The sequence below is a fragment of the Lactuca saligna genome, chromosome 7, assembly GCF_052625555.1.
Source record: "Lactuca saligna cultivar CGN05327 chromosome 7, ASM5262555v1, whole genome shotgun sequence".
NCBI lineage: Eukaryota > Viridiplantae > Streptophyta > Magnoliopsida > Asterales > Asteraceae > Lactuca > Lactuca saligna.
The window spans coordinates 67564943-67637031 of NC_136423.1; the positions used below are offsets into that span (position 1 = coordinate 67564943).

At 35.6% G+C, this 72089-nt stretch overlaps 2 protein-coding genes across 2 annotated transcripts; one reads left to right on the top strand and one right to left on the bottom strand.

Moving 5' to 3' along the window:
- Positions 1-34065: 34065 nt before the first annotated feature.
- LOC145006400 (disease resistance protein RPV1-like) lies at positions 34066-38930 on the top strand. The gene is made up of 5 exons (XM_078965485.1): positions 34066-34720; positions 35548-36676; positions 36794-37198; positions 37305-38162; positions 38400-38930. The coding sequence occupies exons 1-5, from the start codon at positions 34200-34202 to the stop codon at positions 38844-38846; spliced, it is 3360 nt and encodes a 1119-aa protein (XP_078821611.1). The 5' UTR covers positions 34066-34199; the 3' UTR covers positions 38847-38930.
- Positions 38931-44241: 5311 nt separating this feature from the next.
- LOC145006616 (uncharacterized) lies at positions 44242-47645 on the bottom strand. Its single transcript, XM_078965695.1, has 15 exons — positions 47402-47645; positions 46915-47042; positions 46755-46826; positions 46568-46681; positions 46395-46463; positions 46260-46316; positions 46116-46169; positions 45976-46038; positions 45735-45797; positions 45474-45638; positions 45212-45367; positions 44930-45010; positions 44785-44846; positions 44582-44702; positions 44242-44463 (listed from the first exon to the last, which is right to left on the bottom strand). The coding sequence occupies exons 1-14, from the start codon at positions 47577-47579 to the stop codon at positions 44606-44608; spliced, it is 1359 nt and encodes a 452-aa protein (XP_078821821.1). The 5' UTR covers positions 47580-47645; the 3' UTR covers positions 44242-44463; positions 44582-44605.
- Between the last annotated feature and the right edge of the window lie 24444 nt (positions 47646-72089).

The following is a 72089-nucleotide window of genomic DNA, read 5'->3' on the forward strand; positions in this document are numbered from 1 at the left end:
ATAAAACCGAAGTAGGTTTTAGGTTGAGTAAAAATTTACTTTCCATGTCATTTTAAACTCACGACATTTCTACTAAGTAAGGATGATTTCTTATACATTTTGGTCTTTGGTTATAAGGCTACATTTTACGGAATTCAAGGAGAATATCGGATTTTTCTGAAACAAACGCGACATTTACATGTGAAAGACTTCTACTAAGTTTATTAATAAAAGCTTATGAACTCACCAACCTTTGTGTTGACACTTTTCAAACAACTTGTATTCTCAGGAAAACACTAAACAGGTAATCAAGTGCTTTTGAGGATGGGACGTTAAGGCGTCAAACTTTTCATATTTTGTCAACGTATTGTAATTGATTTTGAAACATGTAATTCATACAAGTGATGTAACTTTTTCAATTATATATATGTTGGTTGTGTTTGCTTAAATTACTATTGAAATTGTGGTTGTGATACTATACATGAAGTCCTCCACCCCCGGACGTTTCCGCCATCCTTGGTTTGGGGGTGTGACAGATTGGTATTAGAGCCAGGTTTATAGTGAATTAAGTATGTCAAACCACATAAGATATACAAACTATAAACACATTTGGGACTAAAAGTCTCTGATTCTTAAAATGCTTTAACGAGTTGTACTTTTAGAAAACAAATAATTTCTTGTTTTAAAGTATACTTACATGCATTCTATACTAGCATGGTGTCATAACTTAGGAGAACATAAATTGAAAGAGGAGGAATCGAACATTATTAATACGCCTTAGCATGTGTAATCAGTTCTGGGAGGGATATAGCCTGATCAACTATATCCGTCCAAGAAATAAATTACGCACACTAAGGAATAGTCGTAATGAGCGACAAATCTGATAACCTAATTACACTCCATAAAGAACACGCTAAGAACCAAATATAAACATTTAAAAATACTATAGGAGTATTTGTACGTTTCTATAGCACCAGATTATTATTTTCCGATATGTGCTTCTTAACCCCGTTTCTCGTGCAGACGACATGGCAGGATTTCATATACCCGGGGACCCCTATTTTCCCAATCAGGGAAATACGGGATTGATCGATGATGAGCCCGAGGAGGATCCCGAAGAGGATCCCGAGGAGGATCCCATAGAGGATCCCGAGGAGGAAGACGAACAAGAAGAAGAAGAGGAAGGCGACCAAGAAGAAGAGGAAGACGAAGAGGAAGAAGAGGAAGGTGATGAGATAGTCATGTTTGGGAACGAAGCGGAGGAACCACCAGAAGTAATCAACCCTCCCTACATCGCGAGGGTACCCGCGCACCGTTTTGGATACAACGGACCTGAACCCCCTTGGGTAACAACGATCGAAAGATGGAGCCGACAACAACGCCAGCGATCACCATATGGCTACCAACGGGGTTACTATGATCTCACTCATGGTGGACCGGCTGACAGAGCTCTCCCCGTCACGATACAACGAATAGCAAGTATGGATGATCGTGGTAGGACGACGATCGATCAGGTCCAGGAGTTAAGTGCCATCGTACAGTCTACTATTGATCGCACCAGAGACCTGGAACGAGACTCCCACCACAGAGACCAACTCATTCAAGACCTTCTTGCAGCTCAAGCAGAAACAAGAGAGTATCGGGAAAGATACATGGCACTCGAAGAGAGAATGGTTGCAGCCGAACGCAGATTGGCGGAACTACAGGGCGCATCGACATCATCGCAACCTCCGTCAAAGAAGGGTCGCAGTGATTAGAACTCGTTACTATTCTCACGTCTTGGTAGTAAAATTTTATGAGTACGTGTTGGTGCTACTCTTTGTATGTAGGTCGACCCTGCGACTATGTGATTACACTATTCAAAGGGCTTTTGTAATGCCAAGACTATCTTTTGTAACGATGTAATGTAGACCCTTATGAGGTCAAACTTTTCCCTCTAAACGTTATGTACTAAAAGTTATCAATGAAATTTGGCATGTGTTTTATTTATTGAATGTTTGGCACTATACATCATAACCTGATCACACAAACAGTTAACGAATAATAAAGTTATGATAAAATACAAGAGGGATGAAACCAGTAACACTCGACTCGTTATCACTATTGAAGTCTTACCGACTGGTCATTTTTTTTATGACAGAACCATGCCACCAAGGAAAAGACCAAGGCCTTCCAACAACACAGTGCCGCCTCCACCACCACCTCCGCAGTTTGATCCTGCAATGTTCCAGGCTGCAGTAACGGCAGCCGTGGCGGCAGCAATGTCGCAAATGGGAACCAATGGTTCTGGCGGTTCTGGATCCGGAGCTACCAATTCCATTCATGGGGACAGCATGGGGCGTACGAAGGAGTGCTCTTACAAAGACTTCACGAATGGCAAACCCGACCCTTTCAATGGAAGCGGGGGCGTTATCACGCTGGTGCAATGGTTCGAAAGGACTGAGGCAATTTTTGAAATCTGCGCTTGTCCCGAAGCGAGCAAGGTCAAGTATGCGGCATTCACATTCACTGGAAAAGCACTTACTTGGTGGAATGGCCGAGTTAAATTACTTACTCCCACAGTAGCTAACGTAATCAGCTGGGAGGATTTGAAAGCCCTAATGTTAAAGGAATACTGCCCGAGGGGAGAAATACAAAAACTTGAAGAAGAACTTTGGAACCTCAGAATGACAGGCGCTGATCTTGAAACTTATACTCCCCGTTTCAACGACCTAGCACTTCTCTGTCCAACAATGGTCACTCCAGAAGAGAAGAAGGTGGAACGATATCTCTGGGGGCTGTCATCCCAGATTCAAGATAGTGTATTGGCCTCGAAACCCACTACCTTTGAGAGCGGCAAGGAATTGGCACAACAACTCATAGATCACAGGGCTAGCCGTGGTACCGTGATAACCACCACCGACCGAACAAAAGGAGGAAACAATAAGAGGAAGTTCTGGGGCAATAAAAAGAAACAACCAATGCAGGACCCCGCCAAAAAGCAACAGATTGTTGCTGTTCGTGCCGCCACTACTGCTGTCGCTCCAGCGCCGCCGAAACAGTATACGAGAACTCTTCCCAAGTGCAACAAGTGTAACTACCACCATAACGGTGCTTGTCGAGAGTTACACTGCAATAACTGTAACAAAAAGGGGCACACCGCACGATTCTGTAGAGCGACTACCCAACCCGCCGCACAAATCGCTACGACCGCCAACACCGGAGCAAGCCAAACCTGCTATGGATGTGGTGAAACGGGACACTTCAGGAGGAACTGCCCCAAGGCACGAGCCCCTAATGCTGGGGGTGTAGGGAGAGTCCTAACTTTAGGGCAGAGAGAAGCAGTCAAGGATCCCTCTGTGGTTACTGGTACGTTCCTCCTCAATAACTCTTATGCATGCGTACTTTTCGATAGTGGGGCAGAAAGAAGTTTCATAAGTCACCAATTCAAACATATACTTAAGCAAAATTCTCAACCACTAGAAGATTCTTACATCGTAGAAATGGCAAATGGAAAGGTTGAGCGCGCTAATGATATTTACATAGGGTGTACTCTCACTCTAGACAACCATTTGTTCAAAATTGACCTTATGCCGGTCACCATAAAAAGCTTCGATATAATCATTGGTATGGATTGGTTAAGCCTTCATCATGCCGATATTCTATGTTACGAAAGGGCCGTCCGCCTCAATCTGCCGAATGGCAACGTTCTCACCGTTTATGGCAATAAACCTAGTGCGAACCTACAAATCATCTCTTGTGTTAAAACCCAAAAGTACCTCCGAAAGCAATACCATGCTTTCTTAGCCCACATCGTAGACAAGAAACAGGAGGTGAAGGACATCAAAGAAATTCCAGAAGTATGCAACTTCCCTGATGTTTTCCCAGACGATCTGACAGGTGTACCACTCGCACGACAAGTCGAATTTCGAATCGACTTAATCCCAGGAGCTACCCCCGTCGCCAGGGCTCCATATCGCTTAGCACCGGCAGAAATGCAAGAACTATCCAACCAGTTGAGTGAACTATTGAGCAAAGGGTTCATCAGGCCAAGCTTCTCGCCCTGGGGAGCACCAGTCTTATTTGTAAAGAAGAAGGATGGGTCTTTTCGCATGTGCATAGACTATCGAGAACTAAACAAACTCACTATCAAGAACCGTTATCCCCTACCCCGAATCGATGACCTCTTCGACCAGCTCCAAGGAGCCAGCTACTTTTCAAAAATCAACCTGAGGTCGGGCTATCATCAACTACGAGTTCAGGAAGAGGATATCCCCAAGACGGCATTCAGAACTCGCTATGGGCACTATGAATTTGTAGTGATGCCATTCGGGTTAACGAACGCGCCTGCGGTGTTCATGGATTTGATGAATCGAGTGTGTCGACCCTTCTTGGATAAATTCATCATCGTATTCATCGATGATATCTTAGTCTATTCGAGGAGCGCAGAAGAGCACAGACAACACCTACGACTAGTTCTGGAGATTTTAAGAACCGAGAAGCTTTACGCCAAATTCTCAAAGTGTGAATTTTGGCTCCGTGAAGTAGGATTCCTTGGCCACGTAGTAAGCAAAGAAGGAATACATGTGGACCCCTCAAAGATCAAAGCAATCGAAGATTGGTCAACACCTGCAACGCCAACAGAAATCCGACAGTTTTTGGGACTCGCAGGCTACTATCGAAGATTCATACAAAACTTCTCCAAGATCGCTAAGCCTCTCACCACCTTGACTCAGAAAGGGGTGGTGTTCGAATGGGAAGATAAACAAGAAGCCGCCTTCCAGACACTAAAGCAAGCCCTATGCAGCGCACCAGTCTTGTCTCTTCCAGAAGGAACTGATGATTTTGTGGTGTATTGCGATGCTTCGAATCAAGGCCTCGACTGTGTGCTCATGCAAAGGGGAAAAGTCATCGCTTATGCATCAAGGCAACTGAAGATACATGAAGTTAATTATACAACCCACAACCTTGAACTGGGAGCGGTGGTGTTCGCCCTGAAGATCTGGAGGCACTACCTTTACGGCACCAAGTGCACCATCTTCACTGATCACAAAATTCTCCAGCACATTCTTAATCAGAAAGAACTTAACATGCGCCAAAGAAGATGGGTGTAATTACTAAATGACTACGAATGTGAAATTCGCTACCACCCGGGCAAGGCCAATGTAGTAGCCGATGCCTTAAGTAGGAAAGAATACTCGGGTCGCCGAGTAAAATCCCTAGCCATGACCATCCACTCCCAACTGGCCACCCAGATCAAGGATGCCCAATTAGAAGCCTTGAAACCAGAAAACGTGGCAAGCGAAGCACTAAGGGGGATGGATAAGAACTTGGAAGTCAAAGGGGATGGAACTCGTTATCTCATGAATCGAATCTGGACACCGAAGTTCGGTGGGTACCGAGACGTTGTAATGAACGAGGCCCACAAGACTCGATACTCCATTCACCCTGGGTCAGATAAGATGTATCTCGACCTCAAAAGGTTATACTGGTGGCCAAACATGAAGGCTGAAATTGCTACTTATGTGAGCAAGTGCCTCACTTGCGCCAAGGTCAAGGTGGAATATCAGAAGCCATCAGGACTACTTCAACAACCGGATATACCCGAGTGGAAGTGGGAGCGAATAACCATGGACTTCATAACCAAACTGCCTAAGACATCAGGTGGGATGGATACCATATGGGTGGTTGTGGACAGATTGACCAAGTCCGCGCACTTCCTGCCAATAAAGGAAACAGACAAGATGGAGAAGTTAACCAGGACGTACATTAAAGAGATCGTGCGACTACATGGTGTACCAACATCCATTATCTCTGATCGAGATAGTAGATTCACCTCGCGTTTTTGGCAGTCCCTACAGAAGTCTCTGGGAACCAGGCTAGACATGAGTACGGCCTACCATCCACAAACTGACGGACAGAGTGAGAGAACCATCCAGACATTGGAAGACATGCTGAGAGCCTGTGTGATAGATTTTGGTAAGGCATGGGATACCCATCTACCGCTTATCGAATTCTCTTATAATAACAGCTATCACACTAGCATTGGAGTCGCTCCATTCGAAGCTCTCTACGGTCGCAAGTGTAGATCACCATTGTGTTGGGCCGAAGTTGGAGATACTTAGCTAGCCAGAGGGCAAGTCCCTGATAGCACCCTTACTGGGCCTGAAATCATAAGGGAAACCACAGAAAAGATCATTCAAATTCGGGAAAGACTAAAAGCGTCGCGTGATCGACAAAAGAGTTACGCGGATAAGCAACGCAAACCTTTAGAATTCCAGGTCGGAGACCGGGTACTACTAAAAGTTTCTCCCTGGAAGGGGATGATACGTTTCGGTAAACAAGGGAAACTAAACCCAAGGTACATCGGTCCGTTCGAAATCCTTGCTAGGATTGGTCCTGTGGCGTACAAACTCCGACTACCACAAGCACTTAGTAATGTACACCCTACCTTCCACGTATCCCACTTAAATAAGTGTCTGTCTGACGAGACACTCGTAATACCACTCTAAGAAATCGAAGTTAATGAAAATCTCCACTTTGTGGAGGAACCCGTCGAGATCAAGAGAACAAAACAAAGTCGCATACCCATAGTGAAGGTTCGTTGGAACGCGAAACGAGGGTCTGAGTTTACCTGGGAACGTGAAGATCAAATGAAGCAAAAGTATCCACATCTTTTCCCAAACCCTTGAAGTTCCCAGCCGAATTTAAATTTCGGGACGAAATTCCCTCTAACGGGGGGATGATGTGACAATCGTCAATCTTGAGTCAAGTCGAGTCATCAAGTCAAACCGGTCAACTCGATTAAACCTTGTGTATTAGAGTTTGTGTTATGTTCATACTGTATAACTTGCTATATTAATGGGAAAACTTCACTTGGGAAAAATCTTGTGTTAAAATTTCCTGAGCCTTAGAGTAAATCGACGAACTAAACTGATAAAAACCATGTTGAATACTCATCGGGAATGTGTAAGATCCTTAAACAAGGCTTAACAGTGTTTGTGGACCTTTGCGAAGCCGGACACTCACAAATGCCACACTCGAAACCTCTCTCAATCGTTTTCACTCTATCTCTCTCTATTTGAAATCTCTCTAAGTATGTGAAATCTCTCCCAAATCTCTCCAAGTATGTGAAATCTCTCCCAAATCTCTCCAAGTATGTGAAATCTCTCTCAAATATCTCTTTGTATGAGAAATCTCTCCAAGAATGTCAAATATCTCCCAAATCTCTCTAAGTATGTGAAATCTCTCCCAAATCTCTCAAAGTATGTGAAATCTCTCCTAAATCTCTCCAAGTATGTGAAATCTCTCTCAAATATCTCTTTGTATGAGAAATCTCTCCAAGAATGTCAAATCTCTCCCAAATCTCTCTAAGTATGTGAAATCTCTCCCAAATCTCTCCAAGTATGTGAAATCTCTCCCAAATCTCTCCAAGTATGTGAAATCTCTCCCAAATCTCTCCAAGTATGTGAAATCTCTCTCAAATATCTCTCTGTATGAGAAATCTCTCCAAGAATGTCAAATCTCTCCAAAATCTCTCCAAGTATGTAAAATCTCTCTCCAAAGTTTCCCGTAACTTTTTAGAATCATTCGGGTCATTCCGACGCTTAACCGTGTCAAAAACGGCTTAAAACGGGGTAAAAACGAGAAAAATAGACATTAGGAACCGAAACCTCTCGAGAAGAGAGAAGCTTCTTAGGACCCGAAGGTCCTCTTAGGGACTGAGAGCAAGGAGGAGCCGAACCCTCCTGAGCCGAAACCGAACCCTGCTTAAGAAGAACCGAACCGAACTCTGCTTAGGAGGAACCGAAACCGAACCCTGCTTAAGAGGAACCGAACCCGAACCTCGCCCAGGAGGAACCGAACCCGAACTCTGCTTAGGAGGAACCGAAACCGAACCCTGCTTAAGAGGAACCGAACCCGAACCTCGCCCAGGAGGAACCGAACCCGAACTCTGCTTAGGAGGAACCGAAACCGAACCCTGCTTAAGAGGAACCGAACCCGAACCTCGCCCAGGAGGAACCGAACCCGAACTCTGCTTAGGAGGAACCGAAACCGAACCCTGCTTAAGAGTAACCGAACCCGAACCTCGTCCAGGAGGAACCGAACCCGAAGGTACTGTTCACCACTGTTCATTCGGCACCTTTCGGTCGGACGCATCGCCTCTTATCTCCGGACCGAACCCCCCCTCTCGCCTTCGCCTCTCGCTTCCTCGCCCCTTTCGCTTCCCTCTGTTCGTTTCGTTTCCGGCTACAGGCCCCAGCAAGGACCGAACCTCGGCCTAGGGACCGAGTGGTCTCGCTGGGAATGCCTTTCTTCCCGGTTTTCGCGTAGTTTTGCATTTAAGGCCCGTTTTTAACACGGTTAAGCGTCGGAATGACCCGAATGATTCTAAAAAGTTACGGGAAACTTTGGAGAGAGATTTGGGAGAGATTTTACATACTTGGAGAGATTTGGGAGAGATTTGACATTCTTGGAGAGATTTCTCATACAGAGAGATATTTGAGAGAGATTTCACATACTTGGAGAGATTTGGGAGAGATTTCACATACTTGGAGAGATTTGGGAGAGATTTCACATACTTAGAGAGATTTGGGAGTAGTAGACCTCTAAAATATACATATTATAGTTTACTAGTAATATTGTTTGAATGACTGAGTATGTTTGTATTATTGTATACCTTTGCTACCCAAAGGTGTTGAACTGAAATAAGAACTTTTATATCTATACACATATACATAATATATAACTAAGAATTAAACGACCCTCGGACAAACAACCGGTACCCTAAGTCCACAACCAAACAAGGAACATGAAATAAAGCGAGTTATCAGTCCTAATCCCTTTCAACCTTATTTATATAACTATATCTATATAGACATGATTTTGACAATATATATGTTTAAAAGAGTTTAGCATATATAAAAGGTTTGATAAAATGTTTTGAAGTAGTTTGTTTGATAAACATCTTGAAGTATAAGAAATCCATTTGTTTGATAGTTATTAATCACATGATTGATACAATAACTATAATGTTTTAACTTGTATTCCACCCATAAAATCATTTAAAATCATTTAAAAGGTAAGATAAGGGGTATGAACTCACGTGCAATGAGTGGTTCGAATGTAAGATCGATATAGGAAGCTAGGTGTCAAGTGAAGTCTCGAGCACAAACGAATCCTATTAAGCATATAATGACACATATATGTATATAATTAGTGTATATATAACTAATCATGCAAGGAAACCACCCTAAGGACTAGGAAACACTTAGATTGAAGTGTTATAATAACATGTGATTGCATTAAAGGGGTTTAGGGCCACACAAGGGTGTTTACGGACAAAGAGTTCATGGCCAATGAGTGTACGGTCGTACACTCATGGAAGAAATATGCAAAAGAGGTAATTAATCCATGGGGAAACTAGTGTGTCTAATGTACAACAAGAAGATGAACAAATCACTCAATTTTGGAAGGTCTTGAGGTGATTACGATCATCAAGATCTTATGAAGGGTTCACGACCATGAACCCTTGAAGATCTTGAACAAGGCCATGAAATGTTGGTTTTATGGATGGGAAATCAAGGCCTAGTCGTGCAATGAGGTAAACAAAAAGTCAAAGGGTGGATTTCTTATGATTTGGAACCCTTTTTGGGTGTGTACGACCAATGAACCTATGAAGGGTTCACGATCGTACACCCTTCAAGATCATGAAGGTGGTGCTGAAACATGAAGAATCAAGGCTTGGATCTAGTGGTCATTCAAGTATAACAAGTTTAAGGTTGAAATACGTACGTTTTTAGAGCTTTGGGGTGTTCATGATCGATGATAGTTGAGAGATATGAGAGTGTTCATAGTTAGGAAGAGTAGAAGTGAGGAGAAAAGAGGTTGTTCCCATATATATGGAAGGTGGTGTATGACTGTAAACCCTGTGTACGGCCGTACACACCTTGTGAGTGGTTTTCCGGACCGAGTCAGTTCCTCCGACTTCAAGTAAACACATTCTAACACCCATTCATGCATTACACTAAGATTAGAAACTCTCAAACAGACCTTTACTGTGGCTAAAAGGTAGCATAAACAAGTCTGACTTTGGATTGAATTGATTGACGTTACAATGCAGAGTTTTGGGTTGTCACAGTGTTCATGTGTATGTGTGTGTTTTGTTGACGATTAGTAGATTTTGGAACACGTGGTCAGAGTGCTGCTCGGGAAGCGTTATTGGGAGATTATGACAAAGTAGTTATACCATTATATGGGATATACGAGGCCGATTTATGAGATTCTTTGAGGTATCTTTTACCCCATTAAATTGTACTGCGATATATGATTATGATTGAGATTTAATAGACCTGAGTATGTTATACGAATTCATAATATGGAGCTGTTACGGGCCTGGTGCTAAGATTAGTGAGAAAATCTTATGATTAGATACCAAGTTTGATTGATGGGGATTATAAACCCTAGTATTTGAAAATGACCCGTTATTAGTGTCATAACCTAGAATTTTTTGTGCCTTGTAGATTACAACAATTAAGCCAAAGTGTGAATCAAAGACTCAAGAGCATGTATGATGCATACTCTATCACAATAAAATTTCAATCAAACACATCATACAAGCACTACAAATATTCAACAAGCAATTGGAAACCCTAGAAGTCCTTGTTTAAGTCCATTTTGGACTAGGACTTCCTTATTGGGCCCAATGGACCAATAAGCTTCCAATTTGACCATCTTGGGCTTAGAACTCTTAAGTGGGCTCTAATTGGACCCACTTTCATTTATTTTACCATGTTGGGCCATATTGGGCCTAGAATGAAATAAATTATTTAAATGAACCAAATTGGGCCATGAGGCACCCTAGGAGTCCAATGGGCCGAAAAACAACCAACATGGGCCCATGATTTGGATTTAAGCACCAAAGGCCATAGTCTCCATCTCTCCCCTCTATCTCTCGGCCCAAGTAGAAAGAAAAGAGAAAGAAAAGAAGAATTTGAGAATTAAGGAGGATTATCCACCTCCTTAATACCTATGGGATATCCAAGCATATCTCACATGTTTCCATGCACATCCTCTCACTTCTCTCTCTCTCTTCTTCTTTTATTACTATTGGCTGAGAGTATCACACACCCACACATAATCATTCACTTAAACACTCTCAAGAACACACCACAAATCCCTTCACTTTCCCTTCAAAATTTTCGAGATTTAAGGACTTTGCAAGGAGGATTCTTCACAAAAATCATCATCTTAGGTAAGTTAATGCTTGGATCCACACTCTAGACTCTTTGTTCTATCAAAAATCTCCTCTTAACTCATATGAATTCATGATCTTGTATCTTAGAACCCTCTAAGTTCGAGATCCATTCAAGAAACTTGCTATGGCCGAAAATAGCAACAAACTCTTCTCTTTTCTTCTTCAAATCGAAACCACAACTCAAGGTGAGCTTCATACCCCCTCTTTTTTGGTTTTTATAAGTTTTATGGGGGAGAATACAAGCAAATGTGTAGATCTATGAGTATATGTATGCCTTGTGTGATTTTTATGCTTATATGTATGATCTTGTGTGATTGTGATGTTTAAACTAGCCACATGAACCTATAAACCGAGATCTACTATATGAAGAATGAAATAAGTATAACTTATACCATTTCACACTAACCAAGTTTAGAAAAATAATCTAGTTGGTTAATATGAACATTTTTGGACTTAAAAACCCATTTTTGGGCTCAAAATGCTAAAAATACAAAACTAAGGGGGCCAAAACGACAAAATATAAAATTTGAAGGTTGAAATGAGTCTAAACAGTTTCTAATATGTATTTTCTGAATATTAACACTTTTGAAGGGTTAAAAATGTGAATTTTAAACATAATGGGCCAAAATGGACCTTTCGGCCCAATAAAGCCCAAAATTGCGAGATTTTTGATTTGGAGTGGCTGAAACTGCACATTTATGTAAAATAGAGGATTACTAGTGTACCAAATCTATTTCAAGGGTCAAAAATGCTTTTCAATTTAAAAAGGGACCAAAGATGCAAAAAATTTCCATTTTGGGTCAAAATTGTAAAAGTTGCGAAAATGGAGGTTTCAACCGAGAAAATTTCATTTTTGAAGGACTTAAGCTGTTTATCAAGTGAATTTGTGCTAAAAATATCTTTCCAATAAGTTTTGATACTAAAGTGTCAAGAAAAATAGTTTACGGACTAAACCGGAAATTCTTTTATACACAAAGGGTTAAAAGTGTAAATTTTATCCGAGAAAAGGGCTTAAGAAGATAAACTCACATTCTTAAAACAATAGACCCCTTAAAATAAAAATACGAGTATTACGTCTACCGGCGAAACGTAATAATAAATACACCTTCAACATCAAAATCATTACCAAACGAATTGATTCGGTCTCGAATCAATAATGAATCAAAAATCAATAATCAATGATACTTCAATACACACGCGAAAATTTACGAGAAGTCAATACACCATCTTTGGGCTCGAAAGTTTCAAATCATGCTTGTTGGGCCTAGCTAGCCCAATGACATGATCTTTAGGCCCGAAGGGAACACGCTTACATGTTATTTGGCCATAAATGACCTAATTCCGTGTAAAAGGACTTTCATTAGCTTTATTGTGTTGTTGGGTCCCAAGGGTCCTTTGGTACTGCTAGCAAAGTCAAGAAGTTAAATGCGAGTCGGGCCAAGTGCCTTTCGCATTCACGATAGCCTTGAACAACTTATGGAAATAACGAGGGCTTTGCACCCTCTTTTCTCCTCGGTTGTGGGGCTATGAGAAGTCTGGGTGGTTGGATTAAGTGAGTAGTACGGACGACGCCTAAGGGATCGTTTGTATAGTTGTAAACTAGTCATTTTCATTAATGCGTGATTATAACGACTCACAACCCATAATTAATCCAATGTCACCTGGAGTTATAGAAAACAATGTCGTATCGGGATAATACTAACTAAGCCACGTACTTTGATGTATTGGGGAAAACATCAGGTTTTCCCTGGGGAATTCAACACTCTTAACTATGTGATATATACAAAGTCTAAAAATTATTCACGTTTTTAATAATCAACAAGCATACTTACGGATCTTCACACTTTATTTTATATACAACACTTTTTTTAGAAAATATCGGATTTTCTGTGGTTTTCAAAATTATACAAATCATTTCTTTTCAAACCATAGTTATGAACTCACCAACATTTCATATGTTGACATTTTTCCAAAATACTTGTATTCTCAGGTAATAGGTAAATCGAAGCCAAATGTATCCAGTGATGTCATAATGTTTGTTTAATTAGTATCGAACGGTTTATGTTTTGGGAATGTAATGCTTTAAACAATGTACTGAATGTAAACAATATCGGTTGTAATATTTCAATGCATGGTGGTGAATGATGTTATGATTCATGTATATTCATTGTGATGATATTCAATTAAGTCACAATAGCCCTCACACGTTTCTGCCGTCTGGTTCAGGGGTGTGACAATTAGTGATTTAACCAACAGGTTACTTGTTAAGTCTGTTAGGACTATATTACAAGATTTGACTATTACTGTAAAAAGAGGTCATAAAGTGTATCTAGTGGCGTGTTGAGACATGTTCAGAGGAACTTGTTATTTGATGAATAGGCGTTACCATGAGACGGGATGGTAGGCAGAGAAGGATCAAAACTAAGACTGGGATTAATTTGATGACTAACCAGAAGAGTAACACTACTCTAACATCCATTGCGATGATGTTGGTGTTATCCATTATGTTAAATATATTGTGATCTATATGATTGATTATTGACTGAGAGATTGACGAGTATTGGGAAATAGATCATTATTGAGAGATTGATTATCTTTAGATATTGATACTTGATTGATAGATCGATTATGATTGAGAGATATATCACATTTAATAAATTGATTATGATGGAGAGATTGATCTTGATTGAGAGAGATTGATCACGATTAAGATATTGATTATTATTAATGCGATAATCATTCCTGAGATAGATTCTTGAAAAGATAGATGATTGAGAGATAGATCAGAATTAGATCATCGATTGAGAGGAAGATTATGATTGAGTGATAGATGATCACTAGGAATTTAATTATGAGAATACCATTAATTGATATAAATTATTTTTTACATAACTGAGATAATGAGTTTCTTTATACATAAATGATTTATGTAATGTAACACCCTCGATCTCTAACATCTAATCTAAAAGAATTATCAAGATTTTATTTACAATTATAGAAAATATACTCAAAATTTAAAATTTTTACATCCCATGTTAATTCAAGTAAGCACAATAGCACACACACACACACTTATATATATATATATATATATATATATATATATATATATATATATATATATAATGAATAATACAAAAATAGCATTCTTATATTTAAATCTTGTTCTTTTGCTCCTGTTTTCTTCTCTGATACCATGACTACTAATACTTGAACCTGCAAAACATAAAATCTCTACTACATCAGACACTAGGTCTGATGAGTTATTCTTTTATCTTGTATTAACTTTATTTCTCTTTGATCATACTCGTCCTCATAGTTACTTCTCCAATATATCCCATACTCTACACATATCTTAACTCTTATGCTATGATACATCTCGCCTTTATACTGTCTCATATGCTACGATTGTTCTTGTGTTTCACTTCGCATGTTTTAACTTCCCGAATAACTAGGTCATTCAAACATCCACAATCAATCATACTTTGGGAGTAGGTAATGAGGTAAGACTGTCATGAATCCGACTGTAGATTGTCTAAAGTGTTTAGACATAGCAAAAGTTTGTTGCAGTGTTCATGAGTGCTCCTGAAATAAGATTTGAGTATTGGATTAAACCCACAATCACATGAATCACTTAATGCATTTTTTCACGAGTGATTGTGAGATGATAATATCTTATATTCTTGAAACAAAGAGATATGATTTGTTGTTTACGAGTCGGATGCACATTGATAATACGTAAACGCATCAATAACTTGATGTTATAAAACGTATTGTTGTGTGTGATTTGATGAGTAAATAGTGCAAACATATGAGTCAAAGTTTATCCATTCCTTTTTCTCAAAGTGGGATAAAAGCAATATATGTGGTCCCCTCGATGATTTAGTGATGACACCCTAAAGCGCTTGGCCAAGCCTAGACTGATTTGATTTGTTCAATTAGTTAGTCGTCATAAATCAGAAATCGGGAAACAACAAATAGACAGAGGGGATGATTATAATCCATGTCTCATGTCTATACGATATCTTGAGAATGGAGGAATATATGATCCCTTATCTAAAGGACGCGTTGCTGATAAGATCAGAGTTCGACAGTGGCTTTTGAAAGCTACGATTGCTAATCAGGTTCTGAAGTCGTACTTGCAAAATAGTTATTAGACTTATCCAATTGGGAGACTGTTGGATTAGGTGTCTAAGCCCATAACTATTTTGTTATGTACTTGACCCGATTATGAGCATGGTCCTTTTGGGTTGCCTTCACCTAAGCAACTAATAGGATGAATTAGGGAGAAAGAGGATTTGTTATGATTTATTAATGTATTATAAGAATAATATATTAATTTAGAAATCATATTATTTAATTAGTATTGACCAGAAATTAATTTGGTGATCAATAGAGACTAATTAAATTAACAGGGACTGATTACGTAAATCGGTAATATTTATAGTTTGGACTCATGGACCTTATTGGTATAGGGTGGACGAAATCTCTATGAGAGTCCATAAAGATTTCGTCCAAGGCTTGCCAATAAGAGTCCATATATTGCTTAGGGCCTAAGCAAGTGAATTAGGGTTTCCAGGTTGATAACCCTAGAAGCCTCAACTATAAAAGGAACCCCAAGGCTCCCTAAAATCGTGGCAATGCATTCTTAAAGAACCCTGGATGTTTTTGAAGCCTCCCCCCCTCTCTCTCTCTCTCTCTCTCTCTTGTTCTTCCTTGTTGCTAGTGGTGTTTGTGACTCCATTGGAGGTGCTACACTTGGGGCACTAAGCTTTCCAAAGTCAATGACTTTGTGGATTGTTCTTGTTATTGCTACATAACAAGTAAGTTTAGATTCCAAACCCTTATTTACATATGAATTTCGTTCTTAGACATGTTACATTAGGGGTTATGCTTTGGAAAATTGTTTGCATGTATAACTTGAGAAAAACCTAGATCCAAAGCATTAGGATTGCATGTACACCATATGAATGATGTTATGCTCAAAACCCATCACTTACATACGATGGGCATACATTCATGTATGTTGGGCGTACATAAGCATGGGACAAAGCCTATTTTTTAGGTTTTAGATCCTATTTAAAGATCATTATGACCCCAGACCAGTCCTTACCTCCAACCTTGATTCCTCTAAACCCTGAGATCGAAAACCCTAGCCTTGAGAGTGAAATTTAAAGCTTTTGAGTGAGTTTTATGCATTCTTGTTTGTGAAGGAAGATGATCAAAGGAGTAGTTTTGCTCTCAAGTCTTTGGATCCAGCAACTTCTCAACCTTGAGAATCATTTGGAGGTATAAAGCTCCAACCTTTATGTACATTTCTTTAGATCTTGTTTAAACTTATAATTTTACACCTTTTTGTCCCAAATATTGACCCTTGTGAGTATGGAATACTCCAAAGCCCTAAGGCTATTCTCTCAAACGTTTTAGAGTGTGTTAAGTCATAAAATGCAAACTTGGACCTTGTTTTTCTTCCATGCAAGAGTTTTGGAGTTGTAAATGGTTGATTGAGTTAGGGTTTTGATGTTAGGCTCCTTGTAGCCATGTAAAGGCATAAAGGTTGCAACTTTATGGCCTTAGACGTGTTTTTAAGCTTAGATTTGAAGTTGGACATGAAATTTTAATGCATTAAGACCACTTAGATAGAGTTTGGACGTCTAGGTATTACGTTGGGTGTAATGCTCTGTATGTTGGACGTAGAGGGCTGAGGACCTGTAACCTTTACTTCGAAAACCAAGCCGTATGTGTGGCGTCACAGAGAGAATGTTGGGCGTACTCTCAGAATACCCACTTGGGCCATTCTTTTGGGAATTGGACCATTAAGTTTGGGATTTTTTGAGTTAGGCTATGAATGGGAAGGGAAAATGACCTTTTTCCCCTTATTAAGATAAAGGAATAGTTAGAACGTTTATTTTGGGTTGAAAACCGGGATTATTTATTAGGGTTATTTTTGGGATATGTTTAGTGTAAGGAGCTGTGTTAGCAGCAACTTGAGTGTATGGTTCAATTCTCTTCGTTAGAGGTGAGTCTTCTTACCACACTAGTGGGTCAAAGGCACCAATGCCGACGCACTGATTTATATGTATTGGATGTATATGATTATGTGACTATGATTGAATGATATATATATATATATATATATATATATATATATATATATATATATATATATATATATATATATATATATATATTATAGCTAATCTGGGCTCAGAGTCATTATGGACTCGGGGGTTGATACGGACCCGACACAACTACTTGTTGTCATATGGGTTGATATCGATTCGGGGGTTGATATGGACCCGACACAACTACTTGTTGTCATATGGGTTGATATCGATTTGGGGGTTGATACGGACCCGACACATCTACATGCTGTCATATGGGGTTGATATGGACATGACATAGCCATGTGATGTTACATATTCATTTGTATTGAATGTGGTATTTTGGGGAAGCTCACTAAGCCTTGTGCTTACAGTTATGTTTATGGTTTCAGGTACTTCCAGCTTGAAATGGAAGGGCCTGGCATGATCACAGTGCATCCACCTATGCTTAGTTTTTCTTACGCTTTGAACTTATACTTTGATGATTTTTCTCATATTGACATACTTTTTTTGGGGTTGTTATGAATACTTTCCGGTTTTCGATAAAATTAAAAATGAAAATTTTATCCATGATTTTAGGGCGTTACATAACTCATCTCATGTAGTCTCGTATACTTTTATATATGCATCTCATACTCAATCTCATACATTGTGCATGTCTCATCTCAATTAGATTTTGTTATACTTTATATATCTAATCCCCTACTCAGTCTCATATACTTTGTATGTCTCATCTCAATTAGATCTTGTATGTATATATATATATATATATATATATATCGTCTAACAATCAATCTTATATACTCTGTATGTATCATCTCAATTAGATCTCGTATACTCTATATATCTCGTCTCATACTCAATCTCATAAACTCTGTATGTCTCACTCGATTACATCTCGTATACTTTATATATCCCGTCTCGTACTCAATCTCATAGTCTCATCTCGACTAGATCTCATATACTCTATATATATTTCGTCTCATACTCAATCTCATACACTTTGTATGTCTTACCTCGTCTCATATAAAAATTTGACTTCCCACAGGAAATATACTCATTTTGTAATCTCATTCCCACAGCAAATATACTCCTATTCCCAAAGAATATCAATCTCATTCCTGAAGGAATTATGCTCATCACATGCTGTGCTACATGTTTATATATATATATATATATATATATATATATATATATATATATATATATATATATATATATATCATACATATACTCCAAATATATACATACATGCTCAAATACATGATATTTATGTATATTCATGATCTATTTTCATCTTATAACTTGATGGCATTCACTTAGTGCCCCAAGGTTCTCATACATACATGTATAAATATATAATTTGAACATATAACGTTCATAAGATAGAGTAAGAATAATAACTCACCTTATCACTTAGTGAACACTAACTGTTCCACTATGGATCCTTTTGTCAATTATTTCATCTTGATCCATCTTTTGCTTCTAGGCCTATTCATAGACACTCACAATAATCTTAATACTTGTCTTAATCTATTAAGAGATAAATAGCTCTTTAGAATAAAATAACCACTTAATGGGTTAAACTCTATCTTTTCATTCTCTTTCTCAAAATCTCGATCAACTAATGAATTAAGTTCTCCATAATACTTAATTCATTATAATCTAACTCTAAATCATCAATGACACAAAATCATTAGTTAGGATTTCATATCCTAACTTTTAATGGGTTGATTTTACCATGGAAATCATTTCCCAAGCTTGATTAAAGCTTCTAAACACTCTTAATAACATCTTAGACAAGCAATAGGTCAATTAATTCAACCAATCTTACCTAAATAACAATTTCACCAAATGGAGAAATCTTTCCCTTAATGGAGGGAGGATGAAAATCCTTGCAATCCACCACCTCCAGCTTGTCTTGGTATCATTTTGGCATCCTAATTGAACCATCTCAGCTCCCAATTGATCCCTTATGAAGAATAATTAAAATGAGCTCTTAAAACAAATTATGTTGTATTTTATGTGCGTCGTCACATCATGACAAAGGTTGGTCAAGTCGTGATGGTTGCAGATCAGCTGATTCCATTCCTACTCGAGACAATTTTTCTGCCAACTTCAAACACATATAACCTCTTTGTTTCTTATTCACTTTCAATGATCTTTATATCCATGTGAAGCTGGGAACATATTCTACAACTATATTAAGTCATTTCTCACTAAATTTATACATGTATTAATTTATTAAGTCACAAAGTAGGCGTAAAAAGCATAAAAAATACCAATTTTACAGTTTTTGCCAATAATGCATTTCTCATGCATTCTTTCTCTAGAACTCTCTCATATAACCTCTTATAGTGACTTAAACTTATATTGGTCATCTTCATAAACTTACAAATTCATATTCTAATCTTTTATCATAAATGACCAAATTGTCCTTTTTGGTCAATATTTAACAAAAAGTCAAATCTTTTTAAATTGTGGGTTGTTGCATATGATTTATATGATCTATGTAATTGTGTTATTTTGTCTATTATTCACTAAGCCATTGTGACATCCCTAAATTTTACGACCAAAAAAGACCAATTTTTTATGCTTATTTAAAATAAGAATACCATAATATTGTGAAATTTGTTCCTAAAAAACATGATAATAATATTATCAAAGCATTTACGAGGAAATGTATTTTATTTATATTAAAAAATTTGGGATGTCATTGTGAATATAATACATAAGCATAAACGGAAATAATATAGGCCTTACAGACATCTATTATTCTATTGGTCTATAATCTATAAATCCCTCGACTGATCATCACACATGTGCTCTTGTGCGACTACATATAACACAAGAAGTTGAGTGGGCCATGCTTGGGAGCCTGGTGAGCACATAAGGTTTTCAACCCACAATAATTAAATATTTTAATTATCTTTTATCATCTGAACATCAACCTGATTACCCCTTTCCCACTATCCTCACTATATGCCCCTGACATCTATTTTCAAGGGACCTATCCTAAAGATCATATTCGGGATAAACAATAATGCTTAGGGGATTCCCCAACAATATATGTCAATAAGGAAACCATGGGGGATGGGGATGGAGTACACCTGGTGAACACTTAGTTTAAAAACACCTACATGTTACAAGCCTGCTAACGTTCCACTAGATTGTCTACAATAGTCCGTGGTGGTCATTTATACTCCGCTAGACGACTGGATCATCTTTAAAGTCAAGGCCTCTCATTATCTATATCATCTTTAATCTCTCCTCATCTAGATCATATTTCATCTACCAATATTTACCCAATATATTTATAGGTAATAAAATACATATAAAATTTAAATTAAGTAAAACATGTATAAGTTGTTTATCTAGCATAGATAACAATAACACAGATAATAGGCACATATAACATGTAATTGTCTTAAATACTTTATATATATGTGTGAGATGAAAGTAACTATGCACTCACTTGTTAAAGTGATGACTCGAAATTCAGGCAAAGTTTTGCTTCTAGCAACTGACCTTTCCTTTGACGTGAAATAGTATCATTAACACTAAGATTTAGCCTAATGTTTCTAATGACAGACTAGACTTATCAATCATTCCAATGCATACCAATAGTGATGGGTTTTATATGTTACAAAAACTATTTTTGGTGGAAAAACATAAACCCCAAGTTCACATGCACCCTAAAGGATCTATGTTCTCACTCTGATTTGCAAACAACTATTAAACATCAAGAACCTTATAAGTACATTGCTATTTTTGAAATCCCTAAAGGGTTATTAGAAAATAAGTACCTTAGTTTATTATCGCAAATAAACTAGTATTCCTTCCTTTGTAGGTCTTCAGAAAGAAAGCACCATAAGTCTCGTGCCTTTAATGGCTCACACCCAAACCCTAGCATAATTGTAGGGATGAGCATGGGCCGGTTTTTGGCTAAAACTAAACCAAATCGTAGAAAGTCGCTTTTTCAGTTAAACCCATATAGGTTCGGTTTTTGTATGGTTCGGTCTTTTGGTTTTTCGAGTTAGTTTTATGGGTTTTCGGTTTTAAAGTGTGGGTTTATGAGCTCCTATTTTTTTTTTTTTCTAATTTTTGGGTTCACACCCAGTGAAAGTACATTGCGATAAATAGTATTGTATCTACTTTAAAGATACTAAAATAAATAGTATGGATTCTAGTATTCTAAAAGTAGAAAAGTGTTCAAAAGATCAAAGTTTAACACCACTAACAGTTTGTTAAAAATATACATAAAGTAATAAAAGGGATAAAGTCTAAAGTTTAAAACATAATAAATAATATATATGTGGGTCGGTTCGGTTTTTATGGGTGATTTTTTACATCAAAACCGATCCAAACGTTATTTTTTGGTTTTTGTAAAATTCAAACCTAAACCGTTTGTTATTGCTTTGGTTTTGATTTTTGGTTTTGGTTATATCGGTTTTTTTTGGGGTTTTCGGTTTTCGGTTCGATTTTTGCTCATCCCTACAAATTGGAGGCTTAAGAGGAGAGAGGAGGATGAACGAGAATTTTTGGTTTTCTCTTAGAGAATGAGATGACCAAAATTATGAAGCCCAAGGAGGGTTTATATAGGTGACTAAGGGAACTAGGATAAAACATGTTTTCTTAGATAAAAATTACCCTCTTTCCTTGCTCCTTAAGGATTCCTAGGCTTCCTTAATACCCAAGAAAATCCCCATAACCATCTAGAATCCCCCCCCCCCCTCCTCGTAAGGAGGTTCTAGAATTGGTCAATGTTCAACTTTTGAATATTATCACCTTTAGTCATTCCATTTTTAATTATTCCAAATAATCCTAAAATTAATTTATGATTAATTTATAGTTAAATAATATTATTTCCAATCAATATATTATTCTCATAATATATTAATAAATTATTTATTTTGATTTCTAATTAATTTATTAATCATATAATAAATTAATAAATCAATCTCTCTCTCTCTCTCTCACTCTCTCTCTCTTCAAATAGCAATCCAGTCCATTACTGTGTTTGAGGTCAACCCAAAAGAATTTTGCTAATAATTCAAGATTATACAAATTTAGTTATTAACTTAGACAGCTAATCCAACAGATAGTTCTATCAAATAAGGACCAACCAGACAAGACGGTTGGGAGGCATGATTATTTCGGCATAATAGCTTTTCTGAAATCCAATAACCAAGCCAATGTGACCATTATAGACGCCTCTCCTATAAGTAGATCAATCAGTATAACACCATGGAATTACTGATAGTTCTTATTTATAAATTCTTAACAACAACTATGAATTTAAATATAAAATATACTAAAGTAAGATAGAGTGTAATTTAACTTACAGGGGTTCCCTGGAGAAAAAATATGGGAATTGCATTGGCAGAACTTTAGGATGATAGCTACTAGATACCGAGCTCTTAGGGACTTCTAAACTTGCCAAAAATACCCTAACTCTAAGAAGAATTCAGACCAAAAGAGGTAGAATCGAGAGAGAGAGAGAGAGAGAGAGAGAGAGAGAGAGATTGAAATGGATTTGTGTAGGAAATAATGAATTTATGGTGTCTATTTATTGGCTAAGATATATGCATGCACGTTACACACATGGTCGATATGCTTGCCTTGGTGCGGTGTCACGTGTCAGATTTTGGCTGGTGCTACGTGGCGACTTCTAGAAGGTCATGCGCAAGGCGCACATACGTGCAACGAATCTCAAACTTCAAAATTATGTAACTTCTTCATACAAACTTCATTTTTAATGTTATTTATATCCACGTGTAGCTATTTACGGGATCTACAACTTTCATTTAGACTTTGTTAGCTAACTTTGATTTTATTTATTTCACACAGGCTTAGACTGTTAAATCTAGTATATAATGCATAAATTATCATCTAATATCCGTTTCCGGCTATCTTTATATTGTTGGACTCCTATTAACGAGATCTTCAACTCTCGTTTAGACCATTTCGGCAAAAAATCGAACGATCTAAAGTTTGATTTCTGAGTCATATACTACTACATTGAATCTTAGAAAAATCATAATTTCCTCTAATGAAGTCAAATTTAGACGTTCTTTATATGCACACTCTTGGTTTAACAACGACTACGGATTTTGTTTAGGTCACTAAGGCTAAAAATTACCCTAACAAAAATTTATGTTTTACGATGCGTGTTGCAGAATCGAATTGAGAATATTCGAATGCTCGTAACTTCTTCATTATAATTCAGATTTAAGCATTTCTTATATCTCCAAAATCCTTGTCATGACTACTTCAACTTTCGTAAATGATATTTGGCCTAGTCCTTATTCTATTTTAGACGTGTATTTTATTCATATTTTATTATACCATTATGAGCACGTATACTACCAATAATTACACATAAAACACATAATACTCACATAATGTCCTTTATCATACCAAATAGGTTACAATTTGTTGATCCTAACTATTACATCATATTATTAATGTCTAGCGATAAACGCAAATGTTACAACCATTAGGCTTACATTTTTGTCATGATCTAATTTGCAGGTAGATTATTGTGACCCCTGGCTCAATACTACACTTGTGGCTAGTACAATCCTTGTGATAACTTCTTGTATTCCAGAGTGCCAGTGTACACAAAGATTATATTTTTGTAAATTTTAAATGAGAAAAGAGAAATTTTGGGGTGTACTTGGTCTGAAAATTTGGGCGTTACTAGTTAGTATCAGATATGTGGTTTAAGTTAATTACGTTTTTATAGTAGATTCCTAATCTTAAATCATAAAGTAAAGATGATAATTGATCTAATTTGATAGTTATGAGTTATATATATTATTTCACATTTAGGGATTCAGATACACACACATACACACACATACACACACACACACACACACATATATATATATATATACATAGAGAGAGAGAGAGAGAGAGATAGGTTCACATATTTTAACTAATTATTGTGTGGATGTAAGAATGATTGTTGGCCAATCATTCCAAAAGGGTATTTGTGTAATGTTACATTTTAATTAATATTTTTAATTTAATTAATTTAATCTTAAATATAGTTAATTAGGATAAATAAAAACTTTCATAAATATTCCTTATAATTATGATAAAGAAATTGACTCCTTAAAACCTAGTTGTTTGGCCTTTAATCTGATCAACCACACAAACCTCATAAAGAAGTCATCTTCTTCATCGTAACAGAGACATCTGATTCTTCCATATCAATCTCCTCCTCCAGCCTACTTCCTCTTCGTCTATGTCGTTGTTATTCCTTCGTCTAATACCAACAACACCCACCTCTAGTACCACCCTTCACTAACACTGCCAACCTCCAACTCCTCCTTGGTTAACTCTTTCTCTTCGTCGACTCTAGCCCTTCGACGACAGTAGCTTCTGCTTCTATAGCTGAAGAGCCTCACGCCGCCACTCCTCCTGATTCCATTTTTAGCCACTACTCCTTAGTGACTCCAACTTTTTTTTGCCCTATTAGTCGAGATATTTGTGGAATCATACTCATTCGCCTTCCCCTTTAAAATTGGGTACTAAATTATCCATTTAGTTATAAATTATATTGAATCTGTTTTTTAAGGTTTTTCAATTGTCAATATTGTAATGGTTTTTAGGTTATCGTAGTTAGATTCTCTACTCCATTAATATAGAGCTGCTACTTCAGAGGGTTTCATGTCTACTCTACATATATGTGTGTTTATGCTTTATTCTTGTCATTGATTGTAATTTTGATGCAGTAGATATATTTTTCCTTTATTTTCATATACTAAAACTGATCATAAAACATTTAATGTTAGTTTTTAGTGTAAATACTGATGATGGGTGTGATAAGTTTTCAAGTAAGTATTTGTATCTTTACTTATTTTCATTAATTTATAACTATGGAGGTCTACTTATGCAGAATTAAAGTCTCTTAAAGTGCTACATGGGATTCATGATATGTCAACTGTTGTCCTGGCACACCTAAAAGGTGAAATCTCTAACATTCATGTGTACTTAACATACTAGTATTTTCGAAAAATTCATACACGTAAGCTTTGACATGTGCTGGAGAGCTTGAATATGGATTCATGTAGAATTGGGGATAATGGATTGGTTCACTTAGCACGTAATTACCCCATATTAAAAATTCTTTCAAGTTAATGATAAAATGTGTACTTGTCTAGAATACATATTAGAAAGCTACCTGAGAGAGGCTTAATATCAACATCAGTAATGCAATTACAATAGTTCATATTAATTGCCTCCAGCTTTTTTAAACTGCCATATATTCATTATAGTTTATTATCTAATTCTGATTATTGAATATAATGAGGTACAAGAAGAAGAAAAAAAGACCTCTTAAATGGACAAGACCACCATTGCTATTGTCTCCCTCAATCGAAGAACCCACACACATATGTTAGTAATCCTTTTTTTAAAATTTTCGTAGTCATTTTAAACCGAAGCTGAACTAAACTTTATTTTGAGTTGAAGTGTTGTAATCTGTGAGAATTCATCATGCTACCAATTGTTTGATGTAATTACTAAGTACACCAAATTATCTCTATTTATGTAAAAACTGAGTACACCAAATATTGACAAACTATATTTATGTGTCTACACAAAGAGTTTTTTTATTTGATGGTTATGTTTGATTAAGATGAAGATATCATGTTTTCCAAGGTACAAATTATGCAGAATTTTAACCTTGTTTCAAATTGTTCTTGGAGTGTACAAACATTGTTGAAACAATGTTATAAATTTTTATGAAGCTATAAATTATGAAAGAAATAACATCAAGTAAATAAAAAAGAAGCTTGATGAAGAATAGAAACTCGATTTGAAGCCTGGTGAAGAATGGAAAGTAAGGCAACAATATTCATTCAAAATGGATTAACATTTTTTTGTCAGAATGATTAGCAACATATATTCTATCAGAATGTGTTAGTGTTTTACTTAGATTTCAATGTTTTTATTTGATTTTTAACCATTCCCAGTTTTATTCTTAAGGAAGAAATGTAATTGTCAACCAGTATTACTTATATTCTTTCAAAATGAATGTTATTTATGTATGTTCATAGTTGTATTTGTTAAGAATGAATGTAATTATTTTTTTTAAGATATTAAAATTATTTTCATATAACATTTGTATTAATTAAAATTTATTAATATTGATAATATATGTTTATAGTAATTCATTAGCATTTAACGTTTTTTTTCAAGATAATCATAAACACATTCTTTTAGAATGTCCGGATTAATATATTTATTATCCAAAAAACCATATTTTTAAAGTTTAGAGAATTAATTATTCCTTAAAATCTGCAATTTTTCGTTTTAAAATTTATGTTAATTTACTAAAATACCCTTAGAATGAAATTAGATGATATTTTTTTTAATTATCTTTAATTTAATAATATGTATTAATCACTTTCTTAAAATAAGTAAAATGATTGGCTCACAATAATTCTCACATCCACACAATAATTTGTTATAATACAATAACCTAAGCCTATATATATATATATATATATATATATATATATATATATATATATATATATATATATATATATAGATATGTATAGTGCGACGACTAGAGATACACAGTACAGTGATTAGAGATATGAGATGCAAGTAGATCGATAATTGGAAATGTACTTCGCTAACCACAGCGTGAACATGGAGTATCCGTGGCGTGGTCTTAAAGTAGGATGATATACTTAAGAAGTGGAGAGTGTGATGTGGTTGGAGCATGACCACGACATGGTTATGAAGAGCGGGTAAATGGGGTAACATACTCAGAGATACCGCAACACAATGAGAGTTTTCTACGGCACTAACTAAAAGTACCACAGCGTGACGTGAAGTTTACCAAGGCGCGATGCAAAAATGGAAAACGAGTAAGACTACATACATATGCAAATTGATAGTTCGACACTTCTGTACTCTCAATGACAACCCTCTCTTCCAATTGATTCATTGATCTTAACAAACCTAGAATCACCATCAATACCCTAAAACACATCGAAGGGTCAACCCATCGAAGGAACCCACATCTTGAAAAGTTCCAAAATTACCTTCCAGAGTTACAATTTGTCCACAAAGTGACCTTCATTGCTTCATTCCCACATCTGCAAGTCACCTTTTTGGATGCAAATTGTTTGGATCTTCTCAAGGGTGCAAAATTCGACGAACAGTGGAAGAGAGAAGAGAGAAGATGATCGCAAGTAAAGGGTTTTCCCAAAAAATCAGTTATGCACTCTTTATTTTAAAGAGTGAAGGTTACAAGTGAAAGGACAAAGTTTCCCCTGTAATATTCTATTAACAATGAGTTAAGGACTAAATGGTAATGGAGTGAGTCATAAGGACTGAACATTAAAAGTTTTGAAACCATTGCACAGGGACCATCTGTGAGGTTTTTGAAACTTAAGGACGAAACTTCATATTTCTAGAAACCATAGGGACCATTTATGAAGTTTTTTTTAAACCATGTTTTCTATCTCATCATGTTATCTTAACCGTTTTCCGCTATATGGTTATTAGTTTACATTGTAGATAAGAGAGTATAATAGTTGTAATCTTATGTACTATATAGTATATACATTCATTTCAATACAATGAGAACATTCAATGCAAAAAAGAATATTTCTTACATGATGGAATAAGTAATATGAAAATATAGAAAATAACACTAATTATTTTGATTAATGACCTAGGAGGATAATAAGGTTATAATTTTGTCCACATTAGGTCCCTAAGGTCTTTCTTGTACATATTACACCACATGGTTTTTTTACCGTTTAAATGTCGTCCCTCTTACCATTTAAAATGATGATATTTAAATGGTTATAACAACTGTGTTGTTGTAATATGTACGAAAAGACCCTAGGGACCTAATGTATACAAAACCTTATTACACTCCTAGGTCATTAATCCTTACAAGCCTTTAGAAAAATTGCATAAATAGACCTTACAATTTACAAAAAATCATAAATTTAGTATTTAGTTTTTTGACATGGATAGACTTTTGGTTCCAACTTACGGTTGCATGGTTGATTGTAATTACTTAAATACAATTTTTAATATTTTTATCATTTCATTTAACTATTTTACTGTAACGTCTCAAATATACCGTGTAAAATTTTCGTATTAATTTAATAATAAAACCATAGTCATCGAACATCGTATAAAAACCATAACCAGTGTTTCTCAAAATATCATAACAGTTGTCAAAATATATCAGAGTATAAACATCCCAAGCTGAACGGTTAGCGTGTGCACTGCAATCTTCCCGAGCTCCTCTCTTTTTGAAAACTGAATAATTGAAACCAAAACTAAAACTATAAGCACGAAGCTTAGTAAGCTTCCCCCAAACTACCACATACCATACAATAACATATAAGCACATACTCGGCCTTGCCCACTGCATCGGACCGAAGTCCGGAAACTGCATCGGACCGAAGTCCGGAACTGACTGAACATAGCATAGCATAAGCATAACATAGAACATAAACACATATACTGCATACTGCATCGGACCGTAGTTCGGAACACATAACACATAATCCTGTCTGAGTCACGAAGACATCAAACATACTACTGCATCGGACTGAAGTCCAGAAACTACTACTAACTAAACGGGCTGACATTATGGTCGTAGACCCGTCCGTACTGGAAGGAAACTCACCTGAAATGCTGAACTCAACCGATAACCCTCTGGCTGCTCACCGACAACTCTCCGAAACGCTGCTCCTCTAGCTCCCTGAGCTACCAATATCAATAATAACACTTAGCCTAAATTGTCCTCCTGAGGTCAACTAAGTTAACTCTGGCCAAAGTCAACCTTCCAGTTGACCCGACTAGCCGAGTTGTTCTACCAACTCATCGAGTCCATGCTATTCTATCTCAAAACAACCCTGACTCCATTCTTCGAGTTTGGAAATAACTCGACGAGTTCTACTTCAACTAACACTTCAGGACCATCTTCAACCGACTCGTCGAGTTCATCATCATCACATGAATGTCTAGGCTTTCACTCGCCGAGTTGTATGAACAACTCGTCGAGTGCTATGTTCTTGATGATCATTATGGGTCCATACTGACTGAATCCTCACTAACCCCACTCACTGGTCTGACTCATAAACAGAAGGGTTTGGTTTTATGACCCTACTCGCCGAGTCCATGAACTGACTCACCGAGTTCTCCTTGTGACATCTTTATTATGTCGATTACAGTCCATTCTAACACCTCCAACCCATATATCTGGACTCCAAATGCTAGTATTGCATGTAAAGTTGCTAACTTTACGTGCATGCAAGGTGTTATGAAGCTAAAACACCAAATCCAAGCTAATATGAAGGTCTAGGTTATGGAATGAGGCTATGGTTGGGTAAAGCTACCCCCCAGAGCTCCTCAAGCTCAGAAATGCTCAGATCTCAAGTCATTTTCGTCCTCAAGGATCAAAGTTCGGATTGCCCTTGGAAATGGTCCCAAATGTGACAAAATCTAGGCTAGAAAGGGATCTAGATGATTAATAGTCAAGGCATAATCATTTTACCTCCAAATGGTCTGAAATGCTAGTCCAACTCTGGATCTATATCTCCTTCTTGCACCACCAAGGTCCTTCTTCCTTCTCCAAGCTTCAATTCACTCACAAGGAAAGAAACTAGCTCAAGAATGAGGTTGGGTGGCTAGGGTTTCGAGTTATGGACTATAGGGGCCGCAAATGAACCCTAGGGAAAAGAATGTGTAACGCCCGTAGATCCGGGCTAGTCAATTTAGAGATAATAGGGGTCGAAAATGATTTTTCAACAAAAGATTATTTATAATATATAATCTTAACCAAGTTGTATAATATGTCTCGAGGGTTCCGTACATATAAAGAATGCCAAAATCCGAGTTATAACGAAGAAGTTATGGCCCGTCGAAGTTTTTCAGCAAAACCGGCACGGCACCGGGAGACGTAAATAGTGAATTTAAGATAGAGAAATTTTTAGCATTATGGATCTAAATGAAAGTTGTATAATACGTATCCACCTATGCGTGGGTATAAAGAACGTCAAAAACGGATTTCGTATGCAAAAGTTATGGCATTTCGAAGATTTAGCTTTTAAAAACCCTAAACTAGCTAACTCACGACGTGAGAATTATGACAATCACGACATTCTGTCATAATTCGGAATCTAGAAGCTGCGAGAGGATAAGATCCAATTCACGACATGATAATTATGACGCTTACAAAATTATGTCATAATTTGGAATCTAGAAGCTGCGAGAGGATAAGATTCAATTCACGACGTGAGGCTTATGACACTCACGACTTGAGTCTCATAAAAACTTACTATAAATAGCATGCGAGCCATTCCGAAAATCTCACACCTTTCTTCATTTCTTCTCTCTAAACTTTCTCTCTCTAAGGGTTTTAACCCTCCCCAAAGCCTAGGTGATCCCCTAGCACCCTAAGGAAGCCTCGAGGCTCCCAGAGTCCAGAGAAAAAAAGTCTTTCGGTTTCAAAACGCTGCTCCAAATAAAATCCGGTTTTCTTTAAAATCCGTTGTAAGTGAGCTACGCTTACGCAATTTTTAATATAGCTTTCAAATAATTATAGTAATGTAATTAGATCCTTAAAATAATTATTTGTGCTATTATTCTGAGTTATATTGAGTGTTATTTAATGCTTATATAATAATAATAATAATAATAATAATAATAATAATAATAATAATAGCTAGACTATTAATTAGTCACGGTTGACGTTAGACTAAACCCTAATGGAATTGATACTAGGTTTTATCGAAAGAAAATTGTTTTGAGAGTATCGAAGCGCTGTCCGAGTGCTGAGTCACCACCTACTCAAGTGAGTGTATAGTCACTTTCACCTTACACATATATATGAAGTATTTTCTTTAAAATACGTGCTATGTGTAATTATATTAATTGTTTAATTAAGGTGACTGTTGAATAGATGTTTTATACAAGTTTTAAACTGTATATGTATTTTTATCTACAAATATGTTGGGTAAAACATGGGTAGATGAATTAGATGATGTGTGATGAGAGGTATCGATGTTTAAGATGATCTAGTCATCTAGAAGAGTGTAGACAACGGCCACAGACTATCTTAGATAGTCCAGTGGAACGTTAGCAGACTTGTAATCGGTAGGTATGTTTGAACTATATGTTTATAAGGTGTTCTTGAACTATATGTTCATTAGGTGTTTTTGAACTATGTGTTCATCCGTTAGTTCTTCTTTTTTACACTATTATGTGTTGGGGTACGGGAGCGTACGGGAGTACTTTATTAGTATTTTCCTTATACCTTTATTTTGAAGAGATTTGGAGTCTTTGTTTCTTTTATGAAGTGATCGGACGAGCTTCATTAGTCAGTGTTTCCATTCTCGATGCCGGATAGGAGTGAGTCTGGGGGTTATATACCTCAAGATATTCAGACCACAGCCTAGGCATTAGTTAGCGTTTCCATTGTTGGATAGGGTGCGTCTGGGGGTTATATACCTCACGATATTCAGACCTCAGCCTAGGCATTGATAATTACCCCAGACTTAATTGTCTGGTGGTTCTTTCTTTTACAAACAAAGGTTCGTGGTTAAACTTATTCCATTCATTTGATGTCTTCTTCGATCCTCGTTTGCTGCTAGGGAATTTCCGAAGCAGTTTCGTTAGTTGGTTATTCATATCGATCCTTTAGGCTAGATCTAGTAAGATCACTGTATAGGATCAGTATGTGGGGATCGACGTTGTTAGTGCTTGTAATATAAACCTTGAGCAGCGATGTACTTGGTGCCTATTCCTTAGGATGAATCCTTAGTAATGAGTGATAGTTGATTTTTAGGGTAAATCCTTAAGAAACGAATAAGATAATAGGGATTGGGTAATTGGGATGATTGTTTGATGTTTAAGCATAATAAATTTATTTATTATGGGGTAAAAACCTTATATTCTCACCAGGCTCCCAAGTCTGACCCACTCAGTTTAATTGTATCACAGGTATCGATACAAAGTTGCTTTACACTGAGAGATTAAGGAGATGTAGATCACTAGTGTAAATAAATGTAAGTTCTATTTATGCTTATGTTTCTGTATTGACGATGACATCCCAAATGTTTTAAAATGAATAAAATACGTTTCTTCAGAAATGCTTTGATAACGTATTTATTGTTTTTCTGGGAATAAATTCCGCAACATTTTTATTAAAAGAGGTACTCTGATTTTCATAAAGCATAAACAAAAATCGGTCTTTTCTGGCCGTGAAATTGGGGACGTCACAGAATGAGATGCTTAAATAGGGTACCAAGTCCCGAAATTAGGGTTTCCCAACCCAGACCAGACTCGCCAAGTCCACTCTTCGAGTCGGTCACTTAATCTTCCACACGGAGCCCGCTTCAACTCGTCGAGTTCTTCCTTAGACTCGACGACTTGACTCCTTCAACTTTGGGTTTTTCTTTCCTTTCTTGGTCTTTCTGATCCTGGGTGTTACATTTACAATTTATATTAGTATCTAGTTAAATGTCTTCATCATTTCATCTTCTCATTTTAGTCGTCCATTCACTACAACCAACGGTTTCAATTGAAATGTTACATAACAATTTTTTTTTGTCATTTTTACAAAAAAAAAAAAGTTAATGATTAAGGCTATGTTTGGTGACCACAACTAGCTGAAAAGCTAGCTTATTTTTCGATCTTTTTTAAGTTGTCATGTTTGACAAACCAAAAAAGTAACGTATAAGCTAACGTTTTAAAAAACTACTTAGGCTAGTTTTTTAAGAGTTGTTTTAAAATTTTCCAAATACACTCGTTAATTAATTATAGAAAACATATTTTTTAAATGGTCTTTTATGTTGTTATATAAATTTCAGATAACTTATCAACTAGTGACGGAGCCATGATTAAAGTAAAAAGGTATCCCAACAAGTAAAGGGGTATCCCCGACAAATTATGTATCTCTAATCTATTTTAGAAGCGTTAATGACCTAGGAGTGTAATAAGGTTTCAAATTTGTCCACATTAGATCCTTAATGTCTTTCTTTTACATATTATATTAACATGGTGTTACAACCGTTTAAATGTTGTCCCTTTAATTTTTAAAATGACAACTGTATAATTATGTTAGTGTAATATATAAAAAAAAAGATTTTAGAAACCGACAAATTTAAAAGCTTATTATCCTCTTAAATTATTAACTCCTAATTATTTCTTAAGAGTGTCGGTCCCATGTTAGACTTGTCTTACCTACTATGGTCCAACGGGTACGTCTTTTCATATGCCTCTTTTTTTCTAACTTATTTATTTGGCATACATCACGTTGTTTAAAAGTCAAAACTTATCAATGCGGCATGAGTGACTTGCACTAATTGAATACATGAATTTGATAGCATAATATAACCTATATCTAGTTTGGTTATAAATTCATTAATTCTTGTAGTTGTTGCCATGTAAAAAAAATTAGAAACCTTATTGGTATGTGAAATTAACTAACTATAGCCGTCGAGTTTGTGGATTTGTCACAAAATAAAGACTAAAACAGTAAAACTTTCGTATAATCATTCACCTTGACATGATTTTATATGCATTTCTTTTCCAAATATAATTGTTATCTTGAAAGAAAACTAAAGAAATTAACAAGTAATTTCTTTATACCAAAAACATTTTGTTTTGATCATATCTTATTATATAAAAGTAACTTCCCTTGCGTCTGTGTACACAAGATTATTTCGAGTATAAATTAAAAATGGTATATGACTGATTTTATGGAACATATTTTAATATCAAAGAAGTAGGTAGAAGTCTACATGATCATTAGATTTAACTTCATTACAAGTCCTCGCCTGGGATTAAATCCATGATGTCTTTCTAAGCTTTTATTATTGATCATGGTTATTCTCAATCAAATTCAAGGATCTTTATCGCCATCCCCAACCAAGTATGATGTTTTTCTAAGTTTCAGAGGTGTTGACACTCGTAATAGTTTCATTGATCACCTTCACAAGGCATTGTTGGATGCCAATATCAATACCTTTTTAGATGAAGAAGAGATCCAAACAGGAGAAGATCTTAAGCCAGAGTTGGAGAGCGCAATCAAAGCTTCCAAGGCCTCCATTATTGTGTTATCCAAGAATTATGCTTCTTCAACATGGTGCCTTGATGAACTGGTGTTGATCCTTGAGCAACGTAGGAACTATAAACATATTGTTATCCCGATCTTCTACCATGTGGAGCCCACAGATGTTAGGAAGCAACAAAGCAGCTTTGGAGATGCTATGGCTAAGCATAAATACAAGATGGAAGCAGAAATAGATGTGCATAAGAGAAATCAACAGGCATATAAGATGGAGTTATGGAAGCAAGCCCTTGTGGAGGTTGTTGATTTGAAAGGAATGGATGCAAACGGCTGGTAATTAATCAATCTTGCTAATATTTCCACAAGTTTTCCATCACTTTTGTTTAATTAACATCGTCTTTTTGATATTTCTTGTGTTAAAAGGCTACTTAAAAAAAAGTTGATGTCGCTGTTAACCAACCAACTATTTTGTTTTATCGTCACTAAGCTTTTTTTGTTGGGTCCTTAAACTTTTTAAAAAATATGTCAAAAGTTAATATTATTCCATAACTGAAGGGGGTCATTCAGTACATTTTGGTCAACAGACATGACATGTACATCACTTTTATTTTTTATCAAGTTAAGACGGTTTTTAAAAATAAACTATTTATAGTATCGTCAAATCACCAACAAACGGATTTTATGGCATGAAATGGGAATAAATATTTTTAATTTTGTTTTTACCTGCTTGAAAAGGTCATTTTACAATTTTATAGTATTTTTATTCCGAGTTTTAAATTGTGTTATGTTTTTAGTCCAAACTTTTATGTTTTTACAAATTCTGCTGAAAATTAGTTTTTCTTTACAAATTAACTTTTAAAAGACTTTTTTACAACTTTTATTTACCTTTTTATAAACAAAAATTTACAAATTTTTGTCCAACCTTTTCTTCTCCTTTGGCAATTTTTTAGCCCATCGTAACCTCTTCCGATCCATTACTGATTTTACAAAGATTAATATCACAAAGTCTGATACATACTTCTGTACATTTGTTAATTTTATTCGATGTGGAGCTGGCATAAACTTTAGATAATGGGAGTTTACTCAGTGATTAGTTAGTCAAATAAAACATAAAGTTTTCTTGAAGCTGTTCTAATGTTGTCATTGCAATTACTATTTAGTCGAGAAACGGTGTTCATTCAAGAAATTGTCATGAACATGAGCAGTAAATTAGATCAACGCATACGTGGTAAAACCCCACACATAATCGGGATGCGCTCATCAGTTAACATTATCACATCATGGCTAAAAGATAAATCCTCTGATACAGCTGACATTCTCACAATATGGGGAATGGCTGGGATTGGAAAGACATCACTGGCCAGATATGTCTATGAAGTGCATTATAATGATTTTGAAAGATGCAGCTTTATTGAAGATATTGGAAGGAGATGTACACAACAAGTGAATACATTGTTTGATTTACAAAAACATCTACTTGTAGACATTCAGAACGGAAATTTACAAAAGCTACATGATGTCAATTGGTGCACCAATAAGATTGAGAATGTTCTACTCCATAAACGAACGCTGATTGTTCTTGATGGCATTGATAATTTCGAGCAGTTGGATGTGTTAATTGGAACAAAAAGATTTCATCCAAGAAGCAAGATCATAATAACAACCATAGATAGGTCGTTGACTGAAAAGAGTGGTTTATTTGGTAAGAATATGTCACTCAAGCATACGAAGCACTTGCTTGAAGGATTGGATGAAACCGAATCACTACAAATTTTATGTTTGCATGCCTTTAAGTGCAATGATCCCAAGGAAGGATACCAAGAATTGTCAAGAAAGGTTGTGAAACATTGTGGAGGACATCCATTGGCACTTAAAGTTATGGGCAGTTCTTTACGCAATGAAGATGTAGTTGCATGGGAGGATGCCATAGAGTTTTTGGAGAAAGAACCAAATCCTGATGTACAAAAGTTCCTACAAATAAGTTATGATTCTTTAAGATCCGAAAACGAGAAGGAATTGTTCAAGCATATTGCTTGTTTTTTTGTTGGAAAAGATAGAGAGTTCACTGAAACGATACTAAAGGAGTGTGGTATCAAGACAACTTCAGGGTTCTCAAAGCTCATTGATAAGTGTCTTGTAAATGTTGGAGCAAGAAATGAGTTGATGATGCACCAACTACTTCAAGATATGGGGAGGGACTTAGTTCGTCATGAATCTCCTAAGAAGCCATGGAAGCGTAGTCGATTATGGCATCATGATGAATCATATGATGTGTTGAAACAAGATAAGGTAATAGAGGAGATACATGCGTCGTTATTTGTTTATATGTAAATTATTTTGCATTATACATATACATGAATTAATAAGTTAATTTGCTAATGTGTGCATATTTATTTTTCTTGTTAGGGTACAAATAAAATTCAAGGCCTTGTCCTTTCCAAGAAAGTGGTTGAGGATGATACTTTAGGTGGTACAAATACATCCACCAAGAAAATTCCACAGATTCATCGGCTTTGCAACTTTTTCTCAAAGATTTGGTGCTTATTTGTTTGGGTATTCTTATTGTGTTTCTCTCATCATGACAAAGTCGACTTAAGAACAATTGCACTTAGTAAAATGGATAAACTAAGACTACTCCAACTCAACTATGTACAATTCCATGGGTCCTATAAACATTTTCCAAAAGGCTTAAGATGGTTGTCTATGCATGGATTCCCTTTGAGTTACATACCTTTTGACCTACAAATGGAGAACATGGTTGCTCTTGATATGTCTTATAGCAATCTACAACAACTTTGGAAGAAGCCAAAGGTATAAAACATTCAAAGCATTAATCTTTTGGTTTTCTCAAATGGCTAATATCTTTTAATTTTCTTCAAATAGCTAATATCTTTTAATTTAATGCTAAAATCAATAGTTGCTTCCATCATTGAAGATTTTAAATCTCAGTTTTTCCAAGATTGTGAGAATCGGTGACTTCTCATGGCTACCAGCACTTGAGAGATTGATACTAACAAGATGTGCAAGTCTGGTTGAGGTGTGTGAATCAATCGAGCTATGCAATAAACTTGTTCTCCTTGACCTGAGTTATTGCATTAAGCTCAAAAGGCTTCCAAGAAGCACGAGAAAGCTGAAAAACATCAGAATTCTATTAATATGTGGTTGTACAAATCTTTGTGAATATCCATGCCATATGAAAGATATGAAGTCATTAGAAGTTTTGAATGCTAGAGAATTTAGCATAAACTCACAATCATCACCGTATGCCATTGTGGATGTGATACAAAAAAGTTTAAAAGGTTTTTCACTCTCCAACTCCTTAGTAAGATTATCCCTCAAAAACAACAATTTATCCAACGAGTTATTCCCCATGGATTTTAGCAGCCTGACAAAGTTGAAGGTGTTAAATTTGAGTTGGAGTCCGCTAACTTCTTTGAATGTGAGAAACCTTAGTAGACTTGAAGTCCTCTGTTTGGAAGGTTGTCATTACCTAAAGTATGTATCATGTATCAGTATGATCGCATATATGAATATCCATAACTGCAATTCACTAGAAAAATTAGAATATGAATCGGTGACAAAGCAAAATATCAGCTTTTTATCATCTGTATCCGTGGTTGAAATTGAAAGCATGCGAAAGGTACAACCCCTAGCACAAGTGAATGAAGACATAATCTGTAATTTAGGCTGGAAGGATTTAGTACATGTGAAAAACCAAAAGGTGCATATTATAGATGGAATCAGATGGGATACACCGCAGAAACTTCAAGTCCAGGTTCCTCTCTCTCTCTCTCTCTCTCTCTCTCTCTCTCTCTCTCTCTCTCTCTCTCTCTCTCTCTCTCTCTCTCTCTCTAACATACATACATACATACATGCATGCATACATACATACATACATACATACATACATACATTCATACATACTTACATGGATCTTAAGGTAATGATGTTCTAGAGAGTAGAGACATGAAATTAACTTGGTTTATACTAATTAGACTTCTTGATTTTGTAGATGCTATATGAGCTTGGAATATTTAGCATATTGTTCAAGCAAAGAGAGATTCCAGAATGGTTCAGTCAAAGAAGCAAGGGATCATCAATAACATTTATTGTGCCTTCATCTCCTTACAGTCTTAGGGGATTAAATGTAGGCTATGTATATACATACTCGCAATATGGTGAATGGGTTGATTTAATTCGTAATAAAACAAAGAACCTCCACCAGAAATATCGTCCTAATTTACAAGTGGTCAGAGTAGACGATGATGAAGAAAGCATAGTATGCATAAGACATTGGGTGATTGCTAATAATGAGATAGAAGAGGGCGATGAGGTTACTGTTGACATTGCACTTTCTAAGGGGAATGGTGTAATGGTAACTGAATGTGGTATAAATCTTGTTTACGACAACAAAGATGATGGTGATAACTCTTTAGCTGTTTACCAGTCATGGAAATAAAATATTTGTGCATATCTACAACACTTTTTGTTAATGATGGAAACAATTACAAGATGTACCACTTTAACAGTAAAAATCTATAAATTTCTTGGCTACATTGAGAGAACCGAATTGGAAAACAAAAATACTCGTTAACTTAATAAAGAACAAAAGATAGGTGCATCTCAAAACAAAAGAAAACATTCAAAACTTTGTTTGCCTTTAAAGCTGGCCCTAATCAACATTTTATTAACCCTCCTAAACCCATAAAGGAAATTATCTACTGATAAAAGAAGACTCCTAATTAGACTCCAAATTATAATAAGCTAAGATAAATATACAACATAAAAATATTGAACATTCCATGAACCTTTCTTTTTTCTCCTTTCCTGTATGATTCATATCAATACCTCCTCGCTGAAAATCCACCTTGTCCTCAAGGTGGAAAGTGAACATGCTCATCGGTTTCAAGGTCTACATCTTCCTTATCAACCAATAACTGGTTGGGTTTTATCGGGGTAGCGATGACCGGTGCAAATTTGCATTCACAACGAAAACAAAGACCATTAGCTCTTTTTATCAGCGAACTCCGAATTTGTCATTCTTTTAAAATGTATTTTGGTTGGTGCTACTATTCTATCTACGCAAACGTATTGGAAATACCTTGGTTTCTTACTACCTTGGTTGTGTGGAGTGTCCCTGTGAGTTTCGGCAATGTACTGTCTTGCTCTACTGTTAGTCAGGCTGGTTCGACTTATCAACCAGTAATGCTAATTTAATTGTTTGTCTGAGCCCCGCATATTGCATCATTCTTACCATGTTGTGCAATTTTGTTTAGAACCCCTTAATGAAGGTTCCTTCCGAAACCTGTTCTTGAATTCCTTCCAACTGTGCCACCAACTATTCAAACATACCAACATACTCCGGAGCTGACCCATCTTGCTTAATAGAGAGGAATTGTTCATATAGGTTGCCTTCGTGGGATTAATGGAACCGCTCAGGTAACCTTAGTTCAAGCTCATCCAAACTACAAAATCGTCCCATTTATGCTTGCTCCATCAGTACCATGCCAATATTGTCCCCTCTAGGCATACTACTGCTTCCCTTAGTCTTTTTCTATAGTCTTTCTCCTGATGTTGCTAACCCTTGCATGTAAAAAAAAATCTTTCTGCTTAGTACACCAAATTGCATGCATCTTCTCCTTTAAATAAGGGCATTTTAAGTTTTTGTAAGCAATAGTCCATACCGAGAACCCACCCGCACCCATAATCGTAGCTTGTGATTAGGTGGCTTGTGGTTCCCTATTACTAGTCCCTACACGCATATAGCTACGCATTATTTGGCTCTAGAGTGTAGTGTATGAGACCTTGTATGTGGTAGTAGGATGTTAGACATGTAAACTAGTGTAGACAGTTGTATGTGTTGATGTTCTTGTCTGATTGTTTGCTTGCTATATATATGTCGACATATCTGGTGGTGGGTTGAGGTAGTCCTGTTGTGTACTGTACGCCAAGATACTTGGGCGGGCCAACAATGTGTTGTAGGTCAAGTGCAGACCAGTTGTATGTTGTAAGCATAGGATGCGGGCCATGGACTGAAGACCGGTATTGTGCATTTAGGATAGCGGTCCAGATGTATTGTAGGCCTCACGAGGCGATCCAGCTTAACTAAAGGCTCATGTGTGCATGCATTGTATGTATATTGTGGTGTGTGGTATTTTGGGGGAACTCACTAAGCTTCGGCTTACAATTATGGATTTAATGTTTTCAAGTACTTCCGATGATCGTGAGAAAGAAAAGATGTGACTGTACACATTCATCTGCAGCATTGGAGTTTCACATTTAACCTATATCGTCCCTGTTTTCATATAATTATATTATGAACAAATAAGTTTTCTTAACTTGGGTTTAATGAAAATGGTGTTTTATCTTAACTAAAAATGAAAATTTTATTTGTGAAAATGAGACGTTACACCCTTCTCCATAGAATCTCAAAATCGCACAATATAATGTACTTGATGTTGTCGCTGGTAGGGATTTCTTTGATTGATATGTTTTTTTTGTAGTGAATGTCTTTATGACTTTGAATCCATATCATTTGGGTTTGCAACTTTGAGTCCCTAAAATTTAAGGCCTTGCGACTTTGAATCCCTTAAATTTCCATGATTCCGCTTCTGGTTCCACCTTTCCACAGTTTTATGTTGATCCAAAATTTGTCTAATTAACTATCATGTGGAACATATAGGAATTGAATGTGAAAATGTATCTTCATCTCTTCGCATCAATGGAATGGATGTCATTACGTCGTCTTCAAAACATATCATAACTATTTCAAGGGTTTCTTCATTGGTAAGACAATTTAGGGCAAACTAGCATCGATCTACTCTAAACGGTTTAGGGCAAAGTTGCAATTTACACTAAGAATCCAACCATCTTGATGAGAGCCATCAAAGGTTGGCCTCTTTAGCTTTCTTCCTCTAATCAATAAAAAAATATATTTATATTTGTACTTTTGTTGAAATTATTAAAGATAACTCATATTCCATGGAAATAAGAGACGTGTCTTTAGATCTCCCACTCATGAATCTACTCAATCGGTGAAGGTTGAGGTCTCCAATCCCACGAAGGGACGTTGATCTAAATTCTTTTAGATACATAACATTTATGTTTCCAATCGATATAAGTTGGGGAAAGAATTTCTGAGGGTGTCATTATCGATCCATTTATCTACCTAGAATATGTATCATTTCCCACATTAATTTGCTTTTTTATAACTTCTCCAATTAGGATGCCAATTTTCGCTAAATCCTCCTTGATACCTGTTATATTGTTCCAACCCCCCAACTATTGACCTTTACATACATTCATCATGCTTTAAATAGAGGTTGTGTATCCCTTTAATAATACAACTCCATAGTGAAGATGAGTCGGTCTTAAGACGTCACCACCACTTCACTATGAGTGCAATATTTAGGGCACGAATCTGTGTTTAGGGAACAAATTGATCCAGTACGAAGCCTCCCCCCCCCCCCCCACCCCTAATAATCTTAGGTGCCATTACATTATCATATGATATCCAACTTCATTTTTGTTTTATTACTGACCCACACCATAAGAATTGTCTCTAAAGTCGCTCAAGGGTGTTAATTACACCCAATAGAGCAATAAAAAGTGAAAAGAAATAAGTAGGAAGATTACCTAATACTGGCTTGACTATGGTAAGTCTCTCACAGAATGATAAGGTCTTCGGTTTTCAAGATGAAAGCTTAGATTGGAACCTCTCAATGATCGGCTTCCAATTCTTCTTGAGGTTCATGTTTTCCCCCACATGAACACCAAGATAGGTAAATTGGAGGGTAGTCGATTGACATCTAAGGAGAGATGCCCACCGATTGGTTTTGCTCATTGAATCCCCGATACCTAAAACTTTGGACTTATGAAAATGAACTTTTAGACCGGATGAGACTTAAAGCAACGAAGGATTCAGGTTAAGTTCTTGATGTTGCTTTTGGACCATTCTCTCACAAATAAGGCGTCATCGGCATAGAAAATATGGGATACATAGTTTTTCATTATGGGAAATTTTAAACATTTGAATATACCTTTTTCACAATCCGTCTTCATGGATACATTAAGACCTTCCATGGCTATTATAAAGAGAAAGGGAGATAGAGGGTCGTATTGCCTAACGCCTTTGGAAATAGGAACTTCATCTTTCGGTGCCCCGTTAACAAAAATCGATGCTCTAGAGGATGAAAGACACTCATTGATCCACATAAGTCATTTCAAGCCATAACCTATTTGCATGAGAATAGAATCGAGGTACTTCCAATTAATTTAATTAAACACCTTATCGAAATCAACTTTAAATAAAAGAACTTTTCGCTTTGGCTTTTTCACCCAAGAGCATACTTCGTTAACAATAAGAGGTTTGTCAAGGATGTTTCAACCCTTCATAAAAGTCGATTGTACTTTGTCAATATTGTGCCTAATAACCACTTTTAGACATGTAACGAGAAGCTTGGCAATGATCTTGTATACGCATCCAATAAGAATAAGACTGATTGGACCGTAATCACTGAGTTTGAGTGGATCCTTTATTTTTAGGGCAACAATGATAAATGATGAGTTACATCCCGTGATGATTTTCCTATATCTCTTGAAGTGCTTCACAAAAGCCACAATATCGGTGTTTGACAACCCCTAGTAAGTTTTTATGAATTAGAAGCATCTCGCTCGGGAGCCTTTTTGTTACCGCACACCCAAACAGCCAAATCTGATCTCTTCCAAAGAAATAAGGGTTTCTAAGTTCAAACTAATCTCAGGGAAGGGAAGAGAGGACAGGATTTGGAACTGAATCTTCGGTCTCGAGGGCCATTTTCCATGAACTTATTCTTAAAGAATCTGAAGACTTTTCATTTTACCGCACCAACCTTAGTGCTCTATTGATCATTAATTATGAGCCCCACGTATTTGATTCTTCATGTTCTTGTTGTTACCATACCCATGAAGAAAAAAAAAAGTATTTTCATCACCATCGATCATCAACCACCAACTTTACACAAGACATTTGTTTAAAGTCGAGTATCATTCCCTTTTCCAATTTAATAATTTGTTGGTGACCGCTTCTTCGTTCTACCATCTCCAAATTAGAAAGCGATATGAACTACGCAACTGCATCTAGCTGATCAATCCATTGTTTTAATTGTTTCGTATCGTGAACCCTTTTGGATGATCAAGGCCCTCTAGTTCTTGATTTCATTTTTTAAGTGCCGTGACTTCTAACTAATTCATCTTATTTATACATCTCTCTAACCGATTAAAATCTCAACATGATAAATTGACTAATCTACCCTTACCATTTAAATAAAGTGCAATAACATAAATTGCCCTCATCTTATTTCTTTTTGCTTTCCCTAATCTTGTTTTCATGCTTTGCACTATGGTCCGTGTTCATCATTTGATAATCATTGGTTTGAAGACTATTGACCAATTTGCTTTCCATAGAGAAAAGAAAAGTGAGCTTCATTGAACTAAGAAGCCTCACTCAAACCATAATTAGACCCAAGTTGATGTATAAACGTTGCATACAATCAAATAGAATAATTCAAATTCTTAAGACAAATGGCACGCAATACTTATATTAAATGACTATTTTTCCACATAAATTTCAACAAACAAATTAAAATTTATGCAAATAAGTCCCTCAATTCGTATCCATTTTCAATATGGAATCTTTATTTTAACAAGTTGGACTAAAGAGTAGAATAGCAAATTAGCAACTAACACAAGATTTAATACAAGTAACACAAAACTAAAAGTAATTCCACAAACAGCACCCGATTTATAAAAAATTAGCAACTTTCTTCTAAAAACCTATATATATCATTGTCTTATAAAGATAAAAATAGTTCCTATTTTAGCCTTATACCCGTTTATGTCATATACCATTAAAACCAAAGTTCATAATGTTATCACAGGTCAACAAGATATGAGGGCAAAAAGGACATTTATATTGATTACCACCATCATTTTCCAAATCTTTTTGTATTTGTAAACATTCAAGTCTATCGAGTATTAACATACTAGTGATTCCTCATTGTGTGGCATTGGAAGCTTTCCATGGCCCTAGGTTGTATCTGTTTCAGAAAAAGACAAAATGATCAAGATGCATTAAGTTCTGTCTGGATAAATGACAGTGTCAGTGTCAGTATCAGTGAAACAGGGACGTATTTGTAAATTAACAAAAAAACATACAACGGATTAAAGAAGGTTGTAGAACTATTTTGAGGTGCTTGTTTTGTCTTGATGCACCCGTTTTGCCCTACGGCGTGTATGGCTTGTTTGGGAATTACGCGATCGCTTTTTTGACTTTTTACTGCCAAAACAAAAAAAAAATAAAAAATAAAAAAATCAAGAACCACATTTGAATAAACATTAGTAAAAGCAATAAAACAAACCTGAATAAAGATGACACCATAGTAAGTAGAAACATCACAGGGAAAACCATTAAAGCAGATGCCTACAATAATAACACAATAATCTCATTTAACAATAAAATTATATAAACTATTTTTAAAAAAATAATCACATTAAGACACATACCATAAACCACACAAATTCATTAGTTGCAAGGGCACGTGTAATTTCATTTTGCTTCATCACTTCATGTATGTTACCTCGTACCTTCCAAAATAAAATCCACATCACCAATAATTATAAATAAAAAAAATAAAATATTATATTCTTTTTGACTTTTTCCTTCCAACATACAATCAAACTAACACCACATTATATATTCAACTAAGTCTCCACTTAATCCATGGTTAGTCTAAATGACAAAACAACAAACAAAAGGGTAAAATTGTCATTTCAAAAAAAAATTACCTGTTGATGGTATTTTAGGGTGTATTTAGAGAGCCTTCTATAACCACGGAGTAATTTCTTGGAGTAAGGTTTTAAAAAGATGTGTGTTTTATTAACATAAGGTTTCAGTGTCTTTGAAAGCCAATTGACATAAGGTTTTGTAAACTTCTTAACTTCCTGCAAACACATGGTAAATGTTATCCCAATTTTTAATTTTTATACATAAATAGAAAAAGAAAAATAACAAAATGAAATGATTGGGTAAATTTCACAATAACAAGACCTTGATGTAAGGATCCAAAATGGCTTTTATACTGGAAATTTGAGGCTGTAATTTTTTCATGGATACATGGTAAATTTCAATAGTCTTGAAAGTAAATTTTTGTGCATGTGGTTCCATATTTGTCACTAATGTAAGCCATTGTTCCTTGATAATAGGAATCCATTTCTGTATATAAAAAAAAGATAATTATAAATAGATCAATCAAGATGTAAACTAATATTAATAAGAAAAGATAAATGAAAAAAAAAAAAAAGTTCTTACTGTGTGAACCATATCAATGTAGGGCCATGTCCACCTTTGAACTTGAGTTTGTGTTTCCATTGCCTAAAAAAATTTCATAATATTAATAATATAGCTTTAAAGATATTATTAATATTAGTTTTGCACTATTTTAATTTTTAAGTCTGTTTATCATGTGAAAACAGTGTTACAACTTACAACAATATCAGAAAGTAATTATATAATAGGAAAGAAAATAGTTATAGTAAAAATTCTAGAAAACCTTTTGAAATGCAACATCAAGAGCTGGTTTTCCATGCACATTCCAATGAGTCACCATGAAAGACTGCATATTGAGAAAAATAAGAAATGGAAATGTTTTTTTTTTCATTTATTTTAAAGCAAAAGGAAATGGGAATATACCTGAAAATGAATTAAATGAACTGCTAGCCATGGTGGAAGCCATGAATCATGGACCTGATGCATAAACATTTTTTTAAAAAACAAAAATATATAATGAAAGTAAATTGTTTTTTTTTTTTTTTTTTGTATTTTAATTTCATATACCTCTGAAAGTTCTTTTGAGAAGCGTGCAGCTTTGAATTGGACTCTGATTCTTTCTTCCTATAAACATATTGGAGTCTTTGAAATTTTGTAAAAGTAGCCAAAGTTTTAAAAAAAAAAAGTAGAGTTTTAGAAAACCTCAGCTTTCTTTAGAGCAAGTTCTGTATTACGGATTCTAATCTTTTGTTCTTCATTTGTCCTCTGAAGCTGGAAACAAAGATAAATTTATACAAAGAAAATTTTATACAGATAAAATAAGAAATACTACAAGTAGATGTAACTGAGTTATAATAATAATAATTCATGGGTACCTTCACAAGTTTCTCATTTAATTCTGCAATTTTTGTTTCAGCAACATGTATTCGAGCTTCAAGTGCATCTTTTTTTGTGTTTTGTTTAACTATTTCAGTTTTAAGATCTTCAACCTATTGAAAAAAGAAAATTAATTTAGGAATTGGACAATGAGATTATATCTTTTGATGATATTATGAACATCACCTGCTTTTCAAGTTCACCAGCTCTTGCATGAGCCTCACCCATTTGTTCCTTTGAATCAAAAGATTCCTTTTTCTGCAAAAAGAAATGGAAGAATCATGTATTGACACATCAACTTGATAACTTAAGATGTAAACAATAACAAAATTTGTTAGAGAATGACCTGGAGAGATTGAATTTCACTACGCAAGGAGGCCAAACTGTTTGATTTCTCAAGAACAGTTGTTTCCAGTTGTTTGATTCTTTCATCTTTGGAGTTAATTTCACGGCTCCTCTCATCAATGCTGGATTCTGAGAATGAAATCCTTGGAAAAATGAACAAATTTGTGCAGAAATTGTAAATGAACTCTCATTTCGATGGTACTTTTATAAGAAGATGCAAAGGAATTGATAGTCATTTGAAAATGGTTGAATAAGACTGTAAATGTTAGAGCATACAAGAAATGATACAGAGATAAACGTTATAGTTCATACCATCAGTTAAGAAACACATCTTACAGCTATAGGAAAAAGGAAAACCTAGAAACGATATCATCCATAATCACCAGCCTTTTACCAAAATCTAAGTAAATCAATTTTCGGAGTTCATTGTACATAACGAAAATGTTCTGTAACGGCGAAACACGAAATTGAGAAGATAGAAGCGAGACCTAAATTGAGAATCTTTGATAGGAGCTGTTCGTGCTTGATTTTGAGAGATGAATCGTCCGACTGGTCTACTTCGTAATCATGAAGGGTTTCTGATGATGCAAAGAGGAGGAGAATTAGGGTCATACAGAAGAATAGCCGTCGTTTCGGGGCCGCCATTGGAGTAAAATTCGAGCTCATAAATGAATGGAAAAGTTTTTTTTGCTTCCCGATTTTATAGTACTGGGAAAAGGGGGGAAAGAGGAAGACTTCCTTTCCATATATATATATATATATATATATATATATATATATATATATATATATATATATATATATATATATATATATAAAGAACTTTTTTTGTAAGAAGCTAAAAAAAATGTTTGTAAAATAATAATATTTTTTTTAAAATTATTTGTTTTAGTATTTTTTTTTAATCCTTTTTAATTTATAGTTTTATTAATTTTTAAAAAAATATTTTTATATATTATTTTATATTTTCCAGCTAGTTTATCCTTTAGATTATAATAATAATAATAATAATAATAATAATAAATAATGGAATGGACATTTTTGGATCGATTTTGTTTGGGTACTTCATCCATTATAAGTGGTCCCTATTATATATACATTGTTTACAAAATGTGGTACCTTCTCGGAAGTAAAACGTCAAACTCTTTGATTTTGAAGAAAATGGCTTTCATGATAAAGATGTTATAATGTTGTGGGTAAGTTTTATTTACTTTAACTTCTTAAGGTTTGTTTCGATTTACATAGTCTAAATTTGATACACATAAAGATATTAAGACATCTAGAATACGAAGATTAATTCTAAAACTTATATAGAATGTATTTGAAATATAGAAAAATTAAGGTGAAAATGTGTATATATCTATATTTATTTATATTTATCTATATCTAGGTATCTATCTATATTTATATCTATATTTATCTATATCATATCATATTATACTAATAAATAAGGTATTTTTCCTATCACCTCATGCATTTGAAACTCCCACATAAATTTTCAAACACATTATGCATTTAAAACTCTGACACATTTTCACCTTCAAAATAATTAATCACATATCATGAAATGTTTTATAACTTATACAATATGTTTAATAAGAAATTATGGATAGTCTACTATATAAATGTCATTCTATTTGAGTGGATACACATATACAAATCATGTACTAAATTCACAAAGAAAACAAGTTTAAAGGTTTTGTGTTGGTTTGAGGGCTTTGGACAAATTTTCGAGCCATGTTATTATTTTAAAGTTTTTATTTTGTAAATTTGTTATATAATAATTCGTTTTTTATATTTTTCTTGGTTTAAGTATTCCTTTAAGATAATCATTGTACGTTGTGGTTGAAAGTTTAATGTAAATTAGATTAGATTCATATTATAGGATCATATATTATGGAAAGTGATATAGATAATATTAAACTAAATATTGTATACATGTTTTTATATTTGTGTTACTTCAAAGTAATAATTAATTAAAAATCATAGATATGCGATATTATCCATAGTATCTATGTAAGTCTCTTTTAAAATGCATATTGTTTATTTTATCACTTTATATTTTAATATATGTTTAGCATTTAATTATAATAATAAGTGTCTTTTACAAGCTTTTTTTCGTTTATTAATAATAATAGGTGTTTTTAAAACTAATGAACAATAATTATAAATAATAAAATCAAATTATGAAAACAATAAGTGTTTTTAATAGTAATATTAAGTATCTTTTAAAAGTCTTCTTTAATTTATTCATAATAATAAGTGGTTTAAAACTAAAGAACAATAATTTTAAATGATAATAACATCAATTTGTAAATTACATAACGTTAACAACAAATAAATTGTATTTTAAATAAACACCATTATTGAAATTAGAGAATAATCACATAAGTAAAAATTTAAATTAATCAATCATAACAAGTGCTAATAATAATATTAAATAGATAATTATATTTAATTTTATTAATGATGATGGTGGGTTGATGTCAATGAATAATATTGTTTAAAATATTACGTCAAAGTTAATGTCAATAAAATAACCATTTTAAACATATATTTTTCAACATTTTAACAACATATTTTTAACAGATGTTGCGCAACGTGCAGGAATTCGTCTAGTCATACATACTTATAAAGCTAGCATTTTTCCTTGAATCTCATGCATTTGAAACCCCCATAAAAATTTATCAACACCTCATGCCTTTGAAACTTTCACACCCTTTCACATTCAAAGTAATAAATTTCATTAATTTGAAACTATCAAGACTATTCAACTTATAGGATTTAATTTAACTTTTGAAATTCCTTTCACACAAATGTAGTTAGCCTATAAATACTTACTTCTATAGAAACAAATGTCCTAAACGAAAACACAATACTTATTTTGTCTAATTAGTGATCCTTTGTTCTATGTTTTGGTGTAAATGAAAGTATTATGTTGTCAATATAATATTAAGGTTCAATAATCTATAATAAGCAATGTATGCATTTCGTGTTTTTAATCAAAACAATTGGTTTGAGAACTTTCTAACAACTATTTTAAAAATTGAGACATGCAATATTTTATTGAGCATAAAGGTACGAGCAATTATTTTTTGAAAGGCAAGGCTCTACACCATCCATTTGTTATAAGTTTATATTATTGGGGGTAAAATTGAATTAGTGAATGGAGCAATCAAGGGTGAGGATTTAACTTCAAGTTTTATGATTCTAACTCTGTTTGAAATGTGATATGCATAATTTGTTGAACTTATTTATAAACACTTTGAGATTTAATGAATATTTAAGTTGAAGATTACCTCACATCTTGAACAATATGCAAGTTTTTGTGTTGAAGTTCATATTAAGATGTAGAAATTCACTTTAATAAGCTGACGAGTTTATCGCTTTATGAGGAAATTTGTAGTTTTTAATGATATGATGCATTGATGTTTTTAAAGATGATGCTAAAAACTTTACCCTTTACCGTTGTTAATTGTTGTACGTTTATTGTACAAGTTGTATCTCTTGGTTTTTAATTATATTGTTGTTATCCATTCACATGTTTCATATTCTTGAAAATGATCAATGCAGTGATTTTCTTAAATCAACATTAACAGAGTAAGGGGTCAAACACATTAATTGCAATAAAATAATAATTGGACTTTTATGAAGAAACACATAGCTCGAACAAGCTACCTCCACAACTTAAATCTACAAAAAAATTTATTAATAATTAATAATAGAAATGATAATAGATGTTGAAACTATAAAACAAACACCTAATAAGAAATATCAATGCTAAAATTGTTAAAATGTGTATTTTTTTTTTTTAGTTATTCGCTAATATTGTTTTTTATTTTATAATAAATGTCATATTAATGCGACAAACTCTTGATCTTTCAAGTAATTAACCAAACATACTCGATTTTTATAAACATAATTAAATCATTCACTTTAACCACCTTAATTTGATTTATTTAATACATTAAAATCATTTATTAGTCTAAGTTCAAACCAACTCTTCATTTTTCAACCTAATATATACATATAACTTATTGGGTAAAATAAAAATGGTTTTAAATCACAACAGTAAATCAAAATGTCATTAAGACTATTTTTCTAATAGTTAAAAATTATTTATATTTTTAAATATAAAACCTAAACTGAAATGTATATTTAATTAAACATCAATGTGAGACTGACCCACTTAGTAGAGGTTTTTCGTTTAGATTGAAGGTCTTGTGTTTTAATCTGAACGTTGACGAATATTATTAACTTGGTCATAGTAACTTCTAACAACTAAACACTCGTTATAAAAATCATGATTTTAAACAATGAAATTGCATACTGCGCAACGCACGAAAATTCATCTAATATACTTATAAAGGAAGCATTTTTCCTTTCACCATATTCATTTAAAACTCTCATGACTTTTTAATTTCTTTCTAATAATGATTATACGATTGTTAATAAGGTTAAATAAATATCAAACTTAAAGTGTAATCATAAATAAACTGAATTTCAATATTAAAATAATATATTTACTTCTACTTACAATGTTATATTTTTAACTTTTAACAAACAATACTTAACCTATTAGTTTTAATATGATGTTGTATGTAATCCTTTATCATTTTAAAACTACAATTTTTGAACAATTTGCTTAAAATACTTAAATTGTTAATTTAAATATAACATTATAAGTCAACTTAAATAACCCAAATTATATTTTGTAATTAGTTAAAAAAGATAAATTGTAGTGTCTTTCTAATAACGATTATAAGATTGTTAATAATATTAAATAAATATCAAAAATAAAGTGTAATATAAATAAACTAAATTTTAATATTAAAATAATATTTTTACTTCTACTTATAAAGTTATGTCTTTAACTTTTAACGTATTATACTTAATTTATCAGATTTAATATGTTGTTGTATGTAAACCATTAGCAGTTTAAAGCTACAACTTGTGAACAGTTTGAAAAAAATACTTAAATTGTTATTTTAAATATAACATTACAATGTCAACTTAAATATAAATTTCAAATTCACTTAAAAACCCAAAGAATATTTTGTGAATAGTTAAAAGTGATAAATTGTAGTGTGCTAAATGCAAAAACTAAATTGCAACTTCATATTAACTAAAATATTTCCTAAATATATTTTTATAATCTATATCATATCATACTATACTTATAAAGGATGTATTTTTCCTATCATTTCATGCATTTGAAACTCCAATACAAATTTCCAAGCACCTCATGCATTTGAAACCCCCACACCTTTTCACATTCAAAGTAATTAATCACATATCATGAAAGGCTTTATAACTTATATAATATATTTAAAAAGCAATTAATAGATAATCTATTATAAAAATGTCATTCTCCTTGAGTAAACACACAAATACATATCACATACAAAATTCAAAAGAAAACAAGTTTAAATGTTTTGTGTTGGTTTGAGGGCTTTGTATCATTTTTCGAGCCATGTTATTGTGTTAAAGTTTTTAATTTGTAAGTTTGTTATACACTAATTCTTTTTTTATATTTTCTTGGTTTAATTATTCTTTTAAAGCAATCATTGTATGTTGTGGTTGAAACTTTTATTCAAATTAGATTAGATTCATATTATCGATAATATTTAATTAAATATTGTATATATGTTTGTATGTTTGTGTTGCTTCAAAGTAATAATTAATAAAAAAAAATCATGGATATGCAATGTTATACATAATATCCATATAAGTGTTTTTAAAATGTAAATTGTCTATCTTTTCATTTTATATTTAAGTATATGTTTAACATTTTAGTTATAAGAAAAAGTGTCTTTTAAAAGTTTTCTTTCGTTTATTAATAATAATAAGTGGTTTTAAAACTAATGAACCATAATTATAAATAGAGTAAATTGCACGGATAGTCCATGTGGGTTGGGGTAACCTGCGCGCCTAGTCCCTGAGCAAGATTTTTAACTCGGATGATCCCTAATGGTAAAATTTGTAACCCGCCTGGTCCCTCACTTGAAATTCTGTGTAGTTGCTCCATAAAAACACCCCACATGCAAGGAACTTAGGGGCATTTTTGTCTTTTTAATATTCTAGTGTTACCACCATGTTGTATACGAAGAGGAGATCATTTTGCTCAGTACTCCATCTTTTCGTTCAGAAAACCCAAACAAAAATTTCATAATCGAGATAAGAAAATCCTAATCGTGATATCTTCGCCTCTGAAACGCAATGGTGTTGTGACGTATACATGCAAATATGGAGGAAATCGATGTTGGTCATCGTTACTGTAAGTATTATTTCACTCTCAATCTTCTATAACTTCGATTTTGTTGAAACCTTATCTGAAATGGCTATTTCATAGGGGGGGATCCGACAATCTTTTCCATTAGGTTGTACCATGGTGGAGAGTTCACCAAATTTCCTGGAAGAAAGTACATCAAAGGAAAATAAACGTATATGAACTTACTCGACATGGATACTTTCTCAGTGCATGACGTTGATGAAATGATGGAACAGTTAGGCTATGTTGATGAAGATATACCTTTGTACTATCACTTCAAACGACCTTTTTTAGATTTAGATTTCGGGTTATTTGTTTTGGGTAGTGATCAGGATGTGAGACATCTAGGTACCTTCATTTCCAAGCATAAGCTGATTGAAGTCTATATTGAGCATGGAAAAACCCAATTACATATGTACACAATGTCCCCAAGTCAATCAAAAATTCAAATAAAGGAAATTATTGAACCTCCATCATGTTCTCGTAGGCTTTTCTTAGATTGGTATAATACTGGGTAAAAAAAATGTTATTGGGGATACTTCTAAAGAGGCTAATGTAATGGACCTCTGTAACACTAGTCAAAATAGGTCAATAACAATCACATGTGATTATGCCAATCATGTAATGTGATTAGTAATGTGATTACTATGTATTTAATGATAAATTCTAATACAAATATGAACTTTCTTTATAATACATCTCAAAGTATATATCCATATGATTCCAAAGATATAGAGAACGTCTAATTCTGACTTCGCATGAAGAAGTTATGATAAACTGAACACTATAAATCTCTATAATAAGAGGAATTTAAAATAGACTTAAAATTAGCTATTGGAGACTAAAAGAGAGTTTTAGTACTCGTAAATACCTACGCGTGGATATAAAGAATGTCAAAAACAGAGTTCGTATGTGAAAGTTGCGACCTTCCAAAGATTCAGCTATCAGAAACCTAATCTGACTGAGCTCACGACGTGAGCACAGAAACTCACGACGTGAGCACAGAAACTCACGAAGTGAGGAGTCATTTTGCCACATTTTGGATCTAGAAGGTGTGTGACAAGGCTACGAAGTGATAAGATCCAAACTCACGACGTGAACAAGGAGTTTTTCACGACGTTAGGAGTCATATGGTCACCTTCCGAAGCTAGGGATGCAAATGGCAAGTCTACGGGGTGACCAGCCATGGCTCACGACATGAGAGGACAAAATCCTTCCTATAAATAGCGGGTCTGACTTCAACCATTGTCACACCTAAACTTATTTATCCCCTCTCCTTTGTTGAAGCCATCTTGCATCCCGAGCCCCGACGACCTCGTACTATTGACCGTTTCTGCTTAGATTACATAAAATCACGCTACTAAGGTGAGTTTCACGACCCCACTTTCTAATAGTTTCGGGGAAAACGCATGCTAAATATTATATATACGTTACTATTATGTCTATATGATGATATACTAGTATCAACGTAGATAGTCATATTAACCGGGATATAATTGTTCTAAATATAATATTTTGAATATATACAACTATTGTAACCTTGTTAGCATGTTATTGTTATAGAAATATATTAATGTAGATCTTGAGTTATACTTAAGATTCTATATATGCTGTGTGCGATATAGTTCTGAAGTTATATTCGGAAGTTCTATATGTTAAAAAGTATGTACGTTGTTATTTTTGGTTTTATGTCAATATAAAACTTGTTATCTTATATATTGTTGTTGTTATTGGTTTTATGTCAAGATAAAACCTAGTTTTACTTCAAGTTATAGCTGTTATACTACCTAAATGTTATAAAGTTAGGAGTAATGTTTAAAAGCATAGTCTAGTAACTTAGGGTTTTAGGCATGAAAATGCTTTTGTTGTTAGAGCTATAGGAAGCTGTTGAAGTCTACTTGAGTAATTGTATTCATCAACTAAGATTGGGGATCTTAGTGGATATTCTTTGAATTATAACCATTAATCCCATGTGAGCGAGGAAGTCATGTATAATTAGTATACGGGTTGACAACCCCAATTGTGATTGTTAGCTACAGTCAACCATAAGCGAGTGACGAACTATCTCTTTACTTGTTATTGTTTCGGCGTCGATGAAATGTACGATATTGTTTCTCATGGAAATCATGAGTGTATTGTTTCTCATGGAAATCATGAGTGTGTTCTATCAGAGGTATTGCATCATACAAGCGGTTACAGGCTCATGGTAGCAATTTGTTAGAAACATTATACTTCGTCTTATACAAGTATTAATGTTAAGTATAAGTTTTCCCCTACTTATACCCTAGGTTCAAGAAATGTTTAGGTATATAACATATTTGATAAGTAGAATATTATACCTGATATATATTGTGACAACCCGAAATTTTCATTTTGAACAAACCATGTCAAGCCAATAGAAGTTAGAACAGTTACAGTGAAATTTCAGACTTTGAGTATAAGTTTGAGTATTTCAGGTTTAGCACTTAAGGAGATATCAGGAGAGTGGACGCACTAGGGTTTTGTGCAACATTGTTATTCCAATGCTCTATGACATTAGAGTTCATTCCGGGAATAAAATATTTTCTGCCAAAAATTTCAGGACTATATATACAAATTTGAACCAAATAGTTCATTAGTTACATTTCCAACTAGAGAAAATCCAAATTCTCTCTCACGGATCTTCAGGTTTTTATCCCAAATCGTGAGTACTTCTATCTAGTTGTATTATATAGCGTAGATTATGTTTTATAACATCAAAATCGGACCAAAACCCCAAGATTTGGGAGTTTACGGCCCAAGAACACTTGGGGAGTAAACTCCATTTTAAGGGCCAAAAGTGTCCCAATGTCCCTCAAAGCCTTGGAACTCAAACTAGAAGCCACCATTGCATGTTTAGGACACCAAAGTCAATTAGAAACAAGGATGAAAGTGAGTTCACGGCCAAGGAAGTTCTTGGGTCGTGAACTCCATGTTTAAGTGCCAAAATGCCCTAAAAATCCTCCTTCAGCCAAGAGACTAATTAGGAAAAGTACCCTAGTGTGTTTGGGGCTAGTGATGTGTGTGAAACGAACTAGTTTTAATCCTACTAACTTAAACACAAAGACAAACACACGAAAGGCAGTGTACCTATCGATTAGCAGTTTAGTTCAGGTAAGTAGGGTATCGAACACAGGGAACGGTAAACAATTAAAATAGATGCTAATATTATCTAAATAAAACAAGTAATAGAAAGAGTTTTCTCTAGTTTTGAAAGACTAGAAACTTAAACAATTAACTAAAACTTAAACTAAGAAACTAAGAGCTAAACAAATAAAAATCAACTAAATTCAATGATTAAAAAGGTCTTCTGTTTAGGTTCGAATCATTTGTTCCCATGGATGATTTTATGGTAAATATATCAGATTAATTCTTCATTGGTTACCGAATAAAGTGATTAGATTCACATTCGCTGTAGCTAATCCTTAGAAAACAGATTAATTCAAGCAATGGCCAGTTGTCTAAATTAATGAATTTCCTAGTTTGTTGATTCGGGTTTAGAAAGACTTGTAATTAGCTAATCAAATTGGTGATTCAATTAACCTCTTGTTGATGGTGTATCACACAAGCTCACACATTAACTTACCTATCTTCAAGTTAATTCTAGTTTCACATTCGTTATTCCTAGACATACAACTATGTGGTCACGTAAATCATATGAAATTAGCAACCAAGAGATGTTCATACAACTTAATTACTGATTTATTAACAGAAGAATATTTATTGTTAACACATAAGGTTCTTTAACAAGCTTAATAAAACATAATCACCAATTAAAATTAATCCTAATCAAATAATCAATCCATGTTCACAAATTCATCTACCTAAACAGAAGTTATGAGTTTTTAGCTCATGATTACAGCAGAAACAAGCACAAAAACGAAATCAATTGGTAAACACATAGTTCAAACAAGAGATTAGGTAAGAGTAAACTTGATTTTGACTTGATTCTCCTTAAAATTGAATGTAGGGTTGATTCCCTTGCTTCCCACGCTCCAACAACACCTTTAGTCGACAATTGGCCTCCAATGGTTCATCTATATCCTATGGTATCGATCTGAAAGTCCCTTTATATAGATTTTCACAAAACAGGGGCTACTCGGCGAGTCCATCACTTAAAACCCGTGTGTGGCAAGTCAGCGCGTCCAGAATCGCAAAACTTCTGACCAACTCGGCGAGTAATCGACCCTACTCGCCGAGTACGTTTCGAATCAGCATTTTCTCAAAACACGAAAGTCGTCCGAAATTGTGTCTACTTTTCAGAACATTTTGAATCTCGTTAATCGGAGTTACGGTTCATGAGATATAGCCAAAACACTAACGAGGGGTCAAGCTGTCCAGCAACATCCTTCTTTCTTCAAAATCCAATATCCAAGCCTCCAATCGCTAGTTCCGCTTCCTTTTCCTTCCGAGCATGTCATTATTGCTGAAAAATGAAATTCTAAACTAATTAAGCACCTTTTTTTCATTAAATGATATAAAATCAACATAAAGTATTAAGATAATGCATGAAGTTTATAACTAAATATGCCCATATCAGCTAGCAAACACCTTTAGAACACCAAGAAAAAGGTTTTCACGGCCGAAAATGTTCCAGGGCCGTGAACTCCATAAAATGGTGCCAAATGGTGCCATAAACTCTTCTAAAGCCAAGTACAAAAGCCTAGTTTTATTCCTAGTGAAATTAAGGACTTGAAAACACCATAAACATCCTCCCAAGGGAGATTACGACCGTAATCTCCAAGGGATATGGTCCCAGGGCCGTAAACTCCTAAAAGGAGTTATATTATGCCCTAAACTCTTCCAAGGACCAAGCCATTAAGTATAAATGCTTCTTAGGACCTTATAGAGCATCAAACATCAAATGGACACATAAGTATGAGTTCACGGCCGTAAACTCATGAGTTTACGACCGTAAACTCATTTAGTAGTGTCTTTAGGTTCGTGAACTCCCTTATGAAGTTTTCCTTGAGCCCTACACACAATAGCTTCCCCTACAAACACTTAGATGCAATCCTAGAGGCTAATAACACTTGATAAAGGTATTTAGCATGTCCTAGGGTGTCTTGACTTTTTTATTAGTTGTTTATAGACTAATTTGTTACATATATGTGAAATTATATGTTAACTATGATCATAGAGTGTGTTCAAGACTTCACTTGACACCTAGTGGTCCTACCTCTTCAGTTCATCCGTATCACCCACAACAGGTGAGTTCATACCCCTTAATCAATGTTTTAACTGTTTTTAAATGTTTTATGGGGGGATACAAGTAGAATTATGCTAGTTACTATATCAATCACATGTGTTTAGTAAGCAGCATTCAAATGATTAGCTACTCATTAGCCATTTTACCAAACAGTTTCCTTCAAATGATTTTCATAAACATTTTATATGATTAAAACTCCTTGTTAAGTTGTACACTTTACTCTGTACGCTTCATTTCAAACTCATTTATAATTGTGTTTCAAACAAATGTTCTTTTATACTTAAACTGTTTTATCAAACCCACGCTTTCAAACCGTTTTATAGATTGACATCAAGTTGATCGTTTCTTAGATAATAATTATATTCAAAGGTTTTACCAAACTTATTTTATGCTTTTATATTATCAATTGCATGCATATATATATATGTATAGTTATATAAGAAATGTTTAAAAGACTTAGGAAGGCTGTCCACCCTATTTCCTTTTCGCGCTTGAGATGTGGTCTGGTGGGATATCGGGTACCCGTCTGAAGTTCGTTTATATATTAGTTATATATCATGTGTACATATATAGTCATAAAGGTTCTTCCAGTTCATTTAATACCCTTGGGTAGCAAGGGTATACATCCATGTCCATACGTACCAGTTAGATTACTAGTAAACTACCATAGGGGTAGTTTAGGAAGATACTAGAAATATTATAGAACACGATATGATACAATGAGTCAGTTCATTCATGAGTCAATACTCGCTAGATAGAGAGAGAACACACGTTACAGCTGGCACACGCAGAACATTACAGTACATTTACATGATTACATTTACATGAGTACATTTACATGATTACATTTACATGAGTACATTTACATAGATAATATATGATGAGTTATTATTACATTTTATATGTATAGATTACGTTATAAAATCCTCATTCTTATCTTTACCTTGTGATACAATCACATAATCAACGAGATAGATTGGATTTAATATCCTAGTACCAAAGGATACTTTGTGGGACTAACCATTCCTATACCCACTGTTAGCTACAGAGGACAATGAACATCTACGGATGCCTACGGTTGATACCATTACATGTATACTTTAAGGGGTTAACTATTCATACACCCAACTGTTAGCAACAAAGGTAAATGTACATCTACGAATGTCTTAAGTTAACACTGTTAGTTACCCTAGTACCAAAGGGTAATACTTAGGTTAGTTATATTATTAACTGTTAGCAACAAAGGTAAATGTACATCTACGAATGTCTTAAGTTAACACTGTTAGTTACCCTAATACCAAAGGGTAATACTTAGGTTAGTTATATTATTACCTTTATTTTGTGACTCATTCACATAACCGATGAGGTGAATTATATTTGAGTATCCTAGTACCAAAGGATACAATTTCTTATAATAATAATAATAGTAACACAGTCGGGTCTTGGTAGAAGGCTACATTCAGAGCTGTTAGGTCTTGGTAGAAGACTCCATTTTATAATAGTAGGAATCATAGGGATTTCTAGGGCTTTTCAAACATTTACAGTTGTTCTACAAACATTTTCATACTTATACGAGCTTTCTTTCAAAACAATGTCAAGTCTTAAATTACAAGTTTTACAAATTAAGACACATTAATACTTATGATCTCACCAGCTTTAAAGTTGATACTCTCTTTCAAAATAACTTGTATCCTTAGGTCAAACATAGACAAGTCCCGATGCAAGGTTTAGAGAAGATGGAGCTCGTTCAAGACTCATTTTTCATTTTGATTGATGCTTTAGTGTTTATCAAAATTTGACAGAACACACTTGTATAATAATTATATTATTAATTCAATGGATGATGTTGTTGCTTGTTTACTGTCACACCCCAAAACCGATAACGGCGGAATACGTTTCGGGGTGGATGACGTAGTGTACAGTATCATCACAATTGTATAATAGTAAAAGCAAGAAACATACAACCATTTCATTTATATAGTAAGTGTATTTACAAGTGTGTTTTGTAATGTTTGACAAACACCAAAAGTAAACAAAAATAAGAGATGGGTCTTGTATCCTCCATCTTCTCCAAAAAAAATGCTGCTGCTGTACCTGTCTATCTTTGACCTGAAGATACAAGTTATTTCGAAAAGAATATCAGCATAACGCTGGTGAGTTCATAAGAGTTTTAGTGTGAGTACTTGTATAAAAAGTATTAGAGTCATTAGTATGAAAACTGAAGTTTGAAATCATAAATAGTGGTAAAACCTAGAAAATCCCATATTTTCCAGAGCTGTATAGTAAGTGAAAATCTTTAAGAAATATGTTGTTTCTATCTTTGAATGTAATTTATCATAGAAGTGTAATAGTGACTCACCATTAAGTAATGTAATATAGTGAGTTATTCTTAGAGTATATAATAGTGGTGTAGCATCCTTTAGTATTAGATACTTATTTACTTCGGGATATTACTTCATCTTTCTTTTAGTATTTTAGTGCGGTTATAGTGTCTTTCTAGTATATTCCCAATAGTGTGAGTAATAGCGAACCCCCATGACCTTCCCAGTCATGCATAGTGTAGTTGTGTAAAAAGCATCCCTGGGCCTGAGCGGCTCGGACTGAAGTTATCAGTCGGGATGTAATAGCGTCTACCCCGTATAGATCTATACATATAGTGTCGTCTTCCCATCGGAAAACTTCGGGCATAGTGTATAGCGTATAGAGTATCCCGTAGTGGATTAGTGGGTTGTCTCATGATTAGTGCATTCTCTTGTATTATAGTGTAGAAATCTTTCGTATAACTTGTATTGTATTCTCTTATTAGTGTATTGCTTCATAATATAGAGAATTATAGTAGTGTAGAGTAATAGTGGAAACAAGGGATAGAGTCCTTAACTATACCCTTTATAGTTAATTTAGTGTATGTGGTTCTAATCAAGTAGTGATTCAGGTAATTAATGAATTAAGAAGTACTCATAATCAGTACTAATCTATGAGATATATAATTAAGAAATCAATGACAGTCGGATGGATAACTACTACCCTAAGTCCACAATCAAACAAGAAACAGGAAATAAGGCGAGCTATCGGTCCTAAGTCTTTCAAGTCTTACTTATATAAATATATTAGTATGATTACATTCTTATAAAGAGTTTTTTTTAACAAAAGTATTGTACGAAAGGGACATTTAAAACTTGTTTGTTAGTCCAAGATAGTTTTGAAAACATTTGATTTATTTATAAAACATAGTGATAAATCACATGTGATTTGAACTACAGATTGTGAATCACATGTGATTAACTCTGAAATCTGAAAAATAGTCTTGTATAACTTTTCATAAACATGTATATTCAACTTGTATCTCCCCCCTAAAACATATAAAACATTTGAAAGGTTCATTAAGGGGTATGAACTCACCTGAAATCGCGGAAATCGGTTAAATCGGGTAAAAGTGCCGATTGAGCGTTTGGTACCCAATAACCTCTTGAGCACCTCCTAGGACCCTAATGTCATATGAAATATGTATTTTACAAGAAGTTAATCATCTTATGCTTTTCATTATAGTATTTGGACATTCTAGCATCGTTTTCGGGGTTTTAAGGCCTAGAAGGGGTTCCCGGGAGTGGTACAAAGTCATTAATGATTTACGGGAGGGTTCACGAGCTTACTCTTTTGGAGTTTATGGCCCAAAAGCCATCCTTTGGGAGTTTACGGCCGTAAACCCCCTAGGTTTGGCCGTAAACTCTTGTGGCACTCCAAAGTGTATGTTTAAGGTCTTATTTCGCTTCCTTGATTTAGTGGTATGTGTCTTGGACTATTTTAAGGGATTAAACATCATAATTTGTGACATTTTTGGGGAGTTTACAGCCAAGACTTGTTCTTGGGCCGTAAACTCTTGTAAACCCTTCAAGATGTATGTTTTATTGGTACAACAAAGTCTCATACACCTTAGATAAATCCTAGAAGGCCACATAGTGAGTTTGGGACAATTTGGCATATATTTTTGGGGAGTTTACGGCCCAAGAACACCCTTGGCCGTAAACTCTTCATTTTGTGTCCAAATGTGAAGTTAAATGGTACAACACACTTCCAAAGGCCTTAACTAAATTCCTTACAAGCACTAGGGTAGTTTAGGGACTTGTTTGACACAAATTTTTGGGTGTTTACGGCCCAAGCTTAAGCTAGGCCGTAAACTCCTCATTTTGTCCTCAAATGGAGTTGTTTGATGCATTTAAGTGTTCCTTAGAGTCAAGTCCAATTTACCAAACATCTTAGAAGAGTTTTTTGGGACTTTAAACAAGTGTTTTTGGGGTGTTTGAGGTGTTTACGGCCTAAGCACATGCTTAGGATGTAAACTCCTTTTTACATGTCTAATCCATGTGTTTTAGTGTCCAAACCCTTCTAGATACATGCCTTAATTAGTATACTAGCTTAAAATGAGGAAAAACTTGATCTTTGGCATGATTTTGGGGGTTTACGGCCTAAGGAGCTTCTTAGGCCGTAAACTCCTTTATGGTCCTTGATTTCTATGATTTTGGACTCTAAATGCTGTAAAGTATGTTTAGATTAAGTTAGGGGATGAATCCTTACGTTTGGAAGTCGGAAATTCGCGGATTTGAAGTCGATTTCGGGTCTAGAGAGAGAAAGTAGAGTGAGAGAGGTGTAATTGTGGTAAAAGAGTCCAATTGAAGTGTTCAAGTGTTTTTATATGTCTCAGGTATTGTACCCGATACACGGCTACCCGATGCTAAAGTTTAACGGGGTTAAAACTTTTTACCCGGGTGAAGTGGTTGAAATAGTGATACCACTCTATTAGGTTAAACTAGGTTAACACGTACGAGTTATATTGCTTATAATGATCTTAGGACATGTATGTAATTAGATATTCGGATATTGACGATTCCAGATATAACATAAAATAATGTACGTTGACGCATTCCGATAGTGAAAATGGAATTTGTAACGGGAATAGATTTGGGGTTGTCACATCATCCCCCCGTTAGGGGAATTTCGTCCCGAAATTTTAGAATTCATACATATAAGAGTTACAGTACATCTACGTGAAGAGATGGGGGTATTTGAGTTTCATTTGGTCTTCGCGTTCCCAAGTGAATTCCGGTCCTCGTTTGGCGTTCCACCGAACTTTCACAATTGGGATACGGCTTTGCTTCGTTCGTTTTACTTCTCGATCCATAATCTCAACAGGTTCTTCCACGAAGTTGAGGCTCTCATTAACCTCAATCTCGTCAAGGGGAATCACGAGTGTCTCGTCTGACAGGCATTTCTTCAAGTTAGAGACGTGAAAGGTAGGGTGTAGTTTGCTTAGTTCGTGAGGTAGGTTGAGTTTATAAGCTACGGCGCCGATTCTAGCGAGAATCTCAAAAGGCCCTATGTACCTTGGGTTCAACTTTCCACGCTTTCCAAAGTGTATCGTGCCCTTCCAGGGTGAGACCTTCAACATGACTCGATCTCCCACCTAGAATTCCAAGGGTTTTCTTCGTTTATCGGCGTAGCTTTTCTGTCGATCCCTAGCGGCTTTAAGTCGTTCGCGTATCTGTACAATCTTCTCGGTCGTTTCTCGAATGATCTCCGGGCCAGTGAGAGAGCTGTCAGGAACTCTTCCTTTAGCTAGTTGAGTGTCACCCACCTCAGCCCAGCACAGAGGGGATCTACACTTGCGGCCGTAGAGGGCTTCGAATGGGGCTGCCTTGATGCTCGTATGATAACTATTATTATAAGAAAACTCCACAAGGGGTAAGTGTGTGTCCCATGACTTACCGAAGTCAATCACACAAGCTTGCAGCATATCCTCTAAGGTTTGAATCGTCCTCTCACTCTGTCCGTCGGTCTGCGGATGGTAGGCTGTACTCATGTCCAGCCTCGTCCCTAGTGCTTCTTGCAACGATTGCCAGAACCTAGAGGTGAATCTACTATCTCTGTCTGAGATAATAGATATAGGGATGCCATGTAGTCGCACTATTTCTTTAATGTATGTTCTAGTGAGTTTCTCCATCTTGTCCGTTTCCTTGATGGGTAGGAAATGTGCGGACTTAGTCAACCTATCGACAATGACCCAAATAGTATCTAATCCACCCGTTGTCTTGGGAAGTTTGGTTATAAAGTCCATTGTGATCCGCTCCCATTTCCATTCTGGTATCTCAGGTTGTTGGAGAAGTCTTGATGGCTTTTGATATTCAACCTTGACTTTCGCGCAAGTGAGGCACTTACTCACAAATGTGGCGATCTCCGCTTTCATGTTTGGCCACCAGTATAGCTTTTTGAGATCTAGATACATCTTATCTGAACCTGGGTGGATGGAGTAGCGAGTGTTATGCGCTTCCCTCATAACCAAATCTCTAAGACCTCCATGGCGTGGAGTCCAGATTCGGTCCATGAAGTAGTAGGCTCCGTCACCCTTAACTTCCAGATTTTTATCCATTCCGCGCAGAGATTCTCCCAACACGTTCTCAGGCTGTAAGGCTTCCAGCTGAGCCTCTTTGATCTGTGTGGAGAGGTGCGAATGGATAGTCATCGTCAATGATTTGGTCCTTCGACCAGTATACTCCTTCCTGCTCAGTGCATCTGCTACTACATTGGCTTTTCCCGGGTGATATCTAATTTCACAGTCGTAATCGTTAAGTAGCTCGACCCATCGACGCTGCCTCATGTTGAGTTCTTTTTGGTTCATTATGTGTTGGAGGCTTTTATGATCAGTGTAAACCACACTCTTCGTCCCATATAAGTAGTGTCTCCAGATTTTTAGTGCAAAAACAACCGCTCCTAACTCGAGGTCGTGCGTAGTGTAGTTCACCTCATGGGTCTTTAGCTGTCTCGAGGCATATGCGATGACCTTACCCCGTTGCATCAAGACACAACCGAGCCCCTGATTGGATGCATCACAGTACACAACAAAATCTTATGTCCCTTCGGGAAGGGATAATACTGGTGCGGTGCATAGGGCTCGCTTCAGGGTTTGGAATGCCTTCTCCTGTCTTTCTTCCCAGTCGAACGGTACTCCTTTCTGTGTCAGCATAGTGAGAGGTTTTGCAATCCGAGAAAAGTTTTGTATGAATCTACGGTAGTAGCCAGCGAGGCCTAGAAATTGACGAATTTCCGTAGGCGTCTTCGGTGCTGACCAGTTCTCAATAGCTTTAATCTTGGAGGGATCCACATGAATTCCTTCTTCACTAACCAAGTGACCTAAGGATTCGACTCTTCGGATCTAGAACTCGCACTTAGAGAACTTCGCATATAACTTTTCGGATCGCAACGTTTCCAAGACTTATCGTAGGTGATCCTTGTGTTCTTCTTCGTTCCGAGAGTAAACGAGGATATCGTCAATGAAGACGATGACGAACTGATCCAGGTATGGACGACACACTCTATTCATCAAGTCCATGAATACTGCGGGGGCGTTGGTCAGTCCAAAGGGCATCACTACGAACTCAAAGTGTCCGTAGCGGGTTCGGAAAGCTGTCTTCGGAACATCTTCCTCGAGTACCCGTAACTGATGATACCCAGATCTAAGGTCAATCTTGGAGAAGTAACTTGCTCCTTGTAGTTGATCAAACAGATCGTCGATACGAGGGAGGGGGTAGCGATTTTTAACCGTGAGTTTATTGAGTTCTCTATAATCGATGCACATCCGAAACGATCCGTCTTTCTTTTTCACGAACAAGACCGGAGCTCCCCAAGGCGAGAAACTCGGTCTTATAAAGCCCTTGCTGAGCAGTTCGTTGAGTTGGCCGGATAGTTCTTGCATTTCGGCGGGCGCTAAACGGTAGGGCGACTTAGCTACGGGGGTAGCTCCTGGAATTAGGTCGATTCTGAACTCAATCTGACGCTTGGGAGGTAGGCCGGGAAGATCCTCCGGAAAGACGTCAGGGAAATCGCATACTACGGGAATGTCTTTTGGATCTTTCGATTTCTGGTTAGTGTCAACGACATGGGCAAGAAAGGCGCGATACTCCTTGCGTAAGTATTTCTGAGCCTGAACACTGGAGATGATACGAAGGCTCGTACTCGGCTTATCTCCATATATCAAGAGGGTTTCGTGATTTGGAAGGTTCAGACGAATGGCTTTGTCGGAACATAGGATATCGGCGCAATGGAGACTCAACCAATCCATACCAACAACGACATCAAAATTTTTGATTGAGACTGGCATAAGATTGATTGGGAATGAGTGGTCGTCTAACATGAGAGTGCACCCTATGTAGATTTCGCTAGAGTTTTCTGTTTTCCCATTAGCCATTTCTACGACGAATGTTTCTTTTAGTGGTTGAGGGGTTTGTTTGAGTAAGTGTTTAAAGTTATGATTTACGAAGCTTCTTTCTGCACCACTATCAAATAAGACACAGGCATAGGAGTTGTTGAGAAGAAACGTACCCGTGACTACTGTGGGATCTGCTACCGCTTCATTGTGACCGATAGCGAGTAGCCTTCCAGTTCCTCCAGCATTTGTGGTCTTTGGACAGTTTCTCTTAAAATGACCCGCCTCTCCACAGCCATAACAAGTTGGGGTCACTCCCGTACCAGGAACCTGCGTGATAGGTTTGGGAGGGGCCTTACAAAATCGGACAGTATGGCTCTTTCGACCGCAGTTGGAACACTGCAGTTCACGGCAGGGGCCGTTGTGGTGGAAAGGGCACTTGGGACACTTGGGCAAGTTTCCACTGTAAGCTTTTGGCGGGGCTGGAGCAGCTGGAGTAGTCGGGGTGGTGGCAGCATGGACCGCCACAATTTGTTGGTCCTTTGAGGAGGTTTGAGTTTTCTTGCCTTTCATCTTATCCCATCGCTTCCTCTTTTTGTCAGATGAAGCGGGCGGTGCAGTGGTTGTTGTGGTTGCTGTCGCTGGAGTGGAGGGGATTTCGTGATTGATCAGACTCTGGGCCAATTCCTTGGTGCTATCAAAAGTTGTAGGGCGTGAAGCTAGAACATTTCCTTGATACGGGGGCACTAAACCCCAGATGTACCGTTCAATCTTCTTGTTCTCTGTAGGGATCATATTGGGGCACATAGCTGCCAAGTCGCAAAACCTGGCCGTATAAGCTGTTATATCGGTCCCCTTCATCTTGAGGTTCCAGAGTTCTTCCTCAAGTTTCTGAATTTCGCCCCTAGGGCAGTACTCTCCTCTCATGAGGTCCTTCAGAGTGTCCCAGCCCATAGCATTGGCTGTGACCAAGGAAAGTGAACTAACATGGCCGTTCCACCATGTCAAGGCCCTGTTGGTAAGGGTAGCGGTAGCGAACTTGATTTTGCTCTCCTCGGGGCAAGAGCACATCTCGAACACAGCTTCGGTTCTTTCGAACCATCGAGATAATGTCAGAATTCCTCCAGTACCGTCGAAGAAGGTGGGTTTACAGTTCATGAAATCCTTATAAGTACATCCCTGCACTCGATGATGGACTTCACCGAACCTGGAGTTACCACCGCTCGCATCCCCATAATTCATTTGGGCCATGGCTGCTGTCACGGCCGCAGTTACCGCTGTTTGAAATAACACCGGATCGATCTGTGGAGGAGGGGGTGGTGGAGTAGGGGTTTGAGTTGCAGGCCTTCCTCTGGCGGGACGCTTTCGTGGAGGCATCTTTTACTGGAAGAAGTATAGAAATGATAGCAATAGTAAGAGCCTATTGCGAATATAAATAGAGTGTTTCGTGGACTAAATCAATATAATCCAAGATCAAGATGAGAGTTATAGCAATAGAGAAATTAACTGCCACTATATTGGTATTCATGACGCAACACAAGTTCATGAAAATTCGACCTAGCAATAGGTCTTACATCATACCATAGAGAAAAGGTTTGGCAGTTTAGAGGTTTGACTAGAGTACTTTCAAGTTAGAAATGTTTACAGATAATAGATCTACGGAACATAGAGTGGATAGGTTAATCCATTAAACAAAAGATAGAGGTAACTAGACGTCTTCTACTGGCGACGGTTACTTGTCGGGTGAATCCTCAGTTCTGCTAGCTGACGCATAACTTCTTGAAGGTGTCGATCATGAGTCCTTTGGCGTGCACGGAGTTCTCTAACTTCAGCTCGGGATGTATCCAGCTGGTGCTGCAGAGCCTCGTTAGTCCTCCTTGTCATGTCCATGGCTTCTTCGAGTTGGCGGATGCGAACTGTTTTGAGATTTGAGTTGGCATCCACTTCCACAACTCGACCTATTGCAGCTTGACCTTGCTCGACATTCCTGGCAATCCTTCGGATCATGATGGGCAGAACCTGATTTGCTGATCCACCTTCGTTTATGTTGTAGAAACTTCGGTCTCCATTGCATGGCGTGGGCTGACCCTGCTCTTCGCTCCATCCGTGCAAGGATATGGCCCACATAGGAGTGGGGCCCTGAAATGTCGGACGGGGGTTGGGGTTTGGGACTCCAGGGGGTAGGTTATTAACTTCTGGCTCGGAGTCGTAGTTATCCGGAAAGCCTTCTGCTCGGTGGTCATCCAAGGGGATTGGGTGATCATCGTCCGACTCTTCACTGAGCCATCCCCCATTACCCTGGTTTGGGTAGTACGGGTCGCCTGGAGGGTGGAAGCCAGCCATGGTATCTATGCGAGAAAAGGGGAAAAGAAGGTTAATAGGCGTACTAACCTAAATTACTTATAAGACGGTCGTCACGAGTTGGACCAATACTTGCATAATGCATACTAATTACATGTGATTGGGGCAGGATAGTCCGTCGAATAAGTGACCCTAACTCTAAATCCACAACCAAACAAGGAACAGGAAGTAAAGCAAAGATCACAAATTCTAAGTCTATAACGCCCTAGTCACATGTAACCGGAAAGTATCCATTTAGCAACTATTGCTCCATCAGTAACGACCCTTTTTAGTTCTCACAGATGTATGTTTTTAGGGGTACAAAATACTCCTATAGTATTCTAATGTTAACGTTATTGTGGTAGTGTTGGTAAGTTTTAGACTTGTTGCAATACCACAACCAAACTTAGGCACATGCTAGTCACTCCCAGGAAGACGTAGTTGATCAGGCTACATCCCCCTAAATGTGACTATATGTCTCTAAGCTCAATTGTGCTATCCAACAATCTTAATACTTTTGTTTGGTTCTAGGACGATACTGACTTTTGTGTTTTATAGTGATGTGTGTATATATATACTTAGTTAAATCTTTTAGATACTTAACAGTATATATTCTTGGTCAGAGTGTTTTAGTCCCGAAGTGTTTATAGTTCGTATATCTTTTATAGGTTGATATACTTGATTAATTATAAACCTGGCTCTGATACCAATCTGTCACACCCCAAAACCGATAACGGCGGAATACGTTTCGGGGTGGATGACGTAGTGTACAGTATCATCACAATTGTATAATAGTAAAAGCAAGAAACATACAACCATTTCATTTATATAGTAAGTGTATTTACAAGTGTGTTTTGTAATGTTTGACAAACACCAAAAGTAAACAAAAATAAGAGATGGGTCTTGTATCCTCCATCTTCTCCAAAAAAAAATGCTGTTGCTGTACCTGTCTATCTTTGACCTGAAGATACAAGTTATTTTGAAAAGAATATCAGCATAACGCTGGTGAGTTCATAAGAGTTTTAGTGTGAGTACTTGTATAAAAAGTATTAGAGTCATTAGTATGAAAACTGAAGTTTGAAATCATAAATAGTGGTAAAACCTAGAAAATCCCATATTTTCCAGAACTGTATAGTAAGTGAAAATCTTTAAGAAATATGTTGTTTCTATCTTTGAATGTAATTTATCATAGAAGTGTAATAGTGACTCACCATTAAGTAATGTAATATAGTGAGTTATTCTTAGAGTATATAATAGTGGTGTAGCATCCTTTAGTATTAGATACTTATTTACTTCGGGATATTACTTCATCTTTCTTTTAGTATTTTAGTGCGGTTATAGTGTCTTTCTAGTATATTCCCAATAGTGTGAGTAATAGCGAACCCCCATGACCTTCCCAGTCATGCATAGTGTAGTAGTGTAAAAAGCATCCCTGGGCCTGAGCGGCTCGGACTGAAGTTATCAGTCGGGATGTAATAGCGTCTACCCCGTATAGATCTATACATATAGTGTCGTCTTCCCATCGGAAAACTTCGGGCATAGTGTATAGCGTATAGAGTATCCCGTAGTGGATTAGTGGGTTGTCTCATGATTAGTGCATTCTCTTGTATTATAGTGTAGAAATCTTTCGTATAAATTGTATTGTATTCTCTTATTAGTGTATTGCTTCATAATATAGAGAATTATAGTAGTGTAGAGTAATAGTGGAAACAAGGGATAGAGTCCTTAACTATACCCTTTATAGTTAATTTAGTGTATGTGGTTCTAATCAAGTAGTGATTCAGGTAATTAATGAATTAAGAAGTACTCACAATCAGTACTAATATATGAGATATATAATTAAGAAATCAATGACAGTCGGATGGAAAACTACTACCCTAAGTCCACAATCAAACAAGAAACAGGAAATAAGGCGAGCTATCGGTCCTAAGTCTTTCAAGTCTTACTTATATAAATATATTAGTATGATTATCTTCTTATAAAGAGTTTTTTTTTAACAAAAGTATTGTACGAAAGGGACATTTAAAACTTGTTTGTTAGTCCAAGATAGTTTTGAAAACATTTGATTTATTTATAAAACATAGTGATAAATCACATGTGATTTGAACTACAGATTGTGAATCACATGTGATTAACTCTGAAATCTGAAAAATAGTCTTGTATAACTTTTCATAAACATGTATATTCAACTTGTATCTCCCCCCTAAAACATATAAAACATTTGAAAGGTTCATTAAGGGGTATGAACTCACCTGAAATCGCGGAAATCGGTTAAATCGGGTAAATCGGGTAAAAGTGTCGATTGAGCGTTTGGTACCCAATAACCTCTTGAGCACCTCCTAGGACCCTAATGTCATATGAAATATGTATTTTACAAGAAGTTAATCATCTTATGCTTTTCATTATAGTATTTGGACATTCTAGCATCGTTTTCGGGGTTTTAAGGCCTAGAAGGGGTTCCCGGGAGTGGTACAAAGTCATGAATGATTTACGGGAGGGTTCACGAGCTTACTCTTTTGGAGTTTATGGCCCAAAAGCCATCCTTTGGGAGTTTACGGCCGTAAACCCCCTAGGTTTGGCCGTAAACTCTTGTGGCACTCCAAAGTGTATGTTTAAGGTCTTATTTCGCTTCCTTGATTTAGTGGTATGTGTCTTGGACTATTTTAAGGGATTAAACATCATAATTTGTGACATTTTTGGGGATTTTACAGCCAAGACTTGTTCTTGGGCCGTAAACTCTTGTAAACCCTTCAAGATGTATGTTTTATTGGTACAACAAAGTCTCATACACCTTAGATAAATCCTAGAAGGCCACATAGTGAGTTTGGGACAATTTGGCATATATTTTTGGGGAGTTTACGGCCCAAGAACACCCTTGGCCGTAAACTCTTAATTTTGTGTCCAAATGTGAAGTTAAATGGTACAACACACTTCCAAAGGCCTTAACTAAATTCCTTACAAGCACTAGGGTAGTTTAGGGACTTGTTTGACACAAATTTTTGGGTGTTTACGGCCCAAGCTTAAGCTAGGCCGTAAACTCCTCATTTTGTCCTCAAATGGAGTTGTTTGATGCATTTAAGTGTTCCTTAGAGTCAAGTCCAATTTACCAAACATCTTAGAAGAGTTTTTTGGGACTTTAAACAA

Excerpts from the sequence above, each read along its gene's own strand:
- LOC145006400 (XM_078965485.1), top strand. The coding sequence starts at position 34,200 with ATGGTTATTCTCAATCAAATTCAAGGATCTTTATCGCCATCCCCAACC. Across the intron at positions 34,721-35,547 it reads GGAATGGATGCAAACGGCTG|TCGAGAAACGGTGTTCATTC; the intron begins GTAATTAATCAA and ends ATTACTATTTAG. Across the intron at positions 38,163-38,399 it reads CGCAGAAACTTCAAGTCCAG|ATGCTATATGAGCTTGGAAT; the intron begins GTTCCTCTCTCT and ends TTGATTTTGTAG.
- LOC145006616 (XM_078965695.1), bottom strand. The coding sequence starts at position 47,579 with ATGAGCTCGAATTTTACTCCAATGGCGGCCCCGAAACGACGGCTATTC. Across the intron at positions 46,827-46,914 it reads GTGAAATTCAATCTCTCCAG|AAAAAGGAATCTTTTGATTC; the intron begins GTCATTCTCTAA and ends TTCTTTTTGCAG. Across the intron at positions 45,011-45,211 it reads CCCTAAAATACCATCAACAG|GTACGAGGTAACATACATGA; the intron begins GTAATTTTTTTT and ends TTATTTTGGAAG.